The following is a 71,350-nucleotide window of genomic DNA, read 5'->3' as shown; positions in this document are numbered from 1 at the left end:
ACTAGGTCAAGGCTGCCTTTGCCCCATAATGTTCTGACCCTTCCATATAGCTCTGGAGTGTTGCTTCCGCCCAGAGAAACCTGTCACACCACCTCTAACTCCCATGGGACCCCCAGGTTGACATCTCCGTGTGGTTCTTTACAGAGGTTCGGGAGACAAGTGTGTGATTGGTGGCAAATTATTTCTGCCTCCTTGCGGCCCCTCTGGTTGTTCTGTCCTACCTGCTGTGTGTCAATTGCTAACACCCTCTTTAGAGGAGTTCGACCTTGGTCCACTTTATTCTCCTCCTCAGCGAGCCCACCGCCACCGGATGCCGACACATCAGGACAAAGACTTCCATCCATTCACACGTGCTCTGTTCTCTGGAGCCGTGGACGGTAAATGCCGTCCCTCCTACCCGTGACATCCTTTAGAGCAGTGGTTCTCAAACTTGGCTGTACATTAGGATCAGCTGAGGAGGGGCGCCTCTGTGCTGACAGCTCAGAGCCTGGAGCCTGCTTCGGGTTCTGTGCCCCCCTCTCTCTCTGCCTCTCCCCTGCTCGCGCTCTGCGTCTCTGTCTCTCAAAAGTAAATAAACATAAAACATTTTAAAAAAATAATCAGCTGAGGAGATTTTAAAAAATACCAATGCCTGGATCCCCCTCCGACCAACTGAATCAGAATATCTGGGGAGGAGATCTGGGCATTGGTATTTTCTAAAGGTTCCCCCATGTGATTCGAAGAAGCAGCCAGTGCTGAGAACCACTGCCTCCTCCCATCTTAATCTCTCAGGAGCTCCCTGCAGCCTTCACAGGATTTAATTTTCAGATCTCTCATTGTAGCCTTTGTCCACTTCATGTCACTAGTCAATGTCACTTGAGACACATGATTCCATCTGCTGAACTGGACTGTATAGGGCAAGACCAAAACCTCCTTTACTCATGGTGTTATATCTCTGTTAATATGACCCTAAACCAAATATGTTTTTTTTTTCTGTCTACATCCCACTCCATGGCTTATTTAAGCTCACCCAGCCTCTTCTCTTTAACGGCCCTTCTATTTTTCCATGCCATGTCTACCAATATAAGAGTTCCTGTCCAAGTAGGGTGAAAAGTTAATTCCACAAATACATGCAATCAATTCCAGGAAAACATTCCAGGACTTGGTGCAACCTTCTGCAAGGTTCAGAGTGATTATTGGCTCTCCTTGTGTTTCAACAGGTCCCTGTGAGGTTAGCTTCATCCATCGCTTCTGATTTGGGATGCGCATAACAGGTATCTAACTCCCATACATTCGATACCTGCTCTTAAGCTTAAATAACAGATTCCATTAAAAGAGCATTAGCATGGAAGTCCCGTAATTAATCTTCTCCGGAGAACTAATAGTTCACAAGGCACGCAGTGGAGCAAGGGCATCATACATCACCAAGCTCATTTATCCTAATTGATTTATCTAAGAATTGCTGGGGCAGCCAACCTTGTGCCCGATGACCCGTGGTGGGGGCCCCATGGGTGCCTGGAGTTGGGGGACAGGAGCAGTGTGCATGGAACTGGGGCTGGCAGGGGCTGGCTTCATCCTGATCACAAGGCAGCAAACAACATAATGGGCCAGCCTCAGAGGCAGGCCAGCCTGGGAAGCTTTTAGAGTCTCTCAGCAGCCCTTGTAGCTCACCCAGATTACACGCGGAGCTATTTCACATCATTAAACCCCCCAATTTTGTCCCTGAGTGCTGCACACTCTGTGCATCAGGCTGGGCTTCAAAGTGACTGCTTTGCCAAAGCAGGTGTAGCCACTGTGGCAAGCTGACCCTGGGGCATGGGGACACATTTGCTGGCTGTTTGTTTGCTCGCTGGCCTCCCAGCCCTGGAGCTGGGAATGATGTGCCTGGGACTTGTATCTGCCCAGCCTGCCTGTTTCAGATCCTGCTGCCATCGGTGCAGGGGGCTAGGGAGTGGGCAACACTGGGCTCCCAGACCCTACCAGACGTCCTCAGGCTGGACAGCAGAAGGTGGGCACTGGGAGTGATCCCTTAGTACAGAACAAGCCTGGACTGTGTATGATTCTGCATCTGTTTTCCCTAAAAAGCAGGAGCCAGGGCGCCGACCAAGCAGAGCAGAGCCTAAGGAAATGGACCCCTGTGCCAGGTGACACCCTCCCTGGCCTCCTGGCACTCTTCTGCTTGGTGCTCTGTGCCAGTACTGACCCTTCCCTACGTTCATCTGCTTTTCTCTCGTAGCCTTTTATCCGGAGCCCTTCTTGATGTCCAGCCCATAGCGTGTGTTTGACTCCCCTTCTGAGTCAAACTGACTCCACTTGAATCCACTGCCCGGCTAGCATATGCATCCTGCTTCCCCTGCATCAAGGCTTCTCCCTCTACAGGCACAAGCTGGGAGGGCCCCATTCCCAGCCCCTGTATTTATGTGCCTTGGTTTACGTGCCACCTTCTGCATTGCTTTCCTGGTTGTGTCTCCCAGGTCCTCCGGGTTGTGTCTCCCAGCTGGAATCAGAGTCCTGCCCTGATACTGGCCCCATCTGTCTGGAGCATGAATGCGCCCAATCCCCATCCAGGTTTCGCCAGCTCTGTCCTCTCCTTGGGGCTGAATCCTGTTCCCTGTATCCCTGGCCAGGCTATCCTCTGACCCATGTACCATTTTTGTATCCTTCCCACTAGATATGACAGATCCTTGCATATTTGATCAAGGTCATCCCTCCTGTAACCTGAAAAGTCTGGATCCTGTTTTTGCCCTTTGCCCACCTTTTCCTGCTATAGTCCTAACTTGCATGAAGGCTGCAGGGTGAGGGGCATCTGCAGACTCAGTGGCTCATGCCTGTGTGACCTTGGGCAATTCCCTTTCTTTAAGCTTCAGTTTCTTTATCTGTGAGATGAGAAGGTTGGAAATAATGGTTTCCAGGGTTTCAAAGGTTTTACCTTTGAAATAAAACGGAAAACAAGAGATCCTGAAGACAAGGAGGGATTAATATGGTGGTCAAATCAAACTAGGTCTCCTCTCCCCTCTGCCTGGGGCTTCCACATCATGCAGAACTTAGCAGTGGATTTACAGAAGATTCTCAGCACAAGGGCCCTGGGCTCTCACCTTTGGAAAATGGTGCAATTTAATGGTAATGCAATTACAGATGTGCTGAGATTGAAACAGCCCATCTTATCTCAAACTCATCTTCCCCACCAAGTATCAGGGCAGGTGCTGATCCATAATGGCTGCTGAAATGAATTCACCAGGCAGCTGGGGGCTCCTAGAGAGATCTGTGTGCAGAGAAAGACAGGATGGGAGGGGGAAGGGAGATAGAGAGAGGGAGGAAGGTAGCAGGGAGTGAGTGAGAGGAAGAGAGAGGGAGATATATGACACATGAAGAAATGGGGAGAGACAGAAGGAGAGATGGAGAGGGGTGGCAAGGAAAGAGAGACGCAGGCAAAGAGAGAGAAAGGGACAGAGCAGGGAGAGAAGGGGAATCTTGGAAGAGTGAGGGAGGGAAATAGAGAGGAAGGAAAAATAGGGAGAGAAGAAAAGAGAGGGAAAAAGAGAACGTGTAATGGAGAGAGACAAAGAGATGGAAAGACTGGGAGAGACAGTGAAAGAGACAGAAGAGGGAGGGCAGAAAGGGGGAAAAAGAGGGATTTCTGACTGGGGGCGGATATATATAGAGAGGTTTAGAGAAGAGAGGGAGGATGGAGGGAGAGAAAGAGAGATTGAGAGGGTCAAGAAGGAAGGAGAGGTAGAGAAAGCGGGAGGGGAGAGAAGGAAAGAGACATAGACAAGAAGGGGAAGGAGCCAGGTGGGGCTGGAGATGATAATGAGACAGAGAATTTCAGGGAGAGGAAGCTTGATTAAAGGGAACGGAGATGGGTCTGTATTTCTAGAACATTAAGCTTCTCAGACCCACCAGAGGCTCTGTGTCATCCTAAGCGAGAGTCCAAACAAAAAAGAAAAGGAGAGAAAAATCATGAAATGAACTAGAAGGAATGAGCTCCTCAGGACGAAGGCAGCCACCAGAGAGAGCAAGCACAAGAGAAGGCACTTGAGTATTGGGTCCAGATTTAGAGAGGGGATTGGGAGCTCTGGAAAGAAGGAAAATGTAATGATCCAAGACCCTAGAATAGGCACAGCTCCCCAGACAATCAGCCAGTCAGTCCCTCTAGCCAGTATTCATTTTCCACTCGCTGGCAATTCTGGGACAGCTTGGGTTCAGCACCACGGACAGCTCCAAGCTTCCCTCTGAGGTTCAAGCTCCGCAGACCAGGGCGGCGGAGGACTGCAGCCCCCCTCCCACCTTGGCCCCTGGCTTCTCCTGAAAATGGCTCTTTTGGGCAGTTGGAATGCAGGCCTGTGAGCTGCTGAATAGATCAATTATTTTTCAGAACATGGTTTTGATCTCGACGTTACTTCACTGGATCACTGAGTGGAAAGGGCTCGCAGAGAAAATGGCATTTTTTATAACCCTGGCAAAATGCTCCCGCGCTGATGAGATGAGCCACCCAGCGAGAGCGCGCGCGCACATATGATACATAACTAACCAGAAGCATAATCTTCTAAATTGAAAGCCATAATGTTTGCTGTTGGAGCTAAATATTAACAGGGCGTTGTCTCCCAATGACCCTCGGGAGGCAGCTGGCTTAGCGGGAGGCTGTCGTCATATTCAAGCAACTTGATTAAATTCCTTTCTGCCGTCAGAATTAAGAAATGAATAGTTTTATGAGAGTCATGCCACAAAGGACAGGGAAATGAAATGCTCAAGAAAGAGGGTGGGGCCGGGTGCCCACCAGTACCTGCCTGGTATTTCTGGAGGGAGCAGCCTCACCCTTCCTGGGGGCGGGCTAAGGACTGCAGGCTGACTGCTGGGTGAGAGCTGCTCTCTCTTCCCCCCTGGCATCCCTGCTGACCCAGCCTTGCAGCTTCCTTTCCTGCTGTTCATCTGAGAGCGGAATGGATATAGGCGACCTTCCTCAGGAGGCTTTTCAATTATTCATATCAGAGGCAGGAAAATGTAGAGGCTGAAATCACGGCCTCTGGGGCTAGACTCCCGGGTTCGAATCCCAGCTCTGCCACTCACTGGCTGTGTGACCTCAGACAAGTCATGTAACCTCTCTGTGTTGAGCTTTTTCAGCTATAAAATGAACTTATTGTACTACCCACCCTCCAGAGTTCTTGTAAGGATTTAATGAGTCCTAAAATGCTCGGATTAAGGCTGACTATGTAGTAAGTACTATATAAGCATTTATTATTGTTACAATCTGATTTAGATGGAATTGTATAAAATTGTTGCTTTGCAGATAAAATATCCAATATTGACAACTAAATATGAAGTTTGTACAAGATGTTTTTCTTCTGTGGCCGCTCTTTTTGTGCCTCATGGCCCTGACACAGCCTCAGCAACATTGCAAAGGTTCTGTTACTTAAAGATATACTATCAGGGTGCCACTTTTTGTCCTCAGAGAAAGTGTTTTTTATTAGAAAAATACCAGTTAACCTCAGGCTCAGAAAGTTTAATTTGTGTTTCCTTTGGAGGGAGGAATGCAGAGGGAATCACCATTTCTTGGCCACCTTACTAAGCATCCTGCCCTGAAGTGGGTGCCTTGCATATATTAAGTTTGTGGGCGCCTGGGTGGCTCAGTCAGCTGAGCGTCCGACTTTGGCTCAGGTCGTGATCTCACGACTTGTGGGTTCGAGCCCCGAGTCGGGCTCTGCACTGGCAGTATGGAACCTGCTTGGGATTCTCTCTCTTGCCCTCTCTCTGCCTCCCCCCCCCCCCCTCTACTGGTGCTTTTTCTCTCTCTCTCAAAATAAATAAGCAAAAAAAAAAAAGAAAGAAAGAAAGAAAGAAAGAAAGTTTGTCTCCATAATTCTGTGAAGTGGGCATTGGGACCTATTTTATAGATAAAGAAACTGAAGTTCAGGGAAGTTGAATGCTTGTTGAAAACCACATGGCCAGGGAAGCAGAACGAGAATTCAAATCCACTGCATCATTCTGGAGGAAGAGAGTGAGGTGGAATGCACATTTGATGAATCCTGTCTGGCCTTATCCATCCTTTTCTTTGGATTTCTCCTCCGACCTTCCTCCCAGAAGACCCTTTGTGTCTGTGTCTCCAACATGAGCCTCTTCCTTTTCCCTTTTGTAAAGTGAAAAAAATATAAGGTCACATGAACAGCCCCACCGTCTGTCTGGGAAGCCCACTCTGCCCTCTAACAACCTGGTTTTAAGAAGAGCCATGTTTATTTATTTACTTATTTATTTTTTTAAAAAAAGATTTTATTTGCTTAATCTCTACACCCAACGTGGGGCTTGAACTCACGACCCTGAGATCAAGAGTTGCATACTCCTCCAACTGAGCCAACCAGGTGCTTCGGGAAGAGCCATGTTTGAATGGGTGACTCAAAACTTCCGGGAGATCTGCTCCTGCAAATAAAATCCTTCCCATAGTAAACAGTCCAGAGGAAAGTGGGAGGGCGTGGGAATTAACGGAACCTGAATGAGTGGGCTGGTAAGAGGGGACTTGGAAAACAACCACCTGAAACAGCATTTGTATCAGAAAAGAAATAGTCATGGGGGAACGGGAGGTATTGCATGAAATCCCTTTTTTTTTCTTAGTTTGAGAGTCCATCTTTTAGCCCCAGAGAGAAGCAGGCAGAGAGCATTCTGTTCTGACCATGAATAGATTGGGTGAACCTGACCCGGGGAACATCTCTAGTGGTTCCTAGGATGGTGAGGGAGAAGGACAAGTCCCCTAGACAACCTTGGGGTGCAGGTAGAGCCGGTGGGAAGAGCTGGCTTCCAGTTTAGGAGGGACTGAGCCCCACGGGTAGCTCCCAGCAGGAGCTCAGCCTCGGAGAAGCACCCTAGGAAGTTATTGTAGGGGCAGTTGGGGACTTAGACGTGGGAGGAGGAAGAGACAGGCAGTAGCATTCGTGTGCTCGCATCTATATTCAATGCTCGTCAAAACCCATTAAGATTGGTATTGTCATCTCAATTTCACAGGGCGGCCATTCATAAATAACGATAGTGGTGGTGAGGTGGTCCTGGTGGCAGCAGAAGTAGCCGTTGGAGCACTTGCTCCGCGCCCAAGATACTTCTGTAAGTGCTTGTAGACTTGAGCAGCCTTGGCTGTAGGCTTGTGCCGCCTTCCCCTCCCATACTGGAGAGCTGTCACTGGGAAGTGCTACCCAGCCAGGAACCATTTCTATTTCTAACCCTTCTTACCTCTAGATGGGGTCCTAGCTTGGTCTCATTAATGGAATGTGAGGGGAGATCATGTGTGTTCTTTCTGGGCCCAGGTGGATGAGCGTCAGCTCTGCCTTCTCCACTTCTCTCTCCTGTCCATTGGCTGGATGCAGAGGGCTTCCTGCCTCTAGGAGAGGGCAAAGACATTACCTAGAAGCAGCACGGGTGCCCAGATCACCAGGTGAAGGAAAGACACCAACTAAACAGAAACAATCTTTTTTTTTTAAGTGTTTATTTTTGAGAGAGAGAGAGAGAGAGCGCAAGCTGAGGAGGGGCAGAGAGAGAGGGAGACACAGAATCTGAAGCAGGCTCCAGGCTCTGAGCTGTCAGCACAGAGCCCAACGTGGGGCTCAAACCCACAAACCGTGAGATCATGGCCCGAGCCAAGTCGGACACTTAACCGACTGAGCCACCCAGGCGCCCCATAAACAGAAACAATCTTATTCAATTATTATATAAATGAGAAATGCACTTCTATTATGATAAGCTGCTGAATCTCAGGACATATGTGTTACAGCGGTTATCATTACTTTAACAAACAGATGTACATTGTCTCATTCAATCTTCACAGAAACTTACAGAGGGCGAGTATCAAGAACCCATCCTAAAGGCAAAGAAATCTAAACTCAGAGGTTAAGTGATTTGTTTGAGGTTCCACGATTACAAAGTGATTCAGCCTGAGTTCGAACCCAGATCCCCCTGACTCCAGGTTTATAGCACAAGAGTTCCTTCACTGTGACCTTAAAGTGAGGGGCGGGCACAGAAAAGATGGTGGGGCTTCTGGAGGTGGAAATGGTAAGGAAGCCTGCCCTTGCCCTAGAATTAGAACCAGTCCTGAGTGTGGATTTCAGAACAACTTCAGGACTAATGAGTCAGAAAGAGAAACCTGCAGTGACCACATGCTGGGCTCAGGTGGGGGGCGGGGTGGGGGGGAAGGAAGGCAGAGAAAAGAATAGCATACTGATGACCCTGAACCTGACCGTCCTGCACTAGCTGAAGGGGCCTCCATGAGGCTAAAGCGAGGACTTGAGTCCAAGAGCACGGGTATGCCCTTTCCCCTCCAGGATCCTTCCTCTAGGACATGGAAATGAGACAAGAACAACAATCCCAATAATAATAGTAGAGGCAGTGGTAGCAGAATTTGGTGCTGGTATTTCTATATGGTTCCAAGTGCTTCACATGCATAAATTCAATCCTGAAAGCAGCCTTATGAGGTAGGTGCTAAAACCACACCCATTTACAGAGCGGGAAACTGAAACACAGCTTGTCATACAGCCCTTAAGAGAAGGCGCCGGGATGTGAACCCAGGCCCTTCCTCCGCAATCCGTGCTCCTCACCTCCCAGGAAGGGGGTGGCTGGTGACTGGTTCCCAACTGGGCCAGTCCTGTTGGAGATAGGAATCCAGGTCTGGCCTCAGGCAGAGCCACCTTGGAAGACCAATGAGAGGCAGTGGAGTGCCATGTGCCTGGGCCCGGATAAAGCTGACCTTGGTGGCTGTGTAGATTGGCCGATGAGCCTTCTAAGCTCTGGCTTCGTTTTCTTGAGCGTTCGTCTCGGAAAACTTGCCTGAATTCATGTGTGGTCTCCATAGGGGCAAAGTCTGTTACTTTTTCTCCCCAACAGGAATGTGGGTGGGCCTTATTAATTCCTCACCTGGGAATTATCCACTTTGTGGCAAAACCCCAGCTTCCAGGATGACTTAGCCCAGCTCCTCACCCGCCTCTGGAGTGGCCTCACTCATCACCGTTGCTCGGGGAATGCAAAATCACTTTAATATCGGCTAGAGACAAGCGTAATTAGGAAGGTAAATCTGCTGAAAAAAAAATCATATTATGCAAATGTGATTAGCAATGACTTTCGGGTTCTTTGTTATCTGAGGGTTTCTCTTCCTTGGCACAAATGTGGAGAGTCGGCTGCTGCATTCACTGGGACGACTCTTACCGGGTGCCCAGGAAATGGGAGCCTACAGCCTTGGGCCACCGGAAGGGGGTTCCTCTGCCAATCCCCCTTGGGGAGTCTGTGTGTCCCTAGTCAGAGCCAATTCCTGTGGAGGAGCCCCAGGGAGCAGACCCTCACTGGCCGTAAGTCTCCCCGGGAGGGAAGGAGGCTCTTTGCTTCAGGCTAGAGCTGACCTTACAATAGAATGAGCTGGAGGTGTGGTCTTCGGATGGCTGGTTCCCACAGTGGGACCACCATGGTTTGAGGGTGTGACCTTGGCTCTGCCTGTGTGCACCACAGGGAGGCGGCCAGAGCCTGGAGTGGCTTCATGCCTGCTTGGGCCTCATGAATTACTTTACAGCAGAGATGTTTCTTCCCAGGATTAGAACACACAATGGATTCTGCCAGATTCGGGTCTTCTCTGGACACGGCTGCACATGTCACACACTCTGGCTTTCGGGGTTTGTTTTATGAGATAGAAAGGTAATAATAAAGGTGAGAATGTCAAAAAAAAAAAAAAAGAGGCACCTGCTTAGTGAGTACTTATTAAATACCAGGTACTGTGCCCACCTCATTTTATTTTTCTAACACTTATATGAGGTGGGCACTGTTATTAGTATTTCTCTATTTAGATTAAGAAACGGTATGAGATGATGGATCTTAACCGAACTTAACAGTGGTCGTCATGTAACAATAAATGTAAGTCACATCCTTATGCTGCATATTTCATACACTATTATATGTTAGTTACATCCCAGTAAAACTGGGAGGAAATCACTAAAAAAAAAAAAAAAAAGAGGAAGCAAGCATAGAATGGTTAAGCGGTTTTTTCTGGGTCACCTCTGTCAGTAGCAGAGGCAGGATCTGAACTCAGGTTTAGCTTGATTCTGAGGTCTACACTGCCGGCCACGAAGCCACTCTTCCCTGTGGGACGTCACGCCAATGAGTCAGGGTCAGAAACCTTCCTAAACTCCCATTCCTGTCTCGAGCATGCACATCCCTGACCGTGCCCAGATGACCCCAGTGAGACTTCCAGAAGTTTCTGGAAGCTGGCAGTCCCTGCTATACCCTGGGAGGGTGGCCTTGACTCTCTACTCCTGGGACTCCTATACACTGATCACAGCCCACCCCTTAAGGCTTTGGGACACTTGGGTCTGGAGGAGATTAGGGGTCCTTTTGGGTCCCCTCGTAAGTCGCCCTCCAGTGCAACCCTGCTCTAGATTTCTGGGAGCCCACCATCTCTTTATGTACCCTCATTTCTCTCCTGTCCTTTTGGAGGCCCGGGGCCCCCCACTGTGACTCCCTCCCCCACTTCTGAAGGGACCTCGAAGCCTCAGGAAGTTCTTGCCCCAGGTGTGCTGCCTCTGGCGGGGTGTGGAGAAGCCAGTGCCACCTGGGGTGCAGAAAACAGCCGCCCCAGCCCTGCCCAGGGCCCCCGGGTCTGTGCAGCCTGCCCCAGTCCTCTCTGGCCAGCAAGCCAGGCACACATAGGCCCTTCTCAGACCTTCGTTTCCAACAGCCACCGGGTCATTCTCCTCCATGGGGCGTCATCAGTCTGCTCAGACCTGACGTGTCCAGAGTCGGCCTCCTCTTGCCCACAGACCTGGTCTCTGTCAGTGCTCCAAGTCCAGGAATGGCATCCGCGACCGCTTTCTGTCCCTCACTCCCACATCGAATGGATGCCAAATCTCTCAGATGCATGCTCTTTCCTCCCCTTTCCATCCACACTGCCTTGGATTAGCTCACCACCTCTCTCTTGCATTCTTGCAAAGCCTCATCCCCCCCTCCGGGCCCCCGAGGTCAACACATCTGGCGTCAGTGTTATCCCGGTTCACTCTGGCACTGTGGCCACAATACCGTTCTAACGCAAACTGTCGATGGCTGTCCATTGCCTACGAGTGACAGCAAAATCCTTGGACAACATCCGAAGCCTAACATGGCCTGGCCTCCACCTCTCCAGCCCACGTCCCCACTGCTCCTCACAGGACACTCCAGACCAATCCGCTTTTCCTAATAACACGCTCCTATGTCTGCGATGCCTTCCCTTCTTCCCCTAGGGACAATGCGAGACTGTGCCCCACGCTGCCCTGTAAACTCTGTCGGCTCCTGGGCCGGTGTGGATCCTTCTCCCCACATTGTCCAGCACTCTGTCTGCTGCCCTTTTACAGCCCGGATTACACTGCAGTTATTGGTTTATACACCTGTCTCCCAATTGGCCAACAGCCCCCGGAGGGCAGGCACGCAGGCTTATTTATTGCCGAGTCCCCAGCCCGGCAGATGGCCCGGCACATAGTAGGTGCTCAATTAGTGCTGGTTGAATCGAATTTCCTCAGAACTCCTGGAATTGATTCAATTTGGTAACAACATTGTATCCATAGAATTGATTCTTGCCTCCCCCGAGGGCGTATGATGCTACAATTCACCTCCTCATCGGCTGCTTTTTTTTTTTTTTTTTTTTTTTTCAGAAAACAAAACTCCCATTTCTGGGCAGAACTGAGCGCGTAGACCATGTGGGAGGGGCAGGAGGCCTTGAAGAGGAGTGGGCCTTGCTTTTCGCAGCGAAAGGTATGTGGCTTTGAAGACACCCCATCGTGTCACAGAGCTGAAAGACTGGGGGCTCTGCTATATTACTTTCCACAATTGAGCCAGAGGCTAAAAGTAGCCTTCCTTCCTCCTGGCTGGCAAACAGGGGGAATAAATTACCCAGGCACTAAAAGTTGCATTAGGCAAATAAACATTTCGACAAGAATTATACGTGACATTCAAGAGAAAGCAAATAAACCCTAAGTTATGGGGACCTGACAAAGCTCTAGGAAAATTAAGTAACTAAAAATTGTTAGAAGCTTTTAAACCTTCCCTGCTTCTGCCCCCACTGCAGGGGCTCAGCGCAATACCACGTGTCCCCTGTCGTGTGTCTCCAGAGGAATCCCCAGGTGCCTGGGACCTCAGATCTGGAGGAACTTCAGAGGGCCTCTGGACCAGTGTTTGTAAAACACTGTTCCATGGAACCCTAGTGCTGCAGAGGTACCACAGGGTCTGCGGGGAGGGGCAACCTAGAAGGCAGGGCCCCTCCACCCCCTCCATCTAGGGAAGTTTCTCTTCAATTGGCATTATATTAATGAAGGATTCCAGGGAGCTCTCTCCTGTGTGATTTGAAAACCACTGCATGTATGAGCAAACATACACCTGCTAGAGAAATTTCTATTAGAACACTTCAGCAAATAATTGTTCAGCCTCTTTTGAACACCTCTGATGACAGGGAACTCATTCCAAGATTTTCAGACAGATCCAGGTTTCTCTACCTTCCTTTGCACTAGATTCCCAACCCAGGACTCTGGTGCCAGGGGCTTGAGCTCGAATCCAGACTGCCCCTTCCTCACTAGCAAACACCAGGCAGCTTCTGAAGTTCTCTGTGTCTCAGTTCCCCCATCTGTAAAAAGGAGGTAACGTGCAGGGGCGCCTGGGTGGCTCAGTCGGTGAACCGTCTGACTCTCGATCTCGGCTCAGGTCATGATCTCACAGTTCATGAGTCTGAGCCCCACGCCGGGCTCTGCTTGGAATTCTCTGTCTCTGTCTGTCTCTCTCAAAATAAATAAAAAATAAACTTAAAAAAGAAGGAGATAACGTGTATTAGTTTCCTGTGACGGCTGTAACAAATCACCACCAACTCTGAGGCTTAAAACAACACACATCATACAATTTTGGAGGTCGGAAGTTCAAAATGGTCTTCCGGAGTTAAATGAAGGGGTCTCGGGCCACGTGCTTGCTGGAGGCTCCAGGGAGAACCCTTGCCTTTCCAGAGGCCACGTTTATTCCTTGGCTCATGACCCTTTCCTCCAGCTTCATGGCACATCACTCCAGTCAGTATCACCTTCTGTCACCACATCCCCTTCTCTGTCTCAGGCCCTCCCGCCTCCCTCTCTTATGAGGCCCAGCCAGATAAGCCAGGATAACCTCGCCGACTCAGGATCCTTAATTTAATCACACTTGCAAAGTCTCCTTTGCCATATGCACGGTTCCAGGGGTTAGAATGTGGGCATCACTGGGGGGCTGTTGTTCTGTCCACCACATAACCATAGCGCCCACCTCAGAGGCTTGTGGTAAAGGTTCAGTGAGGAAGCGACCCTCACGAGCGCTTTGCACGGAGCCCGGCACGCAGACAGAGCTCAGCAGGCCTAAGTCAAATATCCAACCCTTGTGTGACTCACCTCCTCCCCCAAGCCCTCCTACAGCTCAAGGACAGAATGTACCAGACCTTGGCGTTCAGATGATGGGGCCTTGTAGGGCCTGCCCAGGAGTATGGACGGAGGCCCGTGGCTATAGGAAGCCTTGGGGGTTGTTTAAGCAGGGGAGGGCCATGGCAGATACCCTGTTTAGGAGGGCCTTGCTGACCGCAGTGTGGCTTAAAGGAGACGAAGCAGGTGCCGGGAGAATGGGTTGGAAGCTGCACCTTAGTCCGAGTGACATGAGCAGGACTGGACCCGGGCTGGGGAGCAGTGGCCAGATTGAAGGACCATTTCGGAGGTGGAGGTGGGAGGACTTGATTGGTGGGGGCACGCAGGAGGCAGGGAAGAATCCAGGAGGACTCCCAGCTTCTGGCTTTGGCTGCTGGGGACATGTGAACATCGGTGACTGAAGATGGGGAAGGGACTCGAGGGGGCGGGGCTGGTGAGCTCAGCTCGGAGCCCCGCTGGATTGGAAATGCCAGCAGGGCACCCCGGACAGGGGGTCCGAGAGGGAGCTGGATAGACGAGTCTGCGGTGTGGGGGACAGCACGGAGCCAGAGATGGCTTCTGAGAGCCTGAGGTGGTACCCGAGGGCCTGCTGGGGGGCCAGAGCCCCGCAGAGTGGGAGGCGGAGGGATGGGGGTGTACACCAGGATGCTATAGCGTTCACGGGACTAAAGAAGGGTGGTCAACGACAGAGGAGCCATAGCTGTGGTGGGGGAGGCCCGAGAATGCAGCCCCCCCCCCCATTCATCCTCACGCAGCTGCACCTGCCAGAGGGCTCTTACCTGCCGCTGCGCACCTGGGACCACACTCGCGGGGACACTAACGATGCATCCCTCCCGTTTGCCGGGAACTTGCCGGTTTCATCAGCAACGTCACCCTGTCTTCTTTCATCTGTGCAGCCAACCTGCTTTGGAGGGATTTTAACTTTTAATTTTAAAGATGAAGATGTTGAGGCTCCACGAGGCCCAGAGACTTGCTTTGAGGCCCGTAGCTAGTGGGGGTCTGAGCCAGGGCTTGAACTCGTGTCTCCTGACTGCTGTGGGATCCAAAGCCTTCACGCAGACTCCATGCCTGGAGGGGGCAAGCCTCAGGGGGCCCAGGGTGTGTTGGGAGCCTGCAGACTTACAGGGACGGGGCGGGGTAGAACTTCAGATCTAAGACCTTTTTTCTTTCTTCTCAGAGGGAAGGAAGGTCCCACGCTCCCCAGTCTCAGGCATTTCATCAAAGTCCCACTCACTGGGAGCTGACAGTGAAAACTGTCTTGGGAAGCTCAAGGTAGGATCTTAAGGCAAGGGTCCTAGGCAGGGTTGGCCTCCAGACTCCCAGGATTGCATAGTGATTGGCTCCTAATATGTGCCCGGCTCTGTTCTGAGTGTTTCACATAGAGTAACTCACCGAATCCTTGCAACAGCCCCATAAAGCGGGCACTGCTGCGGTCCCCATTTCACGTGAGGGCCCAGGGGTACCAGTCGCGGGGCCACCTCTGCTCTTCCCTATGATGTCAGGGATAGAGAGAGAGGTAGGAGGCGGGACCTCCCCAGCCTAGCTTTGCCTCCTCTTTGTTGGATCCATCTTGGACTTTCATTCTCATGAGGCAATGAGGTGGGGGCTGTCACAGGAGGGTGGGCCAGAGTTGGGCTGAGATGGTCTTCCCTTCAGCAGGGATCAGGGCTCTGGGACATCTTCTGACCCTGGGCAGTGCCCCCACCCCGCCCCGCAACCTCTCTGAGCTTTAATTTCCTTATGCATCAAACAAGACTAATAGGTCCTTCCCCGGGATGCCTGGGTGGATCAGTCAGTTAAGTGTCTGACTCTTGATTTCGGCTCAGGTCGTGATCCCACGGTACTGGAGTTCGAGACCGTCGGGCTCTGTGCTGACAGCATGGAGCCTGCTTGGGATTCTCTCTCTCCTTCTCCCTCTGCTTCTCCCCAGCTTGCGTGCACTCTCTCTCTCTCCCTCCCTCCCTCCCTCTCTCTCTCTTTCAAAACAAAATAGCTCCTTCCTCCCAGGGTGGTGGTTTGCTTCCAAATTCTCCTTCTCCTTTATCACCATCATCCCAGGAGCAGGTACCTTTTGCTGCAGGCCAGGACCTGTTTCTGGTGCTTCTCTCATCATTGGCCCTTTCTCCCTTCCAGCAGCCCTGTAAAGCGGGTATTAGGATCCCTCCAAAGGAGGAGGACACTGGGGCCCAGAAAGGCAAAGTAACTTTCCTGAGGCCACCCAGCCTGTAAGTCACAGTCAGGCCTGGATGCGAGCCAGGGCTGCTCGGCCACACTGTATCTGGGAAGCTGGCCTGGCACGCAGCGGGCGCTCCGCACACATGGGTTTCCCTTTTCTTCTGCTCAATATTCCGTTGGCAAAGGATTTTGCCGTTGGCAAAAAAAAAAAAAAAAAAAAAAAAAAAGTCCTCCCTGCCAAGGGCCAAAAGCTTTCCACTGGGAGTTCAAGATCCTGGTAGGCCTGAAGATGGGGCAAGGGGCTCCTGGTCGGCGCCCCCCACCCCCCCCCACTCTCCTGCAGCCCCCCTGAGCATCCACACCCCAGGGGCCTGCCTTCCCCACCATCATCCTTGTCAGCTACCCCCCACCCCCCACCCCCAGCGAACTTGGAGCCCCTCTGCAGCAGGGAATCTAAATTTAGACCCTGTGCTCTGTTAACTCTGTGAATAATGCTAATTAGCATAACAATTCCTCCTGCAATTAAGTTGGGGAGGGGGTGAGGGGGTGGTGCTTGGTCCTAGAGGAAATTACAGGGGGAGCCCTCTCTTATTGCTAGTTTTGGGAGGCCTCACTCAAGGTGTCTCCTTGGCGTGGCTCTCTTCTTGGCTGGCTGGATCCAGAAAATGCCTCTTTGGGGTGGAGGGAGGGAGTGTCTGTCTCTAACCTCATTGTGATGTGTTATTGGTGCATGTATTAAAGTGCAGCTCGGAGCCCTGCGTGGCAATGAATTAGGTTTTGTAAGCAAGCTGTCACCTGCTCTGAAAGGTGTGAAAAAATTATGAACTGCATTGTCCTGGAAACCACAAAACAGCACTTCCTCCCTGAAGTAAACACATAAGTTTGGGATATGAAGTTGAAGTGAAGTTATATTTGGAATTTAAATGTATTTGTTTAGGGAGACTTGCCAATTCTCTTGACCCAGCAACGCCAAGCTGCCTACATGCGGGTCAGGATAACGCTCCAGTCCAGAAGCCACCAGCTGAACCCGGAGACTCCACCTGCTGCTTCTGTCCTTCCCTTGGGGATGTCGGGAAGTCTGACACTCCCACTGGCTGGGACAATGTGGGGCAGATGAAGAAGGGTCAGCCCATCAGGCATTTACAGATAGCTCTGAAGCTCCTTTTTCTGGTTCTCTTGAATACTTTCAGGGCACTTTTTTTTTAAGACTCTACCTCCGGGCGCCTGGGGGCTCCGTTGGTTAAGCCTCGGACTTCGGCTCAGGTCATGATCCTGTGGTTCATGGGTTCGAGTTCTGCATCGGGCTCTGTGCTGATGGCTCAGAGCCTGGAGCCTGCTTGGGATTCTGCGTCTCCCTCTCTCTCTGCCCCTCCCCCACTGGTGCTCTGTCTCTCTCTCAAAAATAAATAAACATTAAAAAAAAAAAAAAAAGACTCTACCTCCATTCTCATCTCCCTCTTCTGGGCATTCTTTCTGAGTAGCATAGAACAGAGAAGCACTCTCCCCTCCATTGCTCTGGTCACTATACCTCTATTGATGCAGCCTAACTGAGGTCACGCATTTGTAAGCAGCCATATGACTCTCTTGGCTCATGTGGAGCTTGCGCACAGCTAAAACTGCACTGAAAGAATTCATTCATTCATTCATTCATTCACACATTCCCTATTTGCGCTAGGCATTTTGCTACTCCCTGGGGAGGTGAGGGAGAGATGAATCAGACCTAGTCCCAGCCTAGGTGGAAGGCACGACTCTTTGGGAAGAGAGAGAACGGGAATGGGATCCAATGAGAGGCACTAGGAAGGAGGCATGTGTGAAGGGGACATCTGGTGCCATGAAGGGTGGGTAGGACTTTGACAGCTCGTGTTCACAAGAACTTGTGCCGATTCAAGAGCCTCCATCTTTTGTACCCAAGACTCTGGTACCTGAGAGTAGGGGCAGGATGTTAGATTGATCTCAAATAAAGGGCTGTCTTGGTGCTAGACCATCCGTGGCGAGCCTGGGATGTGCCATTCAAATGAATGAGCTTCCTGTCTTGTCTAGGGTCATTCAGAGTCGACCCAGGTGCTTCAAAATGTCCTATGTGTGCCACTCAGGAACGTTACAAAGAGGAGAGGGCCAGTCCGAGCATCTTTAGCAAGTTCTTTCGGCGGCTCAATTGTCCCCGCCTGCCCCCCCCCCCCATGGTCTCCTACCTGTTCCGTCACCAGGGGTTACCAAAACCCCCCTTTTACCCGCTGCTGCCCTGACCACTCTCTCCTGCCAAGTGCTTACCTGGCCGTCCCTTAGTGCCCTAGGGCTCCTCAATGCTGTGGGTCCAGTGCTTTCTTCTTTTTAGGCCCTCTGCTAAGTGCCTGGGGACCCAAAGCCCCTGGAGGCAGGCATCGTTCAGTTTGTTAACTGAAGCTTTAGAAGTTTCAAGTCTCAAGTTGCAACAACCCAGGATTCCTTGTCGGGAAGTGGGAGAGCTAGGATCTGGTACCACGTCCCACCCGTGCTTCCCTTTCCCTCGGGGCAGGGCCCTTGGATGGAGACCCAAGTTCCGTACTCAGTTCAATGGCTTTAATTTCTGGATGCCGAGTCGGGGCTCGCGTCCTGACAGGTGGCTGATAGGTGGCCTGACCCAGGCTCTCCCTTACAGGACCTGCCAAGAGGCCTGGCACATGACCCACTGTTTGGTCGACACTTGGTCCGACCTGTATCTTGCCACATGGGCTAATATGGGGACAAATGGAAGCTGAAGTCCAGCCCGTCCCAGAGCCTTGAGCCGTCGGATCATCCCTACTCCCCTGAACCAGAGCCAGGGCGCAGGCAAGCAGATGGGCCATCAGTGAGAGGCAAGACCACATCCTTCCTTGTGAAGATGAGGCCCACTGAGGTCCACTGGGCAGATGAGATGATGCTTGGTACACACACACACACACACACACACACACATGAGCTGGCACCTTCTGCATCACCGTGCGGAGCTAGCTGCTGGCTCTTGGTGATGATGGATGCCTCTCCGTGTGTCGCTCAGCTCTGTTCCCTCCTTATTCTGCACGCAGGGCTCACTGAGTAAATGGCTCCACCCGGCTGCCTGGCAGGGGTGGTAGATGGAGGGACTGGGGGAGGGAAGGAGGAGTGGAGCCATTTGTCTGGGGCACCGGGAGGGGGGCTGGCCACTTACGGCGGTGATGGATGGTGACTCTGCTCTCTGCCATCTGTTGGGGCTGGCAGGCTGCTTTAGCACAGTACTGCACACCTGGCCGGGGCGTCCCTGCGGAGCTGGGCCCGCCTTTGCTGGGGCCTGGGGACCGGACTTCTGATGCCCTGGGGCAGGAGGCTGGCAGGCAGGAGCTGGGCGGTGCTCCCTGGGCCCCGGGGTGGGGAAGATGGCACATATTCTGAGAAGCGGGCCTGGTGGGCCAGTCCCGTCCCCTCCCCCCACTCACCTGCTTTCTTTGCCATTGGCCCGAGCCTCTGTGAAGAGAAGGGGGGCTGTGGCTGGGCGCTCCTGGGCCAGGCAGAGCCCATCAGAACTTAGCTGTCTCCTTTCCTTGCTAAGGACTGTGTGCAAAGCCCCCAGCGCAGCATCTGGCACACGTGTGCTGAATGGAAACAAAGCGGGTGGGACCGGGATCCCCCTTCCCGTCCAGCCCCTGCGGGCCTAACCCTAACGATGCTGTCGAGGTCAGGTGGCTACTTGGGCAGAAGACTGGAGGGAGGTGTCTTGGTCCTGAGAGCCACACCCTTTCCGTGCTGTGCCCACCCTCTAGGATTCCAGAATGTTAGCGTCGTAAGGATCCCGGGAAGCCGGCTGCTCAAAATCGGCTCATCTTTGCGCTGGGGGTGTAGTGGTGAGCATGGCCGCCTTCCGAAATCATCGAATCTACAGGTGGGAAGCGGAGGCACAGAGAAGGGACGGCCAGCTTCGTGGCCTGCAGCACCCTGTCTTTCCCGCTCTAACCCTCCCTGTCTCCCTAGCTGGCCTCGCCCTGGGGCCCAGAACTAGACCATGGGTGCCTGGCCCTGTCTTGGTGCTTGGGCTTCCGTCGTTACCCCTCCTCAGGCCTCTGCTGCTCCCCCCAAACCTTCACCCACGGGGCTCACCCCCTTCTCTGCTGCGTCACACTGTGCGGACCTCACCGTCCACATCGGAGTCCAAAACCCACGTCCTCCTCCAAGACAGAACGGCAGTGTTGGGGGAGTTAGCGCACCGCCCGGCTCAGGCCTCCTCCGGGGAGCCCACGCTGGGGCCTGGGGAGTCGGCTGCTCCGGGCTGCTCAGGGATGAGCTGACCCTCAACCTCGGCTCTGGGTTAAGTGGAGCCAAAGAGAAACAAAAAGCAGGCCATTTTCGCCACACCCGAACCGGCAGGGGCAAACCCATAGTTGGTCCAGGCATACGAGCAGATTCCTTTTAAAGTGGAGTTAGGGGGGGCACCTGGGTGGCTCAGTCGGTTGGGCGTCCGACCTCGGCTCAGGTCACGATCTCGCGGTCTGTGAGTTCGAGCCCTGCATCGGGCTCTGCGCTGATGGCTCAGAGCCTGGAGCCTGCTTCCGATTCTGTGTCTCCCTCTCTCTCTGCCCTTCCCCCGTTCATGCTCTGTCTCTCTCTGTCTCAAAAATAAGTAAAACGTTAAAAAAAAAATTTAAAGTGGAGTTAGGGGGCGCCTGGGCTCAGTCGGTTAAGCGTCCGACTTCGGCTCAGGTCGTGATCTCACAGTTTGTGGGTTCGAGCCCCGCGTTGGGCTCTGTGCTGACAGCTCGGGACCTGGAGCCTGCTTCCGATTCTGTGTCTCCCTCTCTCTCTGCCCCTCCCCTACTCATGCTCCATCTCTCTCTCTCCTTAAAACATAAATAAACATAAAGACATCTTTAAATAACAAAATTAAAGCGGAGCTAGGGATGCTTCGGATGGAAGAGATAGCGTGAGTGAAGGCGCGGTAGCAAGAAAGTCAACTGAAACCCTAACAAATTTTGTTTGGTTGAAATAGAAATTGCAAAGGGGCATCACCTTTTGTCCCCGCCTTTGGGGAACTGCTTCACTGTGGAGAGGGGAGAAATAGTCCAAGGGAGAGAACAAAATCCTCATCCTTCAGAGGGAATTAAGAAGAGTGAGGATGATATAGCTGCAATCTGGAAGGGCTTCTTGGAGGAAGTGGCATTTTGACTTCCAGGTCGTGCTGGATCCTCCTTTCCTGTAGGACCCGGGGACAGGAGACAAAAAACACTCTCGGGGACCTGGGATAACAACTAGATGGTCTCACCCACCTTCCCTCTGGGCTCTGACAAAAGAAAAGAAACCCTACTGGCACCCCCCCCCCCCCGGGTGTGCCCGCTGGTGGGAGGCACACTCCTCCAGACCACAGTCTCAGGACAACCTTGGGAGAGGCATCGTTGTTTGCCCTGCAGCCAAAGAAAGGGACGCTCAGAGAGGTGAAGTGATTTGCCCAAGGTCACAGAGCCGGGAGGCAGCAGAGTGGGGACCGAACAGCCAGGTCTCTGACTCCGAAGCCAGTGTGTGCTTTTCCAGCACCATTAACACCCTGCGGGAGACTCGGCTCCTGGCAGGTTAAGTGCAGCTGCCGGCAAGAGGTTGGTTCAGCGGGTGGCATTGGCCACTGGAGGTGAGCGCTGAAATGCCAAGCCTGCTTCTAGATGTGACAGCTGCACTTTGTTCGCCAGGCAGCTGTGGGCTGCAGCGTTCCTATGAGCTGGGGGAAGACTGGCTCCCTGGAAAAAAAAAAAAAAAAAAAGCCGGAGCATAATTTGGCTCCTCTTAATTGATTTGCAAATGCACTGAAGAATTGTGGTAATTCCTTTAAATTTTCCTCTCATTCAAATTTGGGAGGTAAACATAATGAGAAAGAAAAGTCAGCACGGTATAACGGAGGAGGAAAAAGGTCTAGCATTTTATTTTATTTTTACCCTGGGCATAAGGAAAGCAAATTCGCTACGAATACCTCATTATTTGAATTTCAAATCTTTCTTTCGAGTTGAGCACAAAAGGAAACTTAAAAAAAAAAAACATATTAACACACACTCACACATACATACCCTGAACCGTTTCTCCCCTTGAATATGTGACTCAGAATGTCCTAGTTTAGGTTATAATAGCCCGATTGCAAGAATCAATCGGCACCAGATAGATGTGTTTACTCAGAAGTGCTTAGAAAGGAGAGCAGTCAAAAGAACATTAATATCTTAAAACATTGAAATTACCTTTACCCAAGAACATTAGCTATAAGCATTAATATTTGGGAATTCTCTTTTGCTTGCAAAACGTCTACATTCACACGAGCCCAGGGGTCAGGGTGTAGAGCAGAGTGGGGAGGTGGTTATTTGAATGACGGCACAGCAAGCTGGAACGAGCTCAAGCACCGGGTTCCTTCGTTCATTCACTCACTTATTCATACGCAGTTATTAAGCAGATTAAAACCATGGGCTTTGCAGTCGATGCGGGAGGAAAGCCCTGCCCGGCCACTTTATTAACCATGCCACTTGAGTGAGTTATTTAACCACCGGGACCTCAGTTTCTACACCCGTGAAATGGGTTTCATGATAGTGTAAGGCCAGGAGTGGCCTTTTAACATGCTCAGCACAGGACCAGTATAAAGCAAGTTCTCAGTAAATGGTAGTGAGTTCATCGCCTTTCCCACCGAGAGTTCTATGTATCAGGCGCTGCTAAGTGGGGACCGCCACGGTACCTCTTCTCCTGGAGCTTAGAGAGAAGCTGGAGCTCCTCTCTCTAGAGAGAGAGAAGGGGGCAATTACTGTTGTGTTGCTCAAAGGACTGGGTTGAGATGCTGGCTGAACCTAGCTCTTAGCTGTGTGACCTGAGGAAGTCACTTAACCCCTCGGGCCCTCATCTGTGAAATGGGGAGGAAGCTTTACCTGCTACTTAAGGAGGTGTGAAAACCAAGGAGATACAGCCCAAGGAATTTTGGAAACAAGACTTCTGCTGAAGCAGAGTGAGATACTAGCTGGGGAAAGTTGTGTCTGGTGTGTTTAACCCTTCCGAGCCCAGGACCCGAGTGGAATCAGGAACGAACACCAAAGAGTACTCTTCTTTCTGGGTCGGGTTTTCCAGGACCCTCTGGGTATAACTGACTGACATTGTGTGTCCCATCATACTAGGCGTTTGTATGTGATCCCGAGGATAATGGGGGTCAGTGGAGGCTTTTGAGCAGGAGAATGACTGCCTGGAACTGGGTTTAGGAAGACAATTCAGGCTGTGGATGGAGGGTGGGTTGGAGGAGTGAGCCTGGAGACAGAGGACTGGGAGAGGGGTCACAGGGACTCCCACCCTGACCAGCTTCGTTCAGGCTCTTCCAAGCCCTCCCCTTGACTGGCCTTGACCTTGATTTGCGGTCTTTCATCTCTGAGCCTAGTTTTCCCCAAGAATCCTGCCAAGCCACTCTAGCAAGAATCCCCCTACCTTCCATACCTAAGCGAATTCCTCTTAGTAATTTTCCACCCCCCCCCCCCCCCCCCCCCCGCCATGGTCTCACCCTGCCCTTTGGCTATAAATCCCCGATTGCACCTGCCGTATTTGGAGTTGAGCTCAGCCCTCTACTGGAATAAAATCCGTCTTGCCTTTTTGGCAAGTGTCCGGAACAGCTTTCCTTTGACACGGGGCAGCGCCCAACCAAGCACAAGACGGTGGGGACCGGAAGGACTGCGGGACAGGGCACGCTTTGGAGGTAGAACAGTAAGACTGGTGGCAGGGCAAGGACAGGAAGGTGTCGGGGACCCACTGCAGGCTTCCCGGTGGAGGAACGGAGATGTGGAATCCGGAAGGGAGGGTGGCTTGTGGCGTGGGAATGCCACATTTGGTTTTGGGTCCTTGGGCTTGGCCCGGTTTGCCTTTGGTGCGGCCCCTTTGGCGTCTTGCTTCCAGATGCTTCCTTTGTGCTGCTCCACCCCATTCCCAAGATGAGCACTGGGTTCCATCTGGGCCCACTGCCTCTTCACATTTTCTCCTTTTTATCAAAACTCAATCCCTGAAGAACCTGCTCTCCTGGTGTCAGGTGCCTAATTTAAACCACAAATCTGGGCTAACTCGCTCGGCTGAGGTATTTGCATTTAACGGGGACAGTTAGGAAGCAATTCCTTTACCCCAAAGACAATGGAGTGAGTTTTCAAGGACGCAGACGAAGGATGGAGGAAAGATTTGGAATACGGTGCCAAGCTCTTGGGCTTTGAAATCAGGCACAGTTGAGTTGAAATCCAGGCTCAAAGGAGTTCTTTCTCTTGGGTTGGCTGCTTCCGTAGGGGCACTGTGCCTCCTTCGAGGAGCTCACCTATCATACCTGGGCGTGTCCCTCACTTTCCTGGGCCTCAGTTTTCTCCTTTGGAAGGCACACACACCTTCCCCATTCCAGTAAGCGTCCCCTCATTCCCCCCTTCGTGGGTGGCCACTCGCTCACTCCACCCCTTTCTTTCCCTTGACCTTTGTGGGTGCTGGTGTGTGGTCTGAATCCCCAGTGCAGCAGAATTCCAGCTGGAAAGCTTGTTGTTTCTAAAGATGGGTGGGGAGGCCCACTCTTGTGGCACCGTAAGCCAGGAGCAGCGGAAGCCAGGCCTCGCAGAAGGCGGCCCTATAATTAATCCCCCAGCCCTCGCCACCATTGTCTCTTCCCTATTGAGATGGGCCAATTAGCAGTTCTGCAGCCACTTATTAGCGAAGACAAAGGCAGCATTGATTCCAATTTGTCCTGCGTTTGGCTGTCTCTGAAGTTAAAGATTGCATTTGGGTATCAGTGCTGGGGAAGAAGCACAGGGGCAATGTAGTAAGAATGCCTAAAATTAGTTGAAATAATTTTAGCTCTATTGTGCACGGCTAAACTAAATATAAACAGAAGAGACAAGAAAAATCTTTGTGATGTTAATTACCATAAGCATGAAGTACCCCAAAATGAGGCGCACAATTTGTTTGGTGACACTCTGATAATTAAATCATTTTCTCCCATTGAGGCTCCTTGAGGTCTTTGCAGAGCCTGGCTCTTCCTGAGTGGTTTTCTCTGGCCCTGAGCGATGCTCAGAATTCTGTTCCCCACCCCACCCCCACCCCCCCCCCCACCCCGTGTCTGAGTCCACAGTTTTTCTCTCGTCCAGAGGGGACCAAGCAGGAACAAAGGCACAGGGCATGGCAGACTTTGGTGAGGGTGAGAACGCTGCTTGAGGAGGAGAAGAGGGTGGATGAAGCGGGTAGTTGCAGGAGAAGCACCGGAGACACCCGTGACGGCAATGCATTTATCGAGCACTTACTATGCCACCTACCACCGGGCCACATGTGTTACCCACCTTATCTCACTTAATCCTCACCTCCAGCCCACCCCGAGATGACTGTCCCCTCCTTGTACAAGCCACTGGGAGCCGACCTGGGAAGAGCTTAGATGCTAGGCTGAGAAGCTAGGCTTTATTCTGCAGTTGCTGTGGATGTATGTCCAGGAAGAGGCACTGACCATGAGCTGCCCGCCTGGTCTAGTTGCGGAGAAGGGTGGACAGATCCTTGTGGACAGATCCCCACAAGGGATCGACAGATCCATGGTGGGGGTCGGTGGGCTGGTCTGGCTGCCTGCTTAGTCCTGCTCTTGGCTCTGGGGGTATCTTTTGTGCCAGGTACTTGCCCCTGGTGTCCACGGCCCCAACGATGGCACCCATACAGTTGGAAGAAGGTGATCATGCCCTTACGTACGTGTCACCCGCTGTGGAGTCCCTTTTGTGATCTCTGCTTGCAGAACGGGCCTTATGGTCCCATTAATACTGAGAAGGTTCGACGCTTAGAGACATCATGCGACTTGGCTAGTATAGCATGGTCCTGGGCTCTCACCCGGCCCTAAAGCAAACGTGGCTCACCCTTCCAACACCGTCTTTCTTCCTTATTCCGTCCTAAAACTCACCCATCCCATATCCTTGGAGGGATGACACAGTTTGGAAGAAAGAGTTGTTAGAGGATTCTCCCCAGTTTCTCGATGTCCCATTGGGATGTGGGGTCTGGAACCAAAAGGTGCATGGTCCGGAGGTGGCCTGCCTGGGACCAAGCCAGGGGAGGGGTCAGTGACTGCCTCTCAGGGGCACCACGCCTCATCCAGCTACCACCTCCTTTGCTTTGCTCTCTCGCGTCAAAACTTCTTGAAAGGGTTTGTGTAATTGCACGCTCCGATCCCTCACCTCCCATGCTCTGCTTCCTCATCTCCAGTCAGGCTCTGGCCCCATCACTCCAGGGTAATCGCTTTCTTTAGGCTCATTAATGACCTCATGGCCATCTCTCCCCCCATGTCTCCCCTCCTCTCGGGGGCCTCTGCTGCCATGTTCCCTCTCTGCTCTGGCTTCACTCTCACCCACCTTTCCTCCTGATGCCCAGACCCCTCCTTTCGGGCTGGATCTTTTTCTCCTCCAGAACTCCGTTCCTTGCCTTGCTCCTTCACTCACTAATTCTAGCTCCAGATGCTGGTTCTCTTCTCCTGCCCTCCTCTCACAGTGGGTTTCTTTTTCTTTTTTTAAATTTTTATTTGAGAGAGAGAGAGAGAGAGAGAGAGTAGGGAAGAGGGGCAGAGGGAGAGAATTTTTTAAATGTTTTTATTATTTTTGAGAGAGAGAGAGAGAGAGAGAGCACTAGCAGGGGAGGGGCGGAGAGAGAGGGAGACACAGAATCCGAAGCAGGCTCCAGGCTCTGAGCAGTCAGCACAGAGCCCGACGCGGGACTGGAACCCACGAACTGCGAGATCACGCCCTCAGTCGAAGCCCGGTGCTTAACCCTCTGAGCCACCTGGGTGCCCCGAGCAAGAGAGAATCTTAAGCAGGCTCCACACTCAGTGCAGAATCCAACGTGGGGCTTGATTCCACGACTCTGGGATCATGATCTGAGCTTAAATCAAGAGTCAGTCACTCAACCGACTGAGCCATCCAGCCGCCCCTTCTTTCTCTTTTTTTCAAGCCACGATTCACAGTAGGCAATTCATTTTATGTTCCGTCCCATTAACCACTCCTGTATACCACTGAAACCAGTGTTACAAAACCAGGTAATAATCCTTACTAAGTGCAATGCACACTGGTATTCTTATTCTGTTCTGTTCTATTTTATTTCATTTGAAAAACACTGATCTTGACCCACTAAACCAATTTTGCAACCCACCACTAGGTTTTAGCCCGTCGTTTGAAAAATACAGTTCCAATCTATTAAAGTAGTCGCACCGGAGGGCCTTTGCACTTGCTGTTCCCGCCACCGAGAATGTCCTTTCTCCGAGTCTCATAGCTGTCTCCTTCTTTCCTTTTTAAAATTTATTTATTTATTTTGAGAGAGAGAAAAGCACGAGTGGGGATGGGCAGAGAGAGACAGAAGAGACAGAGAGAATCCCAAGCAGTCTCCTCAGTGTCAGCATGGAGACCCATGCGGGGTTCGAACTCACGAACCGTGAGATCATGACCCGAGCCGAAGTGGGACGCTTAACCGACTGAGCCACCCAGGGGCCCCATACACATTTCTTATCTACGCCCCTGCCCTAGAGGAGAGAACGTGTCTAGTTTGTTCACTGCTATGGCCTCAGCGCCTAGAATAGGCCTGCAAATGGTGGGCGCTCAACAAATGCTTGTCCATTGAGTGATGATTCCAGCTCTATTTGGGCAGCTGCCAGCCACAGTAACTCGCCCAGGAGTTGTGCCAAGTCACCGACTCATCTGTAAGAGACGCCCAGGTCCTTTGCGATCGCCTGCAAAAATACAACGTAGAATGATAGAAAATGAGCTAAGAGACCAGTTCAAAGGTAAAACGAGGGAAATGAACAATAGAACCAGTGTGTGTCAGGCTGGCTTTGGCTACAAGTAGTAAACGATGAGCCCGTTTATCTTATATCCCTGGAAGTCCAGCGAGGGTGACCCAGGGACCCACATTCCTTCTGTCTCTGTCCTGGTATCATGTGTGTGCGTGTGTGTGTGTGCATGCGCGCGCACACACACACACACACACGCACGGTTTATCCTCAGGCTGGGAGCACTTCTAGGGATCATATCCAGACATCGTGATGCCCTAATGAAGAAGGAAGACCTCCTCTTCTTAGGAGACAAGAAACTTTTTCCAGATCCCCCCTGCCGCCAAGCAGACTTTCAGTCACTACTTCTTTGACCAACCACACGGCCTGGGATGACTGCTGGGGCATTGACTATAATGCTCATGATACCTTGAGTGAGGCAGGTGACATACATATCATAAAATACCCAGAAATATGTATCATGTGATCCTGTACAGCTGCTAGACATGGGCGGTGAATTCAGCTCTGAGTTTCCCAGCAGCCAAGGCAAAAAGGGGAAGCAAAACTGTTTAAAATTGTACAGTTCCCTTAAGTTCTAAGTAAACCAGGTTGCTTAGGAGAGCTCCAACTTTTTCTGATCCTGAAATCCGAAAGCTTCCGTTCCTGGTCTTTGTAAGTAACACATTGTGGTGAGTCATTTCCAGGCCAGACGCCAATGCCTCATGGCCACGCTTTTGATAAGGGGCGGCAGAGAGCTCGAGGTTGTATTCTCTGGCAAGGACCTACGTGCAGATTTTCTCAGATTTCATATGTTTTGACAGTTGGCAGAAAAGATGGGACATGTTTTCACTAAACGGAGAGGAGCCCGTGACCAGAACATGTACCTGAACGGATGTCACAGACGTGGGTGTTGTTATATCCAGCCTCCCCTGTGCTTGTGAAATATATTTGCAACCCATATCTAGGGCTTTATACCTAATAGGGTGGCCATGTCCCAGCATCCCATTTTTACTTGGTGTCCTTTTGGCTCTTAAATGTGACCCATTTTGCAGATAAATGATACGGCCTTTCTACACCCATCCCAGCTGGAGTCTATCTGGTTAGCCATGCAACCCAGAGGAGCCTCTGAATCTTGAGTCTGTTACCAAATACGTTTGCTCCTCCGCCTTTCAATCTGATCATACGTGGGTGTCATCTCTGTCTTAACTGAAGGCCTGCAGGCGAGACAATGAATAAGGAGGTACAGAGCTATCGGATGCTGGTGTGTGTGTGTGTGTGTGTGTGTGTGTGATGGCATGGCATCCACATTTGAACATCTGTGCAAGTCCTGTCTCTTTAGATGTCAGATGTAAGTCTCTCCCTTTTTGCTGGGGCAGCAAACTCCAAACGTGACCCTTAACAGACCCTGCCTCCTGTTTTCACGCCCCTCCCACGGAGTCTGGGCTGGCCTGTGACCCAAGTTACAGAAAGAACGCAGACAGGGGGCACTGTGCCGCGTCCTGGCCTCAGCCTCAGGAAGCCTCCACGGTTCCTCTTTCGTACCGTTTGGGGTCTGAGCTGGCAACCGTGCTGGAGACACCACGTGGAGAAGGGCCCAAGCCTTCCAGCCGCTCTCTTCAAGACACCCTGCAAGTTCCAGCTCAGCCAAGTCCCCGGATGACTGCGTCCCCCGCTGACATCACATGAGCAGAACCGCCCCACTGAGCCTAGCCAAGTCGCAGAATCAGCCCTCTGTGAAATGGGTCCTGCCCTGAGTGCCCCAGTTTTGGGGGGATTTGTGGCCCGTGGCGGGAGAATCGTGATACTTGGGTAGCGGGTCCTCTCTGTATTGCTAGCCCCACACAGGAAAGGGCTGCTGACCTAGGGAGTGGGTGGTGAGGGGCTGGGGGCAGCCAAGAGGCCAAAAGCCTCTGCTCCCTCCCTCTTCCCCTCTGTCCTGCTTTGGATTCGGTTTTTCTTTTCGCCTCTGGCCTGGGTGTGGGGAGCCTGGGCTCAGGCCTGCCTCGGTCTGAGGGTACAGTTGGTGCTGGTGTCTCGCCTGGCCGGGCCCTTGGAGCAGGGTTATGGGCCCGCTGTGGCATCCCATCAGCATGCCACCGGGCAGACACGCATCTGCTTAAGTGGGTAATTTCATCAAGGGGGAGCGGCGGTCTGCTCTGTGCCTGGAATCCTAATGGGGGCGGCCACGCAGAGGACACGTTTAAACTCAGGAGCACCGTAGCTGGACCCCGGCTGCTGCCTACGCGTGGTCCCCACCCAGAGATTCAGCCCCATTTGACGACTGTAATCAGAAAGAAGCAAGAAAGCCAGAGAGAAAGGAAGGAGATTTGGGGGGGTGGTCTACGAACACAAAGGCCCAAGAACCTCCTGGAAACACTCACCTTAAGAGAAGAGAGGAAGACAGTACAGTCAGTTCAAGGTAATAAACCATCTGGGAGGGGAGATCTGAGCCAGGTGGGGGGGGGGTTCCCTTGGAGGGGTCCCCAGCGCAGCCCCTGGGCCCGGCTTGAGTTCTGGGGCAGGGAGGCTGCCATCAGAGAGACCCTCTATTTCTCTGCTGTCTTAGGCGTTGAGTACCAGAAGCCCACGGAGGCTGGCTTAAGCAGAAAAGGAACCGTGTTGAGTGACATGGGGTGTCTCCCGGAAGGGTGAGAGTCAGGAGCTCTCCCAGTTCTCATTTCTCTTCCCTTCTCATCTCTCTGCACGTGCGTGACCTCCCTCTGCTTCCTCACGCCCAGAGTGTAAGGGGACCCCTCCCCGACCCGGGGTTCATCCGCAGCCACCGGCAGGAACCGACCTCGGTCCAAATTCCCGAGAGAGAGAGAGCTCTGACTGGTTCTGCGGGCTCAGGTGTCTCCCCGGAACCCTGTGAGCTAGGGCTGGGGGGCGCAGCCTGGCATTATTCCAAACACGGCTTCGGGGCCTGCCTGTGTGCCCGAAGAAGCAGTTCTGGTTCTTGGGCTCCCCACTGTGCCCACGGTCGCTGTGACACACTGAGCATTCAGGGCATGGGCCGCGTGGGCCGACTGTTCGGGCTGCAGTGGACAGGCTGGCATCATCGCGCCCAGGCGAGGCACCTGGCGACTCTAACTGAAGGAGACCGTCGCCCCGAGAGCTGAAGGAGCAAGCAGCAACTTAAATGTCGCACCCCTCATTTGCCTGCCTGGAGTCCCGGCCTCCTCGGTGAGGGGAGTCTGCACCCCCCGCCCCCGCCGTGAGCAGCACAGGTACCCCTGGACACTGGCACCCTCCAAGCGAACGGCAGACGCCTGCAGAGGAACGCATTGCCCTGGGAGGGCGGAGGGGGCGCCCTTGTCGTGTGTGGGCCTGGCAGTACGGGAGCATCCTTTCAATGAGTCATAAAGTAGCAGAGACACGCAGTGGCCTGAGAGTCGGCGACATGCTCCTGGGAGGTCCCAGAGGCTTGTGGGAGGCGGGAGTGGGGCGGAGGTGGCGCCCCCCTTATGTGGGTGAAGGGACGAGCCAGAAACATACCAGCTTCTCGCTGCTACCATGAGCTTGCTCTTACCTCGGGGGCTGGGGTGGCTTGCAAAACAGGCCAGGGTCAGGGTCACCTTCCTGGGCCCAGTATCATCTGCTCATGACAACGGTCCTGGGCACAGACAGGCATTATCGTCTTGCCTGCATATATGAGCAGGACAAGGCTCCGAGGGGCCATGCTACTTACTGGCCAGTTCATGTCACCGCCATTTGAGACTGGAGGGGTCTGCAGGGAGCCCTGCGGCCACCTGCCCTGTGCACACAGGGCACCTGAGGGCCGGGAAGTTGAAGTGTGTGCTCACTGTCACACAGTATCAAGCAATGGAATAAATCCCACTGAATCTTTTTCTTTAACCTCCAGCCCTTACCGATCTTGCATAGTCCAACTGAAGCTTGATTAGGACACCCTGCGTTTCTAAACTGAGGACAAATACCCCCAACCTGGTGTGTTGAGAGTTAGCCCCACACCCTTGTGAACTATTTCCGTGGGCACACCGGTCTTCTCTGCCCGAATCCCCTCCTTTGCCCACCCTCCCACCTGCCCAGGGTGTCTCTTTGATCTTAGCTGATGTGGGGCAGCTCAGCGAGGACTTGTCACAGATCCTACTCAGCTAGAAGATTCCAATCCCGTTCCTGGTCGCTCCCAGGGGCTCCCCTCACCTTGAGGGAGAGCAGAAGGACAAAGTCCAGCCAGGCAGGAGCACGAAGGACACCCCCTCCCAAAGCCTGACAGTCTTTGCCCAAGTCCCAGGTTCCCTGCCAGGCACCTACTGCGTCTTTGAAGCTTGAGCCTGTGTTATTGCTCTTTAAAAAAATGATGAATTTTAAAGCAATAAAATCTGTACATTAAACAGTCTGCCCTGGCTGCAGCAGCAATGTCTCCGACAACCTGCCAGCTCACTTTTGAGTCGGCTTTGCAGGGGGGTGGGGGTGGGGGCTCCATTACCTCCAAGTTCTGCAGAACTTCACCTCTAAAACACATTTGCAAGGGATATGCTGCGGTTTGAAGGGGATGCAAAGCACTAGTCTTCTAAATAACCCTCGGGTCAAAGAGGAAATCACAATGGAAATAGGAAAATGTTTTGAATTGAACAGAAATGAAAACAGGAACAAATCAAAACTCGCAGCAATGCAGTTAAAAGAGTACTCTTACCTGGGGTAAGAATTCAGGGACCCTGTGAACTTGGTTGGGAAAAAAAAATTTACACATTTATTTTAAATAACCTGGAGCTGAAATTTAGCATCTCCTTCAATCAGGAGTGTAGGCAGAGGACCACAATGGTATCAGAGGTATGCGTGGTGTCACCAATGGATATCACAGAAAATGAATCACCGCCCATCAGTTTAAGGATTTAGTGGATTCATTTTCTCTGCCTTGGTCTCACAATGTGCACCCAGGCTTGCCTAGATACAGGGGCACAAATGCAAGAGTTTACGCTTTTTCTCGCTTTATGAGCTATCTGTCAGCATGCGCGCTGAAGAAAGATGCCTTGAGTTTTGCCAAAGAGGGGGCCTGGGCAAGACTTTTAGGTTACCGCACACAGAAACTTCCAGAGGTGGACCTTGCAAAGAGGGCAGTTAGGTTCGTAGAGCAGCCTGAAAAGATCTCAGATCTACTATCAGCCTCATTTACTTTTTAAAAAACCTGTTAATTTTGAATAGACTTCGATTCACAGGAAGTTACAAAGATAGTAGGGAGAGGTCTCATGGACCCTTAGCCCACAGGTTACGCCTTAAGTAAATATATCAAAATATATCAAAGTCAGGATATTGACATTGATAGGAAGCGTGTCTTCGGTTCTATGCAATTTTTGTCACATGTGTAGCTTTGTGTAACCACCACCACAATCAAGATACAGAACTGTTCCGTCACCGCAAAGATCTCCCTCATGCTAGCCTTCAGTGGACACACCCACGATCTGTCTCTCTCAAAAATAAATAAACATTAAAAAAAAATAAATGGAATGCGTAGGAGACTTTTGAGATTGGCTTTTGCGCTTAGGTAACGTCCTCGAGATCCATTCAAGTTGCTGCGTGTTATCAGTCATTTATTCCTTGTTAGTGCTGCGTGGTAGTTTACGGTATGTGTGTCCCACAGCGTGCGTAACCGCTCGACGATGGTAGGACATTTTGGTTGTTTCCAGTTGGCGGCTGTGAACAATTGCGTACACGTGTTTCATTTCTTTGGGATACGTGCCCACAAGTACAAACGCTGGATTGTACGGGTGTATGTTAAGTTTCTAAAGAAACTTCCAAATTATTTTCCACATTGCTGTAACATCTTAACATTCCCACCAGCCACGTCTAAGAAATCTGCATCTTTGCATTTTATATTGTCACCTTTTAAAGCTGTCAGTGTTGTAATAGGTATGTAGTGGCATTTTGTCGTGATTTTAATCTGCTCCCCCCATGGCTAGTGATGTGGACGTTCACGTACTTATTTATCACCTTGTGTTTTCTTTGAGGAAATGTCTCCTTGTGCCTTTTGCCCAGTTTCTAATTGGATTGCTTCTATACTGCTAAGTTTTAAGAAATTACGGTAGGATACACATAACATAAAATGTCTCATTTTAACCATTTTTTAAATGTTTATTTATTTATTTTTGAGAGAGACTTAGAGAGAGAGAGAGAGCAGGGGAGGGGGCAGAGAGAGAGAGGAAGAGACAGAGAATCCCAAGTGGGCTCTATGCTGCCAGTGCAGAGCCCAATGAGGGGCTTGATCCCATGAATTGTGTGAGCGCGACCTGAGCTGAAATCAAGAGTTGGACTCTTAACCGACTGAGCCACCCAGGTACCCCTTATTTTAACCCTTTCTAAGTGGACGGTTCCATAGTGTGAAGTATATTTACATTACTGTAGAGCCAATCTCCACAACTTTTTCATCTTGCAAGACTGAAACTCTATGTCTGTTAAACAACTCCCATCTTTCCCCTCCTCTGTCCTTGGCAGCCAGCATCCTACTTTCTGTCTCTATTAATTAGACTGTCCTAGATAACTTACGTGGAATGGAACGGAATGGAATCAGATGGTATTTGCCTTTTTGTGACTGGCTTATTTTATTTAGCATAATGTCCTCAAGGTTCATCCATGTTGAATTTCTTTCCTTTTTATGGCTGAATAATATTCCATTCTATGAACACACATTTTTCTTATCTATTCATTCATTAATGATCACTTGGATTCCTTTGACCTGTTGGCTATTGTAAATAATGCTGTAATGAGCAGGGATTTACAAAAATCTCTTTGAGACACTGCTTTTAATTCTTTGGATATATATCCAGAAATGGAATTACTGGATCATATGACAATTCTATTTTTAGTGTTTTTTTAAAATTTTTAATATTTTTATTCATTTTCTGAGAGGTGGAGAGACAGGGTGTGAGCAGGGGAGGGGCAGAGAGTGAGAGGGAGACACTGAATCCGAAGCAGACTCCAGGCTCCTAGCTATCAGCACAGAGCCTGATGTGGGGTTTGAACCCACAAACCTCAAGATCATGACCTGAGCCAAAGTCGGACGCTCAACTGACTGAGCCACCCCCAATTTGAAATGCTTTTGAGTCAGCGTTATACTGTTTTCCACAGTGGAAAACACCATTTTACATCCCCACCAACAGTGCACAAGGGTTCCAATTTTTCCACATCGTTGCCAACACTTGTTATTTTGTTTATTTTTCATTTTATTTTTTTGGTTTTTTTTTTTAATGTAGTAGCCATTCTAATGGGTGGTAGGTAATATAGAGTTGAATTTAATAGTTCTTTATCCTAGATATTCGCTCTTTATCAGATACGTGGTTTGCAAATATTTTCTCCCCATCTGTAGCTTATTGTTTTTATCCTTTTAGCATGATTCTTTTCAGAGCAAATTTTATAATCTCAATGAAGTCGAATTTATTGATTTTTTTTTCTTTTATGGATTGACCCTTTGATGTTCTTCACCAAGCCCTAAGTCTAGAATATTTTCTCCTTAAAGTTTTTATAGCTTCATGTTTTAGATTTCAGTCTATGATACATGAGAGTTATTTTTTATATAAGGTGTTCACTTTTGGTCAAGGTTAATTTTTTTCTCTCCTGTGGATATTCAATTGCTCTGACATCATTTGTTAAAGACTATTGTATTCATTTCTTTAGCCTGTTAATATGGCAAATTACATTGACTGATTTTCAAATAGTGAATGAGTTTTGCATTCCTGGAATAAACTCCACTTGACTGTAGTACATAATTCCTTTTATATATTTCTGCACATATTTTGCAGCTTTTTTGTCCGGTGCTGTGCATTTAGGAGTCTTATGTTTCCTTGGTGGACTGATTCTTTTATCATTATATAATGTCTATATTTTTGTTTATAATTATAACAAATAATATAATTATATATATATATAATATATATAATTATATATATATATATTTATATATATAATATAATTATAATTAATGTTTATATTTTATATGTTGTGAGTGCACTTTATCTGATAATAATGTAGCCATTCCTGCTTTCTTTTGATTAATGTTTGCCTGCTGTGTCTTTTTCCATTCTTTCACTTTCAACCTGCCATATTGTGATTTTTGAAGTGAATTTCCTGTTGCCATCATATAGTTGGGTCATTTAAAAAAATTCATTCTGCCAAATCTCCATCTTTTGTTTAAGGTATTTAGATAATTTACATTTAAAGTAATTATCACTATGTTAAGGATTAAGTCTACTTTTTCGTTTGTTTTCTCGTTTTTTTGTTTTGTTTTTAATCTCCTTGCTTTATTTTTCTTGCCTTTCTGTGGATTAATGATTACATGTGGATTACATATTAAAGAATTCATTTTGAATTTTCTGTGATATTTTGAGTGAATCTCTTAGTATAGACATTTTTAAGTATTTGCTGTAGGCATTATACTATAATACATACCCTCATCACAGTCTGCTCGTGTCAACATTTGTCAGTTTGAGTAATGTTTAAGAAACCTATTTCCTTTTGTATCCCTTCACTTTCCCCATTTATCATGTAATTGTCTTAAATACTTCCTCTGCATATACTGAGAACCATGTCAGTGTGATAATTTTTGCTTCACTATCAAACATAATTTAGAAAACTCAAGAGAAGTTTATCTTTTTTGCCCATATTTTTATTCTTCCCATTGTTCTTTCTTCTTTCCTGATGTTCTAAGTTGCCTAATTTTATCACCTCCTTTCTGTATTCCCTTATTGTCCTATCTTCTTAAATTCCCTTAGCCATTATTTTAGGGTACATCTGTTGGCTACAAATTCTCTTGGTTTTCTTTCACCTCATAATATCTTGATTAGTTTCATTTCTGAAGGATATTTTTGCTAGATATAGGTTTTAGTCAGCTCTTTTCAGCACTTGAAAAATGTGCCACTTCTTTCTGGCATCCATGGTTTCTGATGAGAAATTACTGTCATTCACAGTAGAGTATTGTTTTTCTCTGCTTTCAAGATTTTTTTTTTTTTTGTCTTTACAGAAATTTGTCTATAGTGTATCTTGGTGTGGACTTCTTTGGGTTTATCCTATTTGGGGTTGCAGCTTCTTAAATTCATTGGTTTGTGTCTTTTGCCACATTCCAGAAATTTTCAGCCATTATTTGTTTGAATATTTTTTTCAGCCCACCTTCTTTTTCCTCTCCTTCTTGAACTCTGATAACATGAAAGTTAGGCCTTACATTAAAGCTCCACAGTCTCCTGAGTTTCTGGTCATTTGTTTTTCACTTTTCTCTATTGTTAAGATCTCTTTATTTCTATTCTGCAAGCTCACCGGCTTTCCTCTGCCCTCTCCATTTCACTATGGAGCCAATCCATTGAATTTAAAATGTGTAGTTATTATATGTTTCAGTGCTAAAATCTCCATTTAGGTCTTCTTTATATGTTCTATTTCTTTGTAGAGATTCTTTTATACATATATATAAAATTTGTTTCAAATGTGATTGTAATTTTTTGGTAAATCATTTTTATGATGGCTGCTATCAAATTCTTGTCACATAATCTTAACATCTGTATCATCTCAGTGTTGGCATGTGTTGATTATCTTTCTCATTCCAGTTGAGGTTTTCCTGGTTCTTGGTATGATGAGAGAAATTGGGACATTTGGGGTATACTGTTATGAGACTGTATATATTATTTCACTCAGCTATTCTGTATATTCTTTCCCTCAGCTATTTTAGCAGGACCCATCAGACATAGCTTGGGGGTGGAAAGGGGGAATGTTGTATTGTTACTGTCAGGTGGGGGATGGAAGTCCAGTTTTCCCATTCAACCATGGTGGGGGAAGGCTACTTGTTATCACAGTGTGGGGACGGGGATGCAGTCTTCTACTGATGCCACTCTGTCTGGAAAAGGCAGAAGTGCCTTGTTTTTGCTCTCCACATGGTCTCCTTTAACATGATGGGGATGGTGGTGGTGCTGGTGGTGGAGAGGCCTCATTAACTCTGGGTGGTGGTGAAAAGTCTCCACTCCTCACTAGGCCTCCTCTGAAACTTCAGCAGGAAGTGGGGGGGACTGTTAAAAAATGTCTATTTATTTATTTTGAGAGGGAGTGGGGTGGGGGGCAGAGAGTGAGGGAGAGAGAGAATCCCAAGCAGGCTCTGTGCTATCAGTGCCGAGCTCAACCTGGGGCTCGATCTCATGAACCATGAGAACATGACCTGAGCAGAAACCAAGAGTCGTAGGCCCGATCAACTGAGCCACCCAGCTTCCAGGCACCCTAAGGGAGGGGACTTTGACACAGCTGTGTGTGGGTAGAAGTCCAGGCTGCCCATGTTATCTCTACTGACACAGCAGAGAGAAGCCTCATTATTACTCGGTGGGTGTGAAGGTCCCAGTTCTCCATTTGGTCTTTTTTGACACCACCTGGAGGGGGATGGGAGAGGGTTGAGCACCTCATTTTAGCCTGATGATGGAGTCTGGACTCCCCCATTTAGTCTTTGATGGTAGGGGTGGGGATGGGGCCAAAGATTTTCTTAGATGTTTAGCTGGAGAAATGCACTTATTATCGAGAAGTTTTCTGCTTGCTAAGATGCCCTTTTCTTGGTCCTTTGTCTACAGAAAGCAGACTTGACCCAAGGTTTTTCTTTTGTCTGCACCCATTGACATTTCCAGGTTGCTGGCTTCTCCAGCACTCAATGGGGTATATAAGGCAATAAATAAATAAATAAATAAATAAAAAGATCCAGGGAGCTCATTTGACTCATTCCTTGGTTTCTGAAATCCCTAGCCAGTCTGTCTTCTTTTTGCTACCTTTCAGAGCCTTATGTTTGTTTTGAATATAATGTCCATGGTTTTAGCTATACTTAGCAGGAAGAATAGGGAAAAGTACATCTACACTATCTTTCTAGAAGCAGAAGTCCACTCTCACTTACTAAGAAAATTACCTAAGAAATAAAAAAAAAAAGATCAAGCTTTTTTTTGCAAATGTTGGGCAATTTGATTATTTTGTTCTAAGGCTATGTCAGCAAATTCAAGAGCCAGTCTGCCTGCAGTTCGAGGTGTCCCCATAATTAAGACCAAGACTTGGCACGGTTATGAATAGTGTACCTCCACGGTTTGGCCTTAACGATTTTGATGGAGTGTGTTCAACCTTGAACAAGGAAACTTTGCTAAATAAGCTGCTTTTGCGAGTCACTTTATCATTAAGATGAACAACAAATTCATTCTGCTCATCAACGTTTTCACACTGGGTTTTGATGTCTCAGAAACACTGGCCAGCCTCTCTCCTTGTAAAACCGGTGCACATTCATGAGGCAGAGCAAACTCTTTAAGGCGCTTTCCACAAGATGAGTATTCAAACCAGCCCTTGTTACAGAATTAACCCATCTTACTCCCCCACTGAGAACACTGAGGCAGTGGAGAGGCAGATCCTTTGAGGTGAAGCGTTTGGACAACTGAGGCAATGCTTCCGGCTCATTCGGAGGGTGCCTGAGCCCGCCCCTGTGGCTCTGGCAGTTCTGCCTGTCAGAATTGTACCTCCATCTGTTCACTTTCTACAGTCAATACCATGGTTTGCCCAGGAACTCATATTATGTTGTTGAAATTTTCTTAAACAGTTATTTCACCATCAAGAAATTTGCATTTAATGTCTCCCAGGCAGCGTCGTTATAAACATAGTGAACAAAGACCAATAAAATGCCCGAAACATCAACATCTGTTCAGTTGCACGACTGTAAGGTAAAGAACCCACGTAACCCTGTCTCCCAATTGGTGGTTCAAACATGCCTTTTTGAACACATTAAAATGCGGTCTTTTATGGTTCAGCCTATAAGGGCATTTTTTTTTTCTAGCTTGGCTGCCACTTTTGATCCCAAATCTCAGCCATCCTACAAACTACAGTTTCATCCCTCATCTTCTCTCCGTCTCCCCCGGTATGGGCGCTCTTTCATTCCAAGGGGATTTTAAAAAATTTTTTAATGTTTATTTATTTTTGAGAGACAGAGAGAGACAGAGCATGAGCAGGGGAGGGGCAGAGAGTGAGGGAGACACAGAATCCGAAGCAGGTTCCAGGCTCTGAGCTGTCAGTACAGAGCCCGACGTGGGGCTCCAACTCACAGACCGTGAGATCGTGACCTGAGCCAAAGTCGGACGTTCACCCGACTGAGCCACCAGGGGCCCCAATTCCAAGATGATTTCAAAAAAAATTGTGATACAATATACACAACACAAAATTTACCATTTTAGCCATTCTTAAGGGTCCATCGATGGGACATTTGTTTTTACTTCTTGAGTCAGGTTTTTTGATGAAGTCTTTGCCTGACTTTTGTTTGCTTTGTCAGGATACTTAATTTTTTGCCACCATTTTTGTCTCTCTTCTATCATCCTCCTTTCTGCCTCTGCCCTCTGTTCCTCATCTCTCTCCTGCTCCTTTTTTGCAGCATGTTTGGTGACTGTGTGATGTACCGCTGGGCTCTTGCTTAATGTGGAAAACAGATCGTCTATTTCTCTAACTCAGTGAGGGTGAGTCCTGCTCGGTGCCTTTCTGAGGCAGATCCGGCAAAGTGAATTGCACACTAATGACCAAGCTCCCAGGGGGAATCACCATTTCACGGTTCACGTTGCTGGCACAGTTACATACTTAGTAGAGTGACACAGTTAGCTCAGGCAATGGTGATGTTGTCACCCAGATTCCTTAGCTCTGGACAGGATAGTGGGACAATGAGAAAGAGATGTTTCTTAGTGTGGTTCCCCAATTCTAATAAATATTTTCAGAGAGCAACAAGAAAGTATTTCACCTATATAACAGTAAGGTGCCTGGGTGGCTCAGTCAGTTAAGCACCCGACTCTTGATTTCAGCTCAGGTCATGATCTCGCGGTCTGTGGGATCGAGCCCCATGTCAGGCTCTGTGCTGACAGTGTGGAGCCTGCTTGGGATTCTCTCTCTCCCCCTCTGTCTCTCTGCCTCTCTCTCTCTCTCTCTCTCTCTCTGTCCTCTCTCAAAATAAATAAACACTTAACAAAACACAATGAGATACTGTAAAGATCTCATGGAAATAAAAACGATAGTTCACATTTAAAAAAATCAGTGGAAGACAAAGTCAAGGAAATAGGACATAAAGCAGGACGGAAAAGATAAAGGGTTGAACAATAAGAGAATGGTGGGGAGACACTTAGGGAATATACCCTAGAAATTCCACACCTGACTAAGAAGGCCCCAGAAAGAAAGAAAGAAGAGAGGAGAATGAAAGACACAGAAGAAAGAATCTAAGGACAAAATTTCCAAATTGAAAAATGTCAGGCTCCTGATTGGAAAGGCTCACATGACAAAGGGGAAACATAAGAATAAGAGAAAAAAGACCCGTGTCAGGACACATCATAGAAAGGTTTTAGAACCTGGGATTAGGAGATCCCTTAAAAGCTTCCCCCAAGCAAAATAATGCAAAACAGGTCACACACAAAGGACCAGAATCAGAATGGCATCAGACTTCTCTGTAACACCAGAAAGCAACAGAACGGTGGCACCAAAAATCTTACGGAATATAATTTTCAACTGGGAACTTCGCACGCTGCCAGGCTACTGATCCATTGTGAGGGCAGAATTAAGAATCTTCACCTCCTCCTTGCCACCCCCCGCCCCCCAACGCACCCAAGGCAATTAGCCTACTTGAAACTCTGTCACAGAAAGCATTGAGAAAATGTTCCAGCAAATCCTGCGTCGTCCAAAAGAGGGGAAGTTACTGGAATTCAGACAATCAGGGAAGAGAAGGTGTAGGCTGACGGCTGAGACGGACCCCAGCCAGGAGCGGAAGAAGGGGTTAGAGACGAGTATGTGGAAAGAATTAAGGATATGCTTATGGGAAATTTTCCAAGTAAAAATAATAATTAACTTTCAAAAACCACCAAAAAACCTGTACATGCAAAGAGGTCTACTCGTATACTGCTCAGCTCTGCGGTGAAACTATAAATAATTTGCTGCACAGCATAATGAAGTAAATCCTTATGTTGGTGAGGAATCTTCCCTTTGCAAATAACTCAAAGTGGCTTAAACCATAAAGGGATTTATAGTAGTTAGCTCACATGACTGACAACTTTGAAGGCAGTTGAAACTGCAGATGAGGCTTGATCCAGGCACTCTCGAAAACGTTTAATATTCACCCCTCCTCTGCCATCTGCAGTATCTTTATTCAAAGTAAGATGGCTTTTCCGCGTGGTTCCAGGGCGGATTCCAGCACCTTCTAGGGGCTTTGCGCTTCCTCCTTCAGGTCTATTAGGAGGAAAACATTTCTCTAGGGGCCTCTACAAAAGAGCGAGGAAATTTTGCCCCAGTTTCCTCCAGGAAGCCTCTCATTGGCTGATATTGGGTTACAGACCTTTTTTTGACCAATCACTATAGCTTGGGGGACGGGGTTCAGCCAATTGGAGCCTCCCTGTAGCTAGAGAGGGCGTGGTCACCCAGAGAGGGTGGCGACTATGTAGCGGAGCGGTGGATTGATTCCCAGATGGAAATCAGAGCGCAGTTAAAAGAGGAAAGGGAATCGATGTAACGTGGCCACCGAACAGTAAATGTGTTTCTTACGGCACAAACGATTTAACTACAAATAGTGAACTAGCTGTATGGGGCAATGCAGATTGGGGAAATGAAAGAGTCAAACCCACATCCATCATAATTCAAAATCAATAGAGAATGTCTGGAATGTATGGATCAATAAATAGCAGTTTAAATAATATTATTTAGAAATATGGAGGTAGCTAGTAGGAAAAAAAAAAAAAAAAAGCAACCGTGAGAGTTATAAAGAGTTATAAATTGTTACCTCCAGGGAGCCAGGCTAGAGAATGGAGTGGGATAGGGCACGGCATTATGATTTTTCATGAGAAGTTCTTTGTATGCTTTGATTTTAAAGCTGTAACTTTGCTTTAAAAAACACAGCCGTAACTTTGCGTGTTACTTTGATTAAAAATGAAAAAAACACCCCCATGCTTTCATGAAAAAAACACGAAATCGCACAACAGGGAAAAGCAGGAGGGTGCTGGCTTTGCCCGTGGCAAAGACGGGTAAGAGTGCAAAGTTTCCGAACGTCTACGCCGCCCCCTCCCCCGAGCCATTTTTCAGTTAAATCCGAATGCCACAGTGTGCGGTGTTGTGCGGCTTCGTGGGCCCTCCAGCACATGGCTGCATATCCCTGCGGGAAGGGGAAACGTGCCCTACTTGGAGAAGTGTAGGTGAAGACACATCAGGGCCAAGTGTTTGAAACGTTTTAGAGTTCTGCCCTGCCTCCCTTCTTTCAGGTGGCCCAATCGGTATCGCATTGTCACAGGCAGTGTGACTGTTCATGTTGTTTCTTCTCTTAGCAAGCCTTTTTTTTAGTTTGTACCAGCAGCCTCATCCAAAACAGTTCCTTCCTCCAGGGACCCCCGACCCAGCAGGGTAGCATCCTGGAAAGAGCCATTTCTGGAGCGTAAATATAGGATGTCTCTCTTGGGGAGATTTTAGGGGTGAAAGGACCGACCACAAAGGGGGAGAGTGGTTGAAGAACCACAGGCCCTTCCCAGCTGCTGTGTTTGGAGATAACCTCCAAAGTAGAAAGGTGGACCCCAAAATTGATGATTAGAAGTGGTAGGAAAAGGAGCTGTTTTAAAAGCTAGCAACTTCCTATTTCACCAAGGGGATATTTGTGTATAACTCTGAGGGCAGTTTATGTCCTAATTTAAGAAAAATCCTTTGATGGGACTTTTGGCTCCACAACTGTAAGGCAACACATTCTTTTCTGAAATGCAGTTTGGAGGCAGTGAGGGATGAAACTACTCTTCACAATGGTGTTAACACTCTCCTTTTTTTAAATGTTTTATTTATTTTTGAGAAAGAGAGACAGGGCACAAGCAGGGGGGAGGGCAGAGAGAGAGAGGGAGACACAGAATAGAAGGCAGGCTCCAGGCTCTGAGCTGCCAGCACAGAGCTCAACGCGGGGCTCGAACTCACGGCCTGCGAGATCATGACCTGAGCCAAAGTCGGACACCTAACCGACTGAACCACCCAGGCGCCCCGTATGAACTGTAAGTTTAATGCCTATATTGGAATTTTGCATTTTGTGTTGTTGGCATACCCTCCCATAGCACACCAGGTAAGACAGTTACTAATTAAAATTTAAATCACGCAGACATCACCAAACTCATACAAAAATTTTGATTCAAATTAGTATCATGAAACAAACGCCCTGAACTAAGGATGGCACCAGATTCGGATTCTATTAATGGGGGTTGCCAATTTGTATCCCCAGTTTCACTGATTGGATCCCCCAGTTTTCCCATCATTTTGCTGACGAACAGAATGCTGGCCCCAAAGTGGGCTGAGTTCTCAGGGAAGTGGCCCCAGCCACGTGGAAGCATCACAAACGGGGAGCTCCTCTCTGGTGGCTGGATGGGAGAGGTTCCTCCGGGGGAGCCTCCCAGATGGAGCCCCGCACAGATGGTGTTTCTTCTTCCTCTCTCTTGCCTTGAGCTGAGATTCCCCCTGGGGGGTTACGGGTTCTCAAGCAGCTGTCCTTGGGAAGCTGACCTCCTCTTTTCTCTCTGGCCCTCCAGCCCACAAGTTCCTGGCTCATTGCTGTGGCTGAAACATTTACAAGTGCCTCGTCCAGGCATCCGGTGGGAGGTAAGAGAGTGCGACCGTTGCGCACTGCCTTTGATGTCGGAGAGCCTGACTCAACTGCTTACCCTCTGTATGACCTTGTGTGAAAGATTTCAACTTGGATCTCAAGTAGGGAGGTGATAGACTCTTAGCTCATGGGGTTGCTGTGCTGCTGACGGAGATGTTGTGTGTGCTATCACCTCCTGCTGGAAAGTAAGGAAAGGGGAAATCGTTCAGTTGAGTCTAAAATATGAAATCAGGGGCGCCTGGGTGGCTCAGTTGGTTAAAAGTCTGACTCTTGATTTGGGCTCAGGTCGTGATCTGCTTGGGATTCTCTCTCCTGCTCTCTCTCTGCCCCGCCCCTGCTCTCGTGTGTTCTCTCTCTCTCTCTGTCTCTCTCTCTCTCTCGTCTCTCTCTCTCAAAATAAATAAACATTAAAAAAAGTTGAAATATAAAATCAATACTTCCATCTAAAATTCAATTACTAATAGCAATTTTTAGGCCAAGGCCTTGATGGTTCTCCTTTTTGGCTTGTCCTAGAGCAGAAATGGATTAAATAAACAAGACTGGATTGTTTAAGAACATATTAACTCCTAGTTAATCAATATGTAACTAAGGTATTCTTTGAAGCAAGCCTGAAAGGCAAAGTAGACATTTGTCTGGAAGACAAGGGGCCAGCCAGGATGGCAGATACATGCAGTAGCCTGTCCTCTGCACTTCCCACCCGCGCTGCGTTTCCCCTGCCTGAGGCAGACATCATTAATCAATCCTAGATCTCATCTTGCTGAACCTGGATTCTGCATTATGACAGTTCTCTTTCTCTTTCCGTTTCTCCGTACTGAAGTATTTGAAAGCAAATCTCAGGTACTGTGTCATTATAGCCCTGTGGGATATACTTCTAAAAAATATAGATGTTTTCTTACCTAACAACAAGGTGTTATCACGCTTAACAATTAGCAAAAAAAAAAAATCCTTTGTATCGTCTAATCCTCAGTTCCTAATCCAATTTCCCCCGACAGTCTCAAAATATTTAGGATTATGTTTCACACAGCTGGGTACCAATGGTCAGAGTTTCAGGCAGGAGAAGTGACGTTTTCAGGCGCATGACTCAGAAGCATCTGCAGGCTGCTCTTTGAAGAAAGGGAAGGAAGGGCATCTTCTACCTCAGGACAGCTTTTTCCTGCGGTGTGGGAACATCTGTTTTCTACCATCTTTTCTAAGGATCGCTAGTTCCCTGAATCCTTTGTTCTTCCAGGAAGCTCGGAAGCCTTCTTTGTAAACAGGACCCTAGGACTCCAGGGACCCCAGGTTTTCCAGGGGTGACCCAGGTGATCAGGCCCTGCCCTACCATGAGTGGGTGGGTGATACAAGTAGGGTTATGGAGATCCTCAGTCCTCAGGAAGTTTCTGATTCTACCCTGGAAGGCTGGCCATGGGAGTTAGACCTCCCCCTGCCCAGGCAGTCTCAGGTCCCCTCTGTATCCCAGGGAGCAGATGCCCTGTGTGCTTTGGAATCCACAGCCACAGTGTCAGCAGGGACCGGTATGGATTTTCCATTTCCTGTGCATGTCTGCGAGGAGATTGGAGACTCAATTTCAGGATGCTTGGGCTTGCACAAAGGCAGTGATGATGTCTATTGTCTGGGAAATGGCCCATTGTGAAGATGGGGTGGGGGGCAGCCAATTAGGGAGAGAGTCTCGATCGATGATGACTGTCAATTCCTTCCTCGGGGAGCTGAGACTGTGCTCCCGCAGACAAAGGTCTGGTTTAGTGTAGGACACAAGTCAGAGAGAATGTCCCTGTGGGGGAGAGGGGGAGCTGCAGAGGATTTCAACTCAGATCCACAGTCCTCAGGGTCTTGCTTAGGTCAGGGCCTCAGGCAGCAGGGCAGGAAGAGGAGCTATTAAGGGGCTGCAGGGGTTACCTGGAAACTTTGGGATGGAAAGAGAGAGCGGAGGATTTGTATGTTGACTTCACGTTCTTTATGACACTGCCTTAGCCCTTCCAGTGAGGGTGGGACATTGATGTTTCCTGTGTCTCTCTCCTTTTTGTTTCTTTTTCTCCCTCCCTCTCTCCTTCCCTCTTTTCCTCCCTCTCTCCAACCCCCCCCTTCTTTTATTTCTTCATTCATTCATTTATTCACTCATTTTTCCAATAACCAATTATCAAGGACCTTCCTGTATGTCAGCCATTGTGCCCAGGACTTAGGTTAAGAAGGTCAAAGAGGCTGACATGGCCCCTGCCCACATGGGATTTATAGGCCCAGGGAGAGACAGACACAAACCAAGTGACAAACCAAGTGGCTGGTTTTGAGGTTGGTATTAGATGCATACACATTTGGGGTTGTTCTGTCTTCTTATTTGACACCTATCATATGAAATGTCTCTCCTTACATCTAGTAGTATTCCTTGTCTTGAATTCATTTCGTTTGATATTAGTATACCCACCTTGGCTTTCTTTTAATTACTGTTTCCATGGTGTATCTTTTTTTCCATCTTTTTTACTCTTAATCTTTCTGTGTATTCACACTTAAAGTGTGTGGATATAGCTGGGCCTTGGCTTTTTATTGTCAATTTCTGCCTTTAAATTGGGGTGTTAGTTCATTTACATTTAATGTAATTATTGATTTGGTTGGATTGAAAACTACTGTTTTGCTCTCTGACATCTGGTTTCCCCTTTCATTATTTAAAAAATTTTTTTTTCCTTTTTTCCTGCCTTCTTTGCATTTTGAGAGAATTTTGTATTCTATTTTTTTCTCATCTACTAATTTTTTAAAAATCCATATCACTTTTAAAATGGTTGTTCTAGGAATTGCCATATACATTCTTAAATTGTCAAAGCCTACCTTGAATTTATATCGTTCCACTGCACACAGGATGTAAGACTCTTACAACAGTAGATTTCCATTTCCCCTGTCTTTTGTTCTATTTTGACATCTATTTTATTTTTACATATGTTAACAACCATTATGCATTATCATTATTTTTTGCTTTATATAGTCATTTTTCTTTTTAAAAAATTAGGAATTGAGAAAAGTCTTTTGGGGCTCCTGGGTGGCTCAGTCAGTTAAACGTCTGACTCTTGATCTTAGCTCAGGTCTTGATCTCAGGGTCATGAGTTCAAGCCCCACCTTGGGCTCCACACTGGGCTTGAAGCCTACTCATAAAAAAGAAAAGAAAAGAAAAGAAAAGAAAAGAAAAGAAAAGAAAAGAAAAGTCTTTCACATTGACTCATGTATATTACCATTTCTGGAGTTCTTTAGTCTTTGATAGGGATCTTAGCTCCCATCTGGTACCATTCCTGTTCAAGGAGAGAGGAGCAGGGGGTCAACAGGGGAAGGGAGCCTAGAGAAGGTGGTGAAGTATTGCTAGCTATATTTTGTTTATAGCTTCCCAGTGGGGCCCCAAAGAAAGAGGCAGCTGTGTGTTATTGAGCTTGTTGAAGAGGCAGGGAGAAAGGGGGGCTGCTGGAGAGTGCAATTAGCCAACCGTTTGAGACTGATGAAGTGGATGATGAGAGGTGCTAGGACAGATTTTTGTGCTAAAAAAAGGAGCTGGAGGAGAGACTGTTGCACGTTAACCTGCTCAGGCCTGATCTGTCAGGAACCAACTTCTTGCCAAAAATCCAAGGGCCAGAAGACTCCAAGGCTGGGCCAGCACCTCCTTCCCAGGTAGCCTCCTTGAGGATACTTACCATCCCCCTCCTCATCATTAACCCCGAAGATCATATGAGCTAGGTCTTGTGCTGAACAACTCTTATGCATCACCTTATTCAATATCTGAATCAACTCTATGAAGTTGGTTTTATTATAACCCATTTCACAGATGAGCAAACTGGAGTGCAAGGGAATAAAGGAATTTTCCACCGTCCTAAGTAGTGAAACTGACTTTCTCCCTATGGTCGGATACCCTCGCCTAATACAGACAGTTTTGGTCCTGGTCTCATTGTCAAGTTATACTTGGCTCCAGGAGTGTCCTCAAAAGAAAAAAAAAAAAAGGAGGGACACATCTCCCAGCACCTGCTGTGTGTGAGACTCTATGCCAGACTCTGAGCCAAGCAGGTTACATTTCTTCTATTTTGTTTTTTCAATTATTTCTAACAACACTTAATGAAAAAGGTACTGTTTCACCAAAATTTTACAGAGGAGAAGGCTGAGTATAGGAGAAACTAAGTATTTTGCCCAAAGAACCAAATCTAGCAAATTGTGGAATGACATTGGAATGCATTAAACTTCTAGCCAGCAATTATATATTGAATGCCTCCTATGTGGTAGGCTTTATTCTAGGTATTAGAGATATAGCAATGAATAGAACAGATGCAAACCTTGCCCTCATGGGCTCACATTCCAGGGCGGATGGGGAGCATTGGCAGACAATAAATGAGCCAGACAGAGGCAAATGATACAGAGGAAAATAAGGCAGAGGAGGTGGGAAAGGAGGGTGTGGTACAGAGGACATAATTTTCTGTAAAATGTCAGGAAGGTCTCCTGCAGATGTTGAGGGGATTCAGACCATGGATATATACAGAAGAACACTTAAGCTAAGGGGACAAGTGCAAATATCCAGAGGCACAGAGTTGCCGAGTTGCCCAATTCCATGCACAGCATTCACAGAGCAAAGCGACAAAGTGAAGGATATCTTCTGGGGTGGTGCAGCGAGGGGTCCCAGGATGAGGTAGAGGGCGTGTGGGGCTGGAGCGGAGTGTTGGAGGGGGAAAGCAGTAGTTATGCATTAGAGGGGTAACTGCCATCAAGTGTAGGTGGGCTATCTTGCTCATTATATGGACACAGAGTCTTCTCTGATGTGAATAGAGAAGACTGATCCCCAGAAGGGCAGTCAGCCACTTTGATAGCTTCCAATTTGCCTTGCGTTTTGCCTTCCCCTTGGGCTCTGCCACCCTGATGCCTCTTGCCCTTTGGCTGAAGTGATCCCACTTTAAATTCCAAAGTGTTCTACCAGGCTCACCGTAGCCCAGGTGAGACAGCCTAACACTATGAAAAGAACTTGCCCAAAACATATGAATGAAGAGGAAATGCCACTCACCCACTGTGTGACCTGGGCAAGCACCTGCCTTGGGCTGTCCCCCTCCACCTGTTGAGTGGGAGCCAGAGGAGCACCCACCTCACAGGGTGGTTGTGAGGCTTGAAGGAGGCAATCCCCTCCCTGGGGCAGCGGGTGGAAGGTCCTTCTCTCACCCAAACACAAAGACCTGGCCTTGTGATACATAACACACCCTCCTCTTGTCCCCAGTCCCCACTGCTGGGAGGGCCACTTCCTTTTTCTCCACTCATCAAAGTCCTATGCACCAAATTTGAGGTCCCGTAAGAATTACACTCCCCCCACCCCAACTCTCACTGATTAACATCTACACAATTCCTAGGCATCACGTTCACTGGAGAGGCAAGGACAAAGGTTTTAGCTCCAGACAGGCTCCCGACTTGCCTACATCTCTAGGTGACTTTAGAAAAGTCACCACACCACTGGAAGCCTCAGTTTCCTCATCTGTAGAATGGAAGCATTTGTCATGGAAGCATTTCGAGAATGAAATGAGATGATGCAAGGAAAGCACTTAGCATGGATGGCTCCACTCAACGTTATCATGAGCACTTCTGTAGGATCCTCAGACTTGGCCCTCAGATCAACCACTTAGAGTTTATCCAGACCAGAGGTCTGCAAACTTTTTCTGTAAACAGCCAGATAGTCTGTGTTTTAGGCTTTGCAGGTCACTGGGTCTCTGTTATAGCTGCTCAATTCTGCTGTTGTAGCTTGAAATCAGGCATAAATGAAATGTAAATGAATGGGCGTGGCTGTGTTCCAGTACAACTCCATTCACTAAAAAGGGGATGGGCTGGATTTGGCTCTGGGCCATAGTTTGCCAGTCCTTGATTTAACCCAATCACCTCACTTAATAAAAGGAGGAGAAAGAAGCCCAGGGCCAACAAATCACCGGTCTTGGGATGGTTGAGCCACCCAAGCACAGAAGGAGAGCAGGCAGGCAGGAAGCCTGACTTGGGATTCTGTCCTAAATTGTTCTCTTGCTGTTCCATATGAGCTAGCTTCCTCTCCCCAGTTGGTTTGCCAGTTGCACTCATGCTAGTTACTCATTAAATATTCATTTGGTTGGTTTAATATAACAATATATCTTTGACACCATCTTGGAAACGTCTCGATTTGTCCTTTGGAGATAGCTGTGGAAACAGAAGTGAGGAAGGAATCCTGGCTGCCCCAACATCCCTGGGTGAGTCAAGAGTTCCCGCTCCCCAGCCCCAGAGGGCATTGTCAGCATGACAAGGACATTCTTGCAGCACCAGCCAGTGTGGCAAGGCTCTGCAGCCGTGAAATTCTTCCTTTGGTTTCTCCAAGAAAACAATCCTCTAAAAAGAATCCCGTCTATTAATGTGATTATTAATCTGGAAAAAAAAAAAACACACTTCTCAATAAAATGAATCTATGACAAGACAGATGTAATAAACCTGGTTAGGATTTATGATGTGCCCAGGCAGCGTTTTGCAAAAGATAATGTTCCCCTGTAATGTTGATTTGCCGGATGAGAACCATGTAATTTATTCTGTCAATGTACATAAGAAATGTTATCTGTGTGGGGAATGACTGATGGCCTCATGAAAGCTGGCAAGGAAACAAATAAAACAATTTGGGCCTTAAAAATATAATCACCTAATGATCACGTCCCAGCATCTGCAATGGGAAGAAGAGGACTGGGGAGCTGTGTCTGTCATGAATTTGCTGTCCAGACTTGGGGCCATTTACCCCTGGGCTTGGCACCAGAGGGCAGCAGGGAGCCCTGAGAATCTCTCTTGACTGTTCAGATGCCTCTCTCTGGGCCATTGTTCAGCTTGTTCCCTCTTCCTGGCTGTTCTTCTACTTATCCTTCAAGGTCTGACTCAGCGGGTCTCTCCTCCATGGCGACCTTCTGTGCCTGTAGTTCTCTAGACACATCTCCTGGCAACAACAGGGACTTTTCCTTCTTAGGACTCTTGAACTTACCTTCTGGGCCTCTTGAATGCAGCTCAACACTTGTTCCCATGGAAGCGAGTGATTGATGTCACCTCCACTTTGAGATTGCTTCCTCCCATCTTGGTTCAGCATCTTCTATAGGAAGGATCCTATCATGGTGTTCATGAGTGTTTGCTGAACTAATTAATGCTTGGAGGTAGGGCTGATGTTTGTTGAACACTTTGGAAGTGTCGGGTGCCGTGCTAGGTGCTTTGCAACAAGGACACGCAAATGGAACCACCCTGGGAGGTAGGGACCATCGTTGTTTCCTTTTTTACATGGTGGGAACTGGGGCTCAGCAGCCACCTGACTTGTCAAAGGTCATATATCTACCAAGAAGAGGCGCCAATTTTCAAATCCAGACTGCAGAGTCAATGGTGATGGGACACCGAGCCAACTCCTCACGCTGTTTGCCTTCTTCTGGTGACTGCCCTCTCCTTGAGACCCTTTCTTCTCACGGTTTCTATATTCTACATTCTTCTGGTTTTCCTTCCACTTTTCTGACCACTCCTCATTTATCTTTCCAGAAACTTCTTCCTCAAATGTTCCTTAAATCCTCCATCAGGCTTCGTGTTCAGCCTTTCTTCCTCACTCGGCAATGTCTTATTCACCCCTTAGCTTTCAATGCAGGGTCTTGAATCTCAGTTTTCTACCTGTGTCCCAATGCCTCTACCTCCTGCATGCACATCCCCAAGTGCACATTCTTAAGGCATTTCAGCCCCAATATACCTGAAACTGATTTTGTCTCCACTGGCCCCACGCCTGGCTGCTCCCCAAATCTGCTCCGTCTTTCGAGTTCCTGAGATTGGTGGCACTTCCATCCACCTAAAACAAAACATGGAGTTTTGAAGAGAAGCCAGAGTGCAGGACTGAGGACCAGACAGGGCCTCTCACCAGGGCAAGGCCATCTAGGAAGTGGCTGTGCAGCAAAGGGCAGTCCTGAGGAGGATGTGATGGTCAAGGTGCCAGACGTGGGGCAGGAAAGCCTGTATCTTAAAGGCACCCAAGCAAAAGGCCTGTAGAAGAGCCTGGATTTGGGAGATATCATGGGGCTTAGACAAGCAGGCTTCAGATCACCGGGGTTGGACCTTGAGTTTGGCAAATATGACTATATCATTCCGGGTCTGGTGAGAAACAGAATTCATCCAGCATGATTCAAATGAAGAAGTCCTAATGGATACACTACTTACAGAGGTAAGGGCAGGATTGAAGGAATCAACGAGGTGCCACTCAGAAAGGTACAGCAGCAGAGAGCTGGCCCTACCCCTAGGGTTGAAGAGACAAAGGGAGGAAATCATGCTCCTGGGGCCCAGTGAGAGCTGAGCTGGGGGGTTGGCTGGTAAGAGCTGTTGGTCACAGAGGGAAGTAGCTGCTGTCAGAGACACGGGGCCAAAGCAGGAAGTAGTGGAAAAGAAATGACCTCTCTCCCTTCCCACCTTGCCATTGGTTGAACCCAGCAGCAAGGTCAGATTCCTGGGACACAGAACAGATTAGAAAAGGAAGCAGAATTGGCCCCAGGTTGGGCAGAGTTTACTTAAAAAAAAAAAGAAAAAAGAGGGGCACCTGGGTGGCTCAGTCGGTTAAGCATCCGATCAGGTCATGATCTCATGGTTCATGAGTTTGAGCCCCACATCAGGCTCTGTGCTGACAGCTTGGAGCTTAGAGCCTGCTTCAGATTCTGTGTCTCCCTCTCTTTCTGCCCCTCTCCCGCTGGCCCTCTGTCTTTCTCTCTTAAAAGTAAACATTAAAAAAAGAAAAAGAATTAGAAAAGGAGAGAGAATTGAACTGGAGGTAGGGAAGGACCAAGCAACACGGTGACTCATTATTGAATCTCTCCAGCTGGTATGCTGAGGATGTATCTGGAATTACAGTGCAGAACTGACTCATATACTGGCTGCTTTACAGGCTGGGCTACAAGGGGTGTAGTTTTGAGATCTGGGGAGGCAGAGGCAACAGGGAAAAATGGGGAGCCCCTCATGGAGATGGAAGCCTCTCTAGTTGACCCTCTGTCCTTATCTTGCTTGAACTTCAAGCAAAGATTGAACATGGAGTCTGGGCTCTGATGAGGCTAAGAACATGACCCCAGGACTTAGTTTTCCTAAGCGATGTTAGATCAAAGCAGCAATTCTCAAATGGTGTTTCAAGGAGCTCCAGAGCTTAGCAGAGATGCTTCAGGGGGTGGTGGGTATGGAGAAGGGAGCAAAGAGAGTTAGGTTGGAAGGATTCCTACCAAATGCTAATCCAGCCAGCTGGTTAATGCAGAAAACCGTCCTTGCATTTGACTTCAGGAGAGGAGCGCAGATGAGCTGAACTTGGAGCATTTCTGGCTAATGCCAGAGGAGGAATGGTAACAATAAAAGCTTTTGGCAAGCTTAAACTGTGGTCCATGATCCAAGAGGCAAGATATTGGGAGGCAGTTGGGGTGGGTCCCAGGCATGGCCTGGGAGATGCTATGGACCAGGCTGGGGAGCTGAGGGAAAAGAGAGGAAATCCAAAAATCATTCAATGGGGAGAAAAGATGGAAACATGTCCAACCAAAACCTCAAGATCTTTGAGGATCTCGTCTGAGCCCTAAGTTTGCCAGATTGGCTGTCTCTTCAGACAGAAATGGAAATGCTTCCAAGGAGAGTGGAGAGGGAGAAGTTCTAACCAAATTCTTTGATGCATAGAAATGCTGACCTTCAGGAAAAGCATCTCTCACCCCTCTAAGAGCTTCCCAGACCCCCTTAGAACTCTCCCTAGTTCCGAATAGAACCCCATTTGGATTTTCCCCAATGGCTGACGTCTCCTGCCCTCTGCTTGTTCGTGCTGGAGTGTTGGGTAGCCCAGCTCAGCAACTGTGGCTTTTGTCAGCTTTTCTGGCCTTTACTTCTTGGGTCCTTTTTCTTCCTTATGCTGTAGATGCCACCATGTCAGGCTCTCCCAAGGCTGACACCTTCCCTGGGGTTCTGCCCCGAGCAACACTTGCCTGGTTTAAAAGATCTCGCCCCTAAGGCGCCTGGCTGGCTCAGTTGGTTCAGTGTCTGACTCTTGATTTCAGCTCAGATCGTGATCACGGTTTGTGAGAGTGGGCTTTGCACTCATAGCGGGGAGCTCGTGTGGGATTCTCTCTCTGCCCCTCCCCCGCGAGAGCTCTTTCTCTCTCAAAAAAAAAAAATAAATAAACTTTAAAAACAACTACATTTAAAAAGAAAAAAAGATCTTACCCCTGACTCCAGGTCTTGGGCACCCCCTCCCCTGTTCATAAGCTTCCCCACCAATCCTCCCAGGACCCATGGAGTTTTTGGCACAAGCTTTCAGTCACAACTACAAAAGGATCTGCTCTTTGTCGCAATGTGCCTAGGGAAAAAAAAAGGTTGAAGAAAAGCTAGCCAACACCTTTGCATGCACAAGGCCGTTTAATTTGTTTGAATGTAGCTTCCAATCATAGTAGCGGCTAATGGTCATTGAGTAATTACAACATGCCAGATGCAGATGCTAGGTTCTTCACACATTACTTCCGAGGGTGTGTCCTTGTTACCCTTGACCCCACAAATGAAGAGACCGAGGCTCAGAAAGGAAGTGCCTTGCCCAAGGTCACACAGCTGAGACGTGAGAGAGCCTGGGTCTTCGTGTTGGAGCCTGTGTGTGAAACAACTATTCGGCATTGTTCTGGGTTTGGGGAGGGAGGTGAAAAGTCCTTCCACCACCTCTGAAAGGGCCCTTCGTCAGCCACAAATTGAACAAATGGTACAAAAATGCAGACAAGTGACCCAGAAAGGCTGATCAATCAGGAATCATCTCTAGGAAACAGAACAATTAACTGAGGAAATGGAATAGCTTTCCTGCCTCTAAAATAATGGGCTCGTATTCATTTAAAAATATTTTCACCTCATTGTCCATGGTACGAAATCCAAGTGTGATTCCTTCTGCTTGGATCGCTCCTCCTTGTCTCCTCTCTTGCTGGCCGTTTCTCATCCCTCGGGTCTTGGCTTGACTGTCACCTCCTTAGAGAAGCCTTCTGTGACCTTGCAAACATAAAGTACGTCTTCCCCATGGTTGCGTGCTGGTCCTTGGTTCCTTTCCTTCATAGCAGTTATTTGCACACGTGTGTGAGATTGTTCTGTCTCCCCTGCTAGACTGTAAGCTTGGTGAGGCTACAGACGGTCTCTCATGCAGTCACCCCTGTGGACCCCGCACCCAGCACTGTGTCTGACACGTAGCAGGCACCTAGCAGGCATTTGTCAGGGAAATAGACGAAGAAGTGTGATGTATTCTTATTTACCAGAGTTCAGAAATCCATTTTTATGTTCTCTGATCTTATTTAATAACATATCACTTAAGAACAATTTGCCATCCATTGCCATATGCAAACTGGGAAATCGCGTAAATGTGGTTATTACTTCCTGGCTGGCAGCGATGCCTCTGTGTGCTTGGAAGGGAGAGAAACGGAATAAGGGAAAGAGCATTGCACTGGGAGTTGGAGATCTGGGTACAAGCCCTGGCTTTGCTGTTTACTAGCTGTGAGACCTTGGACATGACCTTTTCCCTCTCTGGTCCGGAGTTTCCTCAGCTGTAAAATGAGCTTGGGCCAGCGACTCTCTAAGGGCTCTTTCAGCAGTAAAAGTTTACACTTTGAGAATTACATAAACTGAACTGGTATGTGGCTGGAATGATCGGGTGTGGCACATCAAAGTGTGTTTTGGGCTGCGCTAGAAATAAGATGGCATTTTGTTAGGACCCAGTCCCAGCCCAAAGCCTGGATGGCTCCTTGTGTCGTCCTCAGGGTGGTGGGAGACTCCTGGTCCTCTCGCCGTGCTATTGCAAGCATGGTGGAGAGAAGAACCACTCCCCTTCCTCCCCGATCGAGCTCGTCCTTTGCCCCATTCCATCCGGAGAAGCCCCCGCAAAGGGAAGCTTGGTAAGGAAGAGGCCACAGAAGAGGAGCAGCAATTTCCCCCTTTCTACACGCCCCCCCCCCCCCCCCGCTATCTCCTTGTCCTGAGACCACAAAGCATCCAATTGCTGCTTGGCGACTGCACTGGAATGAGAGTCGAGGAAGATGCATTGTGAGTTTCCAGGCATCATGGTCCGAGGAGCTCCGAGGAGCCCGCAGGAGCCTGAGGTCGCCGGATCTGCCTGGGCCAGTGCTGCAATGTCTATTAATCGGTATTTAAGTAGCGTGGAGTGGCTGTCGCTGCTGCTGAGCTCAGCCCGGGCCCAAGGAGCCGGGAGCTGGGTTAATAACACCTTATTTAGCAGAAAATTCCACTCCACTGGAGCATGTTTCAGAGGAGTTTGATTTGAATGAGGATTGATGTCAATCCTGCAAGGCAAAGGCGCCTGAAGCTGCCGCCACCGCCACCACTATATAACGAGCCATTTGTGGTGACCGCAGGGACGCATGCTGAACATTGCAGGGCCCCACGTTCCTCCACCCCCACACAGCTATTCAGGCGCAGGGATTGTCCATCCTGGATGGGTAGAACAGACGGCCTTTCGAGGACTGGCCAGTGGGAACCCTGGTGCATCGGAGATTCCCGAGCATGTTTTCCGCTTTAGATCCAACAGACCAGAGTTCAAATTTGGGGCTGCCAGTTCTTAGTCGCGTGATCTCGGGCAAGTTATGTAACCTCTCATGGTCTTGGTTGACTCATGTTTGCCATGGAGGTATCGATGGCAGCCTCGCAGTGTTGATGTGAGGATTAAAAGAGCCGGGGTGAGGTGAATCACAGAATTAACACACTTGGCTGCCATGGAGTCGGCCTTGACATCATCTGAGGTCCCATCTCATTCCTGTTGCAGGCCAAGGTGGGCACGCGGCAGGTGGCAAAAGGAGTGTGGATTCAGGAGAAAGTTTAGAAGCGCTCTTGCCCCTTTCTCAGGTAAGTAGGGGTGGGTTTCACCATGACTTGACTCCAAGGCTTTTGCTCCAACCTGTGGTTTATGACATAGCTCCCTTGAACTTAGTGCTAGTGAAGAATCAGACCCTGTCTGCCCGCAGCTCCCAAAGGTGGGGTTGTGGGGCCTGGTGGCTGCAGTCCAGGGGTGTCCTCTGAGGTCCAGATTAGAGACAGTATGGTTGGATAGCTGGTCTCTGTAGATCTGTCTAGTAAAGGTAATAAATAAAATCTCTTGTTCCTCCCTCTGTTCTTGCTGTGATTCTCAACTTGCATGTTAGAGCCCTGCCTATGCAATGTGCTGTTGGAGAAAGCAGTCCAGGGGGGAACCAGGAAGCCTGTGTCGTAACCTTTTCTGAGTATGTGGCTCACTCTGAGTCCTTGAGCCCTCCTCCCCCGGTTGCCCTCGGAGATCTCATCAAAGACCCAAAGTTATAGCCTCCAACAGCTGTAACGTTCCCAGATTTTGAATCCTCGCAGGGGAGAGGTTCTGTGTCATTGTCTCCACAGCCCTGCTGGGAGCCACAGTCTCCCTTTCAAGGCAGAAGTCAAGAGCCAAGTCTACAGCTACTGCAGCTACTTGTAGCTGCAGGAGGATGGGGCCCGGGGAGCGGGTGCGCAGCTCCATTGTGTCTCCACTGAAGGGGTTTGCAAGTGCCTCTGAACAGCACCCAGAGCAGTTTTCATGTTTATTTTTAAATCTCTGTGGGCTTGCTGTTCTTGGTGGTACCGGTTTTAATGTTTCTCCTTCTCTGAGTCTTTCATATGGGAGCTGGATGACAAGGCTTGGGCATGGTTGTGTTTGCCCAAATGCAGATAAGATCAGTCCTGGCAGATCCACTGAGCCTCAGCTCCCGAAGAGAAATGGAAGATAATAAACAGGTACCACAGGGGATAAATAGACAGGATTAAATCGGAACAAAGGCAGGAACATCTGGGACATACAAAAGCTCACTCAGAGAATTTCTTGGGAGAGAATGAAACGAAGAAGAAAGCAGTCCACTCCACTTTTACCTGGTCCTCTACTGGGCTCCAGCAACACAATGCACTCAGGGACGGCCTCTTAAGAGGGGCAGAGATGAATCTGTGGTCCTGAAGGATCCCAGGTGGCAAAACTTTGGTTGGCCCCGCAGCTGTTCTACAGCAAAGGCCAAGGAACACCTGGTCCCCAGCCCCTCGTGTCAGCCCTCATTTGCCCTTCCCATGACTTCTTTCACTCTCCCCCGGGGATCTCCTGACTCTCCTCCCTCACAAAGCTTCTGTGGTACCCAGAGATGAGCAAGCAGCCTCTACTCTTCCTTGCATTGTGTTTGGGCCGATTCCCTTCAGATCTGCTTATCTGATAGAGCATGAGACCTATTTCAGCTCCTGGATCACTGGGTAGATCAGAAGAAAGAAAAAATGTCTTATGTGAGTCTGTTGGACTGATGCACTTTTCCACAGTCACGCTGCTCCTACTGCTCTGGTTCTGACAGCCATCGCTTCTCCCCAGTAAGATTCTCTTAACTGTCCCCTTGCTGCCTGTTCCATCCCTCCAATCTATTCTCAATGCAGAGGTCAGACAGAGTCTAACAAAATGACCTGATCATGTTAGGCCCCAGTTAAACTCTTCATGAAAGGGAAGAGCTTCTCTAACGGAAGAGTAAGAACCTTCAGGAGTCTGCTCTTCCATAAAAGCAATGAGAACACTGGGAAAATGTTCAACACCATTATTTTCAGAATGCTGGAAATTAATAAAGGCTTGCAATAATCCAAAGAGTGTTTATTTGGGAAAAATAGCTTCACCTCAGCAAGAACAATGAGCTTTGTGGCATTTTAACTTGTCTGGCTCCCATGGCTCTTTCCCCAGCTCCGCAGTAGCCTTGAGAACCAGCAGCACCACAATCACAGCAGCTGTGCGAACCAGCAGCCTAGCAGTCGCTGGATGGGGAAGTATGAGTTTAGAGCTTCCCAAAAGCTCTATCCTCAGAGAATTGTCGCTATTTGACTTGCACAGCAGCTCCCATAAAAGGACTCATCTTTATTTGCTTTGGCTCAGAGCAAAACACTCTACCTGGATAGCAGTTGTCAGGTCTACGGCCATATCACCCTGAACGCGACTGATCTCACCTGGATAGCATTTGTCAAAAACAATCATAGGCAATTGTTTAACGTCACAGTTACCTGAGGTGGTAATACCTGTTGGGCAAACAGGAAGCTGGCCAAAAAACTTAAATCTGGTGAATGAGATGTTCCCACAGAGATCTTTGAGAAGCTCTGACATATTCTTGGGGATTTAGAAGGCCACGCACATGTGTAGTGCTCTGTGCATCCCCAGGAAAGACTTGAGAAGGCTCCAGTCTCTCACCTCTGGCTGATCTTGGGACTCTGCACAAACAGAAATTGAAGGGTTCAGGCAGGGTTGTAAATTATCAGAGACCTTAAGGTGTGCACCAACACAGAGCCCCTCAGAAAAAGATGAAAGTCTTAGTCATTGAAAGCATTTAAGGAAATCTCTTCAACCATTAGATAATCACTAAGCTAGCTGAACAGAGATTTCAGTGGCTGCATATGACAAATAATACAGACTTTACAGAATTCTATCAGAAACGTCACTAAATAAACAGCAACAACAACAAACAGAACAATGACAAATCCTGTGGTGGGCAGAAGTCTGAGTTGAAGGGTTGCCACAATGTATTATTTAAAATGCTTACTTTTTAACAAAAAATTATGAGGAATGAAAATAAATAGGAAAGTATGATCCATACGCAGGGGGAAAAAAAGCAGTCAATAGGAATTCTCCCTAAGGAAGCCCAGAAGTTGGACTTACTAGACAAAGACTTTCATCATCTGTTATAAAGTGTTCAAAGAACTAAAGGGAAAAACTTCCAAATAATTAAATGAAAGTATGTGAACAATGTGTCACCACATAGAGAATATCAATAAAGAGATAGAGATTATTAAAACAAAACAAAACAAAACAAAGAACCAAATAGAAATTCTGGAGTTGAAAAGTATGATGACTGAAATTAAAAAAAAATTCACTAGATAGTCTCAACAGCATATTTGAATTGGCAGAATAAACGAAGAGCAAACTTGAAGATAAGTCAACTGAGATTATCTAGTCTGAGGAAAGAAAAAGAATTTAAAAAATGGAAGAACCTCAGAGACCCATGGGACACCATTAAGATTACCAACATGTGCATAATGGGAGTCCCAGAAGGAGAGGAGAGAAAGAGGCAGAAACACTATTTGAATACACTTCTAAAACTTCTCAAGTTAGATGAAAAATATTAATCTACACATCCAAGAACTTCAACAAATTTCAAGTCGAATAAATTCAAAGAGATCCACACTTAGACACATCACAGTCAACTGGTCAAAAGTCAAAGACAAAGCAAGAATCCTGAAAGCAGTAAGAGAAAAGAGAAAAGGGATCTTTAATAAGATCAAAAACTGGCACCTCATCAGAAACTATGGAGACCAAAAAGCAGTGGGATGATATATTCAAGAAATGAAAGAAAAAGGTCAACTGAGACATTCCAGCAGAACCAAGCTTCAAAAATGAAAGAGACATTAACACATTTCCAGATAAACAAAAACTGAGAATTTGTTGGTAGCAGACTTGCCCTACAAGATATATTCATGGGAGTCTTCCAGGATGAAATGAAAGCACATGAGACAGTAACTTGAATCTGCACAAATAAATAAAGAATACAAGTAAAGATAACTACATAGGTTAATATAAAAACAATGTAATAAATGCATTTTTGTTTTATAATGGTTTTATTCTGATTTAAAACACAACCGCATAAAGCAACAATTATAAAACTGTGTCGAAGAGCTTATAATATGTAAAGATCTAATTTGTATGACAGTAAAACAAAGGAGGAGGGAACAGAGATGTATTGGAACAGTGGTTTTTGCATATTATTGAAATTAAGTTGGCAAAAATTCAAACAGAATTGTTTTAAGTTTAGGTGTTAATTGTAATTCCCAGGGCAACCACTAAGAAAGTAACTTTAAAAATATGATAAAAGAAGCAATAGGGAATTAAAATTATACACTTTCTACTGTACTTCTAACAGAAACAGAAGCACAGAGGGTCAGAAAATATAAAACATGTGAAAAACAAACAGCAAATTCCAACTGCAAATCCTACCCTATCAACAATTACGTTAAACGCAAATGGACTAAACATTCCAATAGAAGGCTGAGATGGCAAAATGAATTGGAAAAAAAAAAAAAACATGATCCAAGTATATACTATCTACAGGAGGCACTTTGGATTCAAAGAGACAAATTGAAAGTAAAAGGACAGGAAAAGATACGTCATGCTAACATTAACCAAACAAGACCTAGAGAGGCTATACTATCAGACAAGTAGGTTTTAAGACAAAAATTGTGAGTAGGGACAGAGAAGGACATTTTGTAATGATGAAAGTGTCAATTTCTCATAAAGACATAATACGAACATATATGCACCTAACAAGTCCCCAAAATACATGAAGCAAAACCTGGTAGAATTGAATGGAGAAATAGTTAACCCAATAATAATAATAGTTGGAGACTCTAACACCCACTTTTAGTGATGGATGGAACAACAGGGCCGAAGATCAGTCTCTCCTCTTTCCTGGTGCTCTGCATGCATGTGCTGCATGGTGCTCCCCCAACTCCTGCCTGGACATCAGCTAAGGCAACTAATGTCATTCGAGTACCTACTGTGTGTTTGTATACTGTGCCAAGAACTTTATTTTAATTCATCCCCACAACAATCTCAAAGGAGGCTTTCATTTTCTCTGTTTTACAAATGATAAATTCGAGTTTTAGAGAGGTTAAGTAATTTTCCATTCTGTCCCTCATTCCATACAATAAATCATACATTAAACTCAGGTCGGTCTGGTGCCTACTCTTTCAAGTATACTGGACAGGGTCAGGCCATTCCCCTGTTCAGAGAACTTCCATATATGTTTTATTTCCCACAGATAAAGTCCAAAGTTTTCTCCTTGTCATTCAAGGCCCTCCATGAGCTGTCCCCTACCTGGATGTCTAACTAAACCTGCCAGCTGGTTGCTCATATTTTCCTTTGTTCTTCTGAATTTTAATTTGGCTTTTTTTTTTAAATCTTGAATAGAAAAGTTCTCCCTCTTCTGACTGGAATGTTCCCTGAGGTATGTCCATTGTTGACTTCCCTGAGTGCAAACAGAAGAGTCCCCTTTTGCTTTGTAATAGGAGAAGGGCACATTCGGAAGCACAGGCTTCTGGAGTGGGAGGGGCAGAGGATCTGGGAAGGAAGGGAAAGCAGGACATTCGTGATGACTGAACCCAGCGATTATTACTGGGAATTATTGGGATGTCTATATAATTTATGATCCAAGTGGAACCACACTGGAGAGTTAAAAGGGTGCTATTAATAATTATGCTGGGACAAGAGGCAGAAACTGAGATTCTCTTTTGTTTAATTTTTTAACGTTTATTTAGTTTTGAGAGACAGAGCATGAGCATGAGCAGGGGAGGGGCAGAGAGAGAGGGAGACACAGAATCTGAAACAGGCTCCAGGCTCTGAGCTGTCAGCACAGAGCCCGACTCAGGGCTCAAATCCATGAACCATGAGATCGCAACCTGAGCCGAAGTCAGATGCTCGACCGACTGAGCCACCCAGATGTCCCAGAAACCCAGATTCTCTTAAGAAACCAGAATGTGTGGCCACCCTGGTAACTACTCCTATTATGAATCCCACCTTCCAGAGACAGAAGTCAGGATTCACTTTCCCAGCCTCGGTGTTAGTTACTGGGAAGGCATGTGACCTGGGATCTTGCATTTGGCTGCATCAATGAACAGCTTCAGTTCAGAAGAAAACACACAGAGGAAAGAGGTGACGTGTGGCAGTCATGAACTTAGCCAAGGAGTGGAGGGCAGCAGAAGGCCGTCAAGGTTTCAGAGATAGCAGTGCGAGTCCTGGGCATGGCCTTTCATGCTGCAGTGCCTGTCCCCAGGACAGGGACCCTATCTGCAAGGGGGCCAGCCCTCTGAACTTGAGGGCTGTCCCTAACGATGTCGAAGACCAGCTCTATGGCCTTCTCTGAAACTCTCTGTGTTGTCGAATAACTTTTGATACATGTATTTTCTCTCTAAAACCAGTTAGAGTAGGTTGGGGGCTCAGACTCGTGCAACAGGGAAATGTGTAGGTTTTTGTTGTTGTTGGTTTGTTTGATCGCTCTGAGTGTGTGTGTGTGTGTGTGTGTGTGTGTGTGTGTGATGGAAGCAAATTTTCCAAAGCATAGAAGATGGCAGCCTCGAGGGTGTAAGGAATAGAGTTTAAAACACTTGTTCACAGCCCTGGGCCTTCCTTACAGGGGCTTGTGCAGATGCTTAGGCAGCTGAGCGGAATGTGGCCTCACAAAACTCAACTTCTGTCTCGCTTTCCTGTCTCTGGCCTGCTTTTGTGTCTTGTCTTTTCTTTTCCTTTTTTTTCTTTTCTTTTCTTTTCTTTTCTTTTCTTTTCTTTTCTTTGTTTTCTTTTTTCTTCTTTCTTTTAAAGAAATTATGTAGACACTTGAAGACACTTCATTTTATTTTTTTTAATGTTTATTTATTTTTGAGAGAGAGAGAGAGACAGAGCGTGAGCAGGGGAGGGGCAGAGAGATAGGGAGACACAGAATCCGAAGCAGGCTCCAGGCTCTGAGTTGTCAGCGCAGAGGACCTGAGCTGAAGTCAGACGCTTAACCGACTGAGCCACCCAGGCGCTCCATGCGGTATTTTTTTTTTAATTTGCTGATCTGAGAACTTGCTGTCAGCCCATAGCTGGGGCTTTCTTGAGCACAGGGTCTGTGTTGTCATGTGATTCTGTCTGGTTTTCCTGAGTAGATGGCAAGCCCTTCGAAGGAAGAGATTGTGACTTAGGCACCCAGTTTCTTCTCCTTACTTCCCTTTAGTGCATTGACTGAGTGTCTTCCTTATAGGAGAGGTTCAAAAATATTTGTTGAAAAAAAAAAACAAACCCAAACCCAAATATGAAGTAGAATCAAATGAAAAGTGAGAAGAGTTAAATGATTTGCTTTGGCTAGTTTCTGTGCGTGTCCACGCGGGAAGGTTCGCTCCTCTGTGAAGTCCCAAGTCACCAGTCGAGGAATTTGGCCAAAAAGGATCTTTTGCTGTCCTCCACTCATCGGGGACAGATGCTCTTTGGAGCCAGTGTGGGTTGTGGCCGTGTCTGCTGGGGCATTGTGTTCTACAGATGGAGAGCAGGGCCTCCGGGACCGGACCTCCTGGTTTTGATTCCCAGCTCCTCTGCTCTTAGCTGCTACACTCTAGGTAAGTTACTGAGTCGCCCCGTGCCTCAGTTTCCCCACGTGTAAAATGGTGATGATAACCATACCTACCTTCTGGGATTGTTGTGCGGATTGAATTAGCTATGCTATGTGAAATGTTTAGAAGGTACTTGGAAATGTGTAGCTATGGTTATTACTAAAAATGGTGATGTTAGGAGAAAAAGAAAAAAACGTGTGTGTGTACAGGACAAGTCCCAAAGAGAAAGATCGCAGAGCAATGCAGAAAGGGTTCCAGAATTCTCCAGCACGTGCATGTCCCTATGCAGAGGGACCTCAGGAAGAGGCAAGAGAACTGAGGCCTGGTGTAGGGGCTTGGGGGCGAATCCACTTTCTTGGCATTTGGAGGCTCTGTACCAAATGACCTTCCAGTCCCGAGTGCCTGGCCCCTTGCACTGTGCACCAGCCGGATTCGTATTCCTCCTAAAACAAGTGTGTGTGTGTGTTGTTTTTTTTTTTGTTCCCAAGTCACATTGGATATCCCAGCGGAAAAGCAGCTTTATTTTTAGTTTGGGTGGTTCTTTGGAGCCTCATCCATCCTGCCGGGGCTCTGTTCTATGGTCCTCCGGCCCCTTTTTTATTTTGCCGGCGACAAGTGACTTCTGATTTCAGGCACACAGCAGACGCTAGTGCCCGTGCACACATCCACTCCTCCCTTCCTCCTGAGCACACGGGAGACCACAGCTTCTTTGCAATCACATGCAGACATGTGGCTGATTCTGGCTCATGGGACAGAAAAAGATGTCACAAAGTGCAGAGGACTACGTGTTGTCTCTCTGTGCATATTTCTCCCCTGCCCGCTGCAGGGAGCATGAAGACCAGGCTGCAGAGGGTGACGCCTGGGTCCCTGAGTGACCGTGAGGAGCAGAGACCCCAGGTCCACCCACAAAGAGCATGCAGGGCAAGCAAGAAATACAGCACTGCTCGTGCAACCACTGAGGCTAGAATTTGGTGCTGTGGTGTCGCCTACGCTGTCCAGACTAATACAAGTGCAAGAGACTCTCCCCTGGGAACATCCTCCCTGCCCCTGGTCATGATAACTCCCTGTGGCACCCGCAGCATTTACCATTTGCGGTAGCAATGAAAGCCGGGATTCTCCGCTGGCAATTTCACTCTATTGAACTAGGTATTGTATTCGTTCTGTTATTACTTTGCTCCCCCCCGATCCGCTCTGTGCCCAGCAGCCAAAGGGATCTTTTGAAAAAACATGAAATCCAATCAGATCTTGTCACTCTCTTGCTTAATGCCAGGCAATGCACCCACCCCCCCCCCCAAACCCTTGTACCCAGAATCCCTACAGATGACTTGCTATGGAGCAAGGACCCCACCTGCTTCCCTGACCTTGTCTCCTGTTCTTCCAGCCACATGGGCTCCTACTTTACAGTCTTCTCACCTGGCTGTCCCCTCTGCCTGGCTCGTTCTTTCCTCTTATTATTAATCACAATTCAGCTTAAATGTCATCCCAGAGGGGCCTTGCCTTCCCTGACCGTCATCGTTGCTAAGATGCCCCTCACCCACATACTCCCTGCTCTCCTGAACCACCCTGCTTATGCCTTTGTAGCACTGAGCACCACGGAAAGCATCCTGCGTAATTCTTTGTTTATCTAGTGATTCTCTTTCTTCCTCGCTAGAGTATAAGCTCAAAGAGGGCACGGACCTTTCTGTCTTGTTTACCATCACATCCCCGTGGCCAGTCTGGTACCTGATATAGAGTGGATGCCCCATAAATACTTCTTCCATGAATGACGGAATAAATAAATAAATCATCCGCAATATTACTGCTGATAAACCCTCCTCTGTGAAGCTGCTTGCCTTTGAACTTGGCCTTTCTGGTGGAACAGCTAGTTTCTTTGTTAGCCATTCTGACCACGCTCCTTCAGAATAGTTCAGGGCAATCGTGCTTCCTATGAGCCGTAGAAAGTACCTACAGCAGTGGGTGAACACGCCCCCCTTCCGCTTTCCAGATAGCCAGGTCCCTAACCGTGGCAGTGTCCTTTGGCATAAGTCCCCGGGGACTTGGTAGATTTGTTACTGTGGCATAACCCAGTTGGTCCTGACTGGTACAGGAACTTCTGGGAGATTCTCCTCCCTCTGGTTCACCTGTGCTTCTTGTGTCTTCAGGCTGCATATGGATAAACAACACAAAACCAGAATCAGAGGATGTTAGTGCCAGAGAGGAAACTGAAGGACCGACCTGTTTTCCTCTTGCAGCTGAGGAAACTGAGGCAGCAAGAAAGGAGGGAAACCGCCTTATGGGGCCGTTCACTTGATCGCTGTGGTAGAGGTTTCCCCTTCTTGTGAACTGCTCCGCACGTGTACCCCATTCCTAGGAGGCCCCCACCCGATGACTCCCCTCCCTCTCACTCAAGGAAGTAAAAATGTAAAGAACTCCCATTCCCGGGCTCCCTTGCGGCTAGGGTGTGGGCATGTGACTCAGTCTGTGTGCCCATCAGGACACCAGCCTCCGACTCTCGATCGAGTTCATAACGTGAAGAAGAAGGAGGAGCGAGTTCAAGTTCCCAGAGGAACAGGGCACATCGTTGTTGGAGGGGTCAAGGGCCCACGGCTGGGGATGGTGGTGGTCTCAGCGGCAGGGGCTCGCTGTTATTGAAGACAGCAGTGGTGCCCTCACCAAACGCGTCCTGCCATGTGGCCGGCACAATTCTGCTGTGTGGTCCTGAGCCTGGGTCTCCAGAACTTGCTATGATTCTGTGAGCTAGCTGACTGCCCTCGGAGAAATCGTTTCTTCCCCCTTAAATCAGGCATAGCTGGTTTTGTTGTTTGCATCTAAGAATCCTGACTGGTTTGTTTAGTCGTTCATATGTGGTGTATGCTTCTAAAACACCTGTTGTGTGTCAGGCACTGTGCTGGGCGCTAGAGAAACAATGGCGAGCAAGATGGATTAAGTGGGGCCCTCTTGAAGCTCACACAGTAGATGGTCAAATGACTGACTAGAGAAAACACACCAAATTGCATTACATACCCTACGAGAGGACATCCAGGGGAACTGGGGGTCTCAGCAACTGGCTTTGTGGGTGATGATAGCAGAGTACTTCCTGGAGGAGGTGACACGCAGGCTGAAGGATGAATCGGGGTGTTTGGGGCCAAGAGGGAGGAGAAGGACAGCTTCAGGGACATCTGTGAGGGTCAGAGCAAGAGGGAGGAGCTCAATGTAGCCGGAGTAGAGCATTCCGGAGAAACGGCGGGTCCCAATGGTGCCTCCCCATCTTAAGGTGTTTGGAAATCATCTTAAGGACAAAAGGAGACGCTGAAGGCTTTCAAGCAGGTTGATGACAAAGCTGGGATTGGAGCCCAGGTGCCCTTTCTCCCAGTTGTTTCAACAAAAATGGAATCTGGGGGGGCGCCTGGGTGGCTCACTCGGTTGGGGGTCTGACTTCGGCTCAGGTCATGATCTCGCGGTCTGTGGGTTGGAGCCCCGCGTCGGGCTCTGTGCCCACAGCTCAGAGCCTGGAGCCTGCTTTGGATTCTGTGTCTCCCTCTCTCTGACCCTCTCCCGCTCATGCTCTGTCTCTCTCTGTCTCAAAAATAAATAAACGTTAAAAAAAATTTTAAAAAAATGGAATCTGGGTCCTGCAAGATGCAGCTAAAACAATTCAACACAAAAGAGGCAAGTCACACGCTTCACAACGGTCTCGGAGGAAATGCAACGAAATGCAATTTCTTTGCCTATTTTTTCCTGTAACTGCAGGACCGCCTGTGCCTTCACAGTCCAAGGTGACACGGCCAGTACTGAGAAAGCGCGGTGACATCGAGAGGAAGATTGAGGGGCGCGGAGGCTGCCTCTGAAGGATTGTCCAGGGAGACTGTGAATAGCCGTGTCCTCCGTGCCCGCTATGTGCTTCGGGGAGGGTTGGGCCAAGAGGACAAGAAGGGGCACGGAAAGCCCCGCTGGGAGACAGGTGAAAGATGCCCGGCTTTGGGCCAGAGCCTCACCAAGGCCTCTTCCAGAGCCCAGGGGACACTGGGGGGACCTGGGGACCTGGGAAGGTGGGCCCTGAAAGACAGTCCCCCATCTAGGGCCCTGGGTTTAATACCGTCTAGCAGATTTGAGGTTAGTTCAGGGAATGTCAGTGGAAAGCAAAGGCTTTGGGGTCAGTCTGCCCTACGTTCAAATTCTAGCACAGCCACTGCGTCCTGTGTGATGTTGGGCAAGTCACTTAATCCCTCTGTTCTTCATTTTCCTCATCAATAAGGCGGGTATAACAACAATAATAACCCACTTCAGAGGATGGTTGTGCAGTTTAAAGGTTTATTTATTTGAGTGAGAGAGAGAGAGAGGCGGGGGAGGGGCAGAGAGAAGGTCACAGGGGATCCAAAGCAGGCTCTGTGCTGACAGCAGCGAGCCCGAAGCGGGGCTCGAACTCATGAACTGTGAGACCGTGACCTGAGCTGAAGTCAGACAGTCAACTGACTGAGCCACCCAGGCGGCCTCTAAAAGAGCTAACTCTGTGAAGCACTTGGCTCTTGGGTCTCGTGACCGGAGGGTTGGGCCCGGCATGGAGAGTCCAGGGACCCAGGTGTTCAGCTGGAGCTCCATCCAGGGTATCAGCATCTTGGCAATGCTCGAATCAGTCCATCTGCAAACTGGGCTGGCTCTCTGGGGACCAGGATACATCTGTCCACTCTCTTCCAAGAGAGGGGACAGGAAAGGGCCGGGTGGGTCCCAACTTTCAGTCGAGAGGGGCGGGCTTGGGGCAGGCAGGCTCCTGGTCTAATCAGGGTAACTAAAGTACAGATGGAGGAAACATGGCGGGAGGTGAGGAAGGGCCACACCACACGCAGGGCAAGGAGCCCTCTAACCCACAGCCACCTGTTCACTCCCTCACTCATTGAGAATGAACGAATTGAGCACCACTGGCCAGTGTCTGCACCGGGGCTGGAGAAGTAGCAGGGAACAAAAGACCATAGTGCCTGCCCTCGGTCGCTTCCACTCTAGCAGATAAGAGCCAACTGCAATGGTAGTAAAAGGTGCCATGAAGTGGGGGTGGGGGGGACTCGGTGGGGTGTGAGAGTCCGGGAAAGCTTTCTGGAGGGAGTGGTGTGTTAGTGGAGAGCTGAAGGGCGAGTAGAATTTGCCTGGGGAGGAGGGGAGGGACGGAAGGAGAGCACTGCAAGCAGAGGGCATGGTGGGAAAGACACAGGCAGAAGAAACACGTTTCTTTGGGAAAGGGATAGAAGTCCAGTGAGACCAGAGCTAGAGATGAGGGGATAAAGCTTGAGATGACTGGACAGGAAGGCCGGACAGGGCGCTGGGAGCCATGCTCAAGAGCTGGACTTCAGCCATAGGCAGTGAGGGAGTTGTCAAGAACTGATTTTAAAAAGCAGGTGAGTGGGGCGCCTGGGTGGCTCAGTCGGTTAAGCGTCCGACTTCGGCTCAGGTCACTATCTCGCGGTTCGTGAGTTCGAGCCCCGCATCGGGCTCTGTGCTGACAGCTCGGAGCCTGGAGCCTGCTTCAGATTCTGTGTCTCCCTCTCTCTCTGGCCCTTCCCCTCTCGAGCTCTGTTTCTCTCTCTCTCTCTCTCTTTCTCAAAAACATTTAAAAAATTAAAAAAAAAAAAATTTAAAAAGCAGGTGAGTGGCACTACACTAATGGGGACACATTCTCTAGAGTTGTGCAGTGAGCAACGAGCGCAACTGTATGAGGTGGGCCTGAGCCACACAATGGGGCAGAGGTTCTGAGTGTCCTTCCTTCCTGGGGTATGGGTGTGGTCAAGAGGGCAGTGAGGGCTCTTTGGACGCTCCCAGAAGAGAAGCTGACGGCCACACGGGGCAGGTCTGGTCCTCGGGTGCCCTTCAGAAGAACGGGAGGGTCCCTGTCCTTGAGGCAGTCTCTGCCCTGGGGGGGAGGGGGGTGGCACAGGAGCCCCGGGTCAGCCCCACGAGGGCGCCGATGTAAGTCACTATGATGCTGGAGGTGATTGACTTCTGGGATCAAGACATTTCTCAGTTTGAAACCCAGTTTAAAAAAAAAAAAATCGATGTTTCACATTCAGCGGTGTTTGGTTAAAAAAAGAAAAATAGCCGCAGCTTGTGCTTTAACGGCAGAAAAGAGTGAGCCCCATCAATTACAGCGGGGAAAACAACAGTGTCTTGCGGCAGTTTTGTTCCTTCGACTCCAAAAATATTAAGCCATTTAGCCCTACAAACCGTCCACTTGGCGGGCGGCAATGTCTTCCTTTGAGAAGCACGGGCGCTGGCGTCCGGAGGGCAGCGACTTTCTCCCAAACCTGGAATGTTGGGGAGCCCGGGGCCCCGTCACCTCCCGCTCACAGGCAGAGGCACCGGACTGGCCGCCCGCCTGACCCGAGACCCACGGGAGGGAGCCCAGACTCATCACATGCCCCGCCCAGGCCCCCAGGCCCTGAGAGGAGCTCCCTCTGGGACCCTGGCCACGCCCTTAGGAAGTGACAAGCACCCCCGTTCCTTCAGCCCCGCCCCCGGCTCACCAGCAGCGCTCACAGCCGTTCCCAAGCCTGGAGTCACCCGGCTTTTGGAGTCACCCGGGCTTTTGCCAAGGCCAGCGCTCAGGCCGTGCGCCACACCCACGAGATCCCAATATCTGATGGTGGCACTCATGCATTTTTACAGAAGTTTCTTAGTGGAGCCCAATGTGCAGCCAAGGTCAAGAACCAAGCAATATAAAAAAGAAAAAAAAAAAAAAAAAAAAAAAAGAACCGAGCAATATGGAAGTCTCCTGGAGGGTCTAGTGTGAGTCGAGGTTTTTCCTTGACGTGTTTGTTTCAGCTGTTCCTTCTCCAAAGCCCCGTTTGCCCTGGTGATGTTGAGACCATGAAACGAGGAAGTCAGAAGGGGAGGTGTGATGTGTGGCTCTTCTGGATGAGTCTCATCAGGGGCTGTACTTTGACAGCAATAGCCCGGTTCAGCCCTCCAGGTTCAGATACTTAATATGCCTGCAGGGAATGAGACTCAGGGAACCAACTCAAACTGACTAGACTCACAGATGCCAGATGTACAAGCCAGATGCCATTTATTACAGTGCGGGGGGGGGTGGTGGTGGTGGTGGTGGATATGACTTTATTTCTATGAATAGAACTCTTATATTCACCATTCAGAGAGACTTCTTCATGGTAAAAAAAAAAAAAACCTACTTTGTATTTTCTTCCTATCTTTCTTTTTCCACACATAGTTCTCTTTTTAACAAACTGCAAACAATTTGTACAATGTAGTCTATCTTAAGTGATTTCTTGTATAGCTACATATGCACAATCATTGTGCAAACGTTCCATTGAGGAATTATACGACAGTTGATGGAACCGT

General features: G+C 48.5%; 1 long non-coding RNA gene across 2 annotated transcripts; it reads left to right on the top strand.

The window, feature by feature from the left end:
* Positions 1 to 40,909: 40,909 nt before the first annotated feature.
* Positions 40,910 to 68,263, top strand: LOC122241185. 2 transcript variants are annotated; one of them, XR_006221194.1, is made up of 4 exons: positions 40,910 to 41,048; positions 43,803 to 43,872; positions 56,646 to 56,725; positions 67,760 to 68,263. It is a non-coding gene; the product is annotated as an uncharacterized LOC122241185 (long non-coding RNA). The 2 variants fall into 2 exon arrangements; XR_006221195.1 differs by lacking the exon at positions 40,910 to 41,048 and adding an exon at positions 42,354 to 42,439.
* Positions 68,264 to 71,350: the final 3,087 nt, after the last annotated feature.

The sequence above is a fragment of the Panthera tigris genome, chromosome C1 (assembly GCF_018350195.1).
Source record: "Panthera tigris isolate Pti1 chromosome C1, P.tigris_Pti1_mat1.1, whole genome shotgun sequence".
Taxonomy (NCBI): Eukaryota; Metazoa; Chordata; class Mammalia; order Carnivora; family Felidae; genus Panthera; species Panthera tigris.
The sequence above is the reverse complement of the archived record's forward strand: the minus strand, read 5'-3'. Positions and strand labels throughout refer to the sequence as shown.